The sequence below is a fragment of the Glycine soja genome, chromosome 16 (assembly GCF_004193775.1).
Source record: "Glycine soja cultivar W05 chromosome 16, ASM419377v2, whole genome shotgun sequence".
Lineage (NCBI taxonomy): Eukaryota > Viridiplantae > Streptophyta > Magnoliopsida > Fabales > Fabaceae > Glycine > Glycine soja.
The window spans coordinates 15,715,781-15,787,869 of record NC_041017.1 but is presented as its reverse complement, the minus strand read 5'-3'; the positions used below and the strand labels follow the sequence as shown (position 1 = coordinate 15,787,869).

Here is a 72,089-nt window from a genome sequence, read left to right as displayed (position 1 = left end):
TCAGTTGGGGGAGGTGCATACTTACCTATGCCACGACGACATGAACTTGCTGGGGGTAACGGGCGCCCTGTAGGGCCGACAGAGGCCCGTAACCAGAGCTGGAAACCCCAGGGCCCTGTTGGACTTCTTCAGGTCCACTGGGTGTCTTTGTGGGTGCGATCCCTGCAAACAATAGATGGTATCAGAAATCAGTTGAACCATATGCATACTTACCCATGTCGGGACGACACAGACCAACTGATACTTTTGCAGGGGGAGATTGGCATTGCGGTCGCTGGGCAGAATGTTGCTAAGTAGCAATGTCATCTATATCTGTGTAAGAGTGGTCATGTTGGTGCGCATGATCCACACTCGTCTCTTTGCAGCGGCACGGGTGAAATCTTGCCCCGGTATGCATAGTAGCTGTGTGATAGCCTCCCTCTCTGGTTGTGCTCGCACAGTTGGCCGTCCTCCAATATCAGGGGGTGGCCCAGGAACCGTTAAAAGGAAACTATTGGTCCCTTAACCGGGAGTGCAAGTCTTGGTTAAGCATTTAAGGATAGAGGACCTTAAATTCTCTTAAGGTGCGGATGTGGAGCACACTGAAAATGAGGACACGTAGCCCTCTAAAGGTGAGGGCGTGCAACCCTCTCAAGGCGAGGATGTATAGTCCTCTGGAGGTGAGGGCGTGTAGTCCTCTCAAGGTGAGGGCGTGCAGCCCTCTGTTGGCGAGGACGTGTAGTCCTCTAAAGGTGAAGGCGTGTAGCCCTCTGTTGGCGAGGACGTGTAGTCCTCTAAAGGTGAGGGTGTGTAGCCCTACGAAGGTGAGGACATGCAGTCCTCTGATGGCGAGGGCGTGTAGCCCTCTGAAGGTGAGGACGTGTGGTCCTCTAAAGGTGAGGGCGTGTAGCCCTACGAAGGTGAGGACATGTAGTCCTCTGAAGGTGAGGGTAACTAGTACCCAAGGCAAGGGCGAGTAGCCCTCTCAAGGCGAGGACGTGTAGTCCTCTGGAGGTGAGGGCGTGCAGCCCTCTGATGGTGAGGACATGTAGTCCTCTCAAGGCGAGGACGTGTAGTCCTCTCAAGGCGAGGACGTGTAGTCCTCTCAAGGTGAGGACGTGGAGTCCTCTAAAGGCGAGGATGTGTAGTCCTCTAAAGGTGAGGGCGTGCAGCCCTCTGTTGGCGAGGACGTGTAGTCCTCTAAAGGTGAGGGCGTGTAGCCCTACGTTGGCGAGGACGTGTAGTCCTCTCAAGGTGAGGGCGTGCAGCCCTCTATTGGTGAGGACGTGTAGTTCTCTAAAGGTGAGGGCATGTAGCCCTACGAAGGTGAGGACATGCAGTCCTCTGATGGCGAGGGCGTGTAACCCTCTGAAGGTGAGGACATGTAGTCCTCTGATGGCGAGGGTGTGTAGCCCTCTGAAGGTGAGGACACGCAGTCCTCTGATGGCGAGGGCGTGTAGCCCTCTGAAGGTGAGGACATGCAGTCCTCTGAAAGTGAGGACACACAGTGCTCTTAAGGTGAGGGCGTGCAGCCCTCTGTTGGCGAGGAGTGTAGTCCTCTGAAGACCAGGGTACTAGTACCCGAGGGTCCATCCTTATGAGAAAGCAAGAGATCGACTCATCGAGAGAGCCGGTCATCCCAAATTCAAAAGATTTGGACATTTAGATGTAGGGAATCTATGTAGTTAACATGATTTTGAGGGAGGCAAATGCATGCAACCTTTGTTGTGAAATTTGGGTAAATGCGGACTTTATATGAAACAATGCAATGTAATGGAAAGTTGTACAATGTTCATGGCATTCTTTCCCTATTTTGTGATTTTGATTTTGATTTGATTTTTTTTTTTTTTGGAAAACACAGATTGACTGCCCTTTTGAAAAAGGTGATAATTCATGCAACCTCATCCTATCTTTTTGCAAATCTCTCCGGGAACTCCCTCAGAGTGTATGTTCTTTTTGATTTAGTCACTTGACCATTTTGGAGTGACGGCAATGGAGTCGTTTGATGTTTAATCAATCCATTGAAATCCTAGGGTTTGTCCCTTTTTTTTGTTAAAAACATCGATGGTGAGAACTTTTGATCGGCCCCTATGTTCACTTGAGGCTCATGCACGGTGCCCCTCATTGCCCCAGTGTAAGGCTTTGAGGTACCAATCGTTGTCTTTCGTCATGACCTTGTAGCTGGGAACCTATTGAGTGAGAACTTCTAATCTGCCCCTAGGTTCGTTTGAGGTTTATGCATGGGGCCTTTCATTGCCCCAGTGTAGGGATTAGAGGTACCAATTGTTGTCTTGTTTTCACAACCTCGTAGTGAGGAAGAATGAAAGACGCAATTGATTCTTGCAAAAAGAATTTTCCAAGGACGAGAAATAGTTGAAGGATTTTTCAGCTGATGGATTAAGTCAAATGACTCCTATGTAGAAGCAAGATGTTTTGATGTCTTGATGATGCTAAAGGATCAAGTGCTTCTAAGTTTTATTCAAGACAAGAATCCAAGAAAGTCAAGATATATGATCAAGTTGATTTCTAGAATCTTTTGGAAGAAGTTTCCAAATTGAAAAAACAAAAGGTTTGACCAAAGAATTCTATCATTTCAAATTGAGATTTGCTCTCCGGTAATCGATTATCAGCAGCTGAAAATGTTTATAACAGTCACTAGAAATTTGAATTCAAAATTTATAATGTGTAATCGATTACACATGGATGGTAATTGATTACTAGCAATTTATTCAAATTTTAAAGCCTGTGATCTATTACACAAGTCTTGTAATCGATTACCAGAGGAGATTTTCAGAAAATAATTTCCAAGAGTCACATCTATTCAAATGGTTTATGAATGGCCATCAAAGGTGACTTGGAAACACGAATTTAAAGAGAGTTTTCATTGCCCACAAAGTTTATCCTCTCAAAAGATTAAGAGTTTTTCTGAACTGAATTGTCTTATCCTCTCAAAAAGATTCCTTGGTCAACCACTTGCATATTCAATAAGGAATTTTGATTGGTCTTCATTGTACAATCTATCCCTTTTAAGAGAGATTTCTTCTTCTCTTCTTCTTACTTCTGAAAAGGGATTAAGAGACTGAGAGTCTCTTATTGTAGAGGATTCTTGAACACAAGGGAAGGGTTGTCCCTGTGTGGTTCAGACTTTGTAAAAGGAGTTTTACAAAGAGAGTGGAAAATCTCAAGTGGGTTTCTTGAGGACTGGACGTAGGCGCGGGAAGTGGCCGAACCAGTATAAATCAAGTTTGCATTCCTCTCTTCCTTTAAACTTCTTTTATTGCTATTTATCTTTTGCTTTAAAGAAGTTTATTTTGATTTGTCTTTTGAGTAATTCATGTTAAGGGTGCATTGTTAATCCAAAAAGAAAGAGTGATAGTTCAATTGGGGAATAGTCTTTGCATCTTAATTCAACCCCCCTTTTTCTTAAGGTAACTGAGGCCATTTGTCCAACATCCTATTCTTGACAACTCGCTTCTCTAAGAAGACAAACTTTCTGGAATGATAAAATGAAGTCACATGAACGTCTATATTTTTACTTGAAAACACAGTCAATCAAATGCCTTTTTTTTTTTTTTTGAAACTTATTTTTTTATTTTGAAACTTATTTGTTTTGAACTTTACTCGTTGTTTTACGGCACCCCCACCAACGTGCAAGACGAGTAATCTCTGATTGAACAGTCTTGGAAGTCAACACTCAGGAGCGCAGGTCGCTTGAGCAAATAGACCAATGGCTTGCACCCACATTCCGGTGAAAGTTGAATAAGCAAACATGCGTTTGTGAGAGGATGAGGGACAAGGATGTCCATTTTATCCATATCATTTAGCATTGTAACTGTGGTTTATAATAATGGCATAAACTTGAAAATCCTGATGAGTCATAACAACAGCTTCCAGAATTGCCCCATGTATGGTGTTGCTTGTCAATGTTATGATTCAACAAGCGATTCTCCTCAAATTTCAGCCAGCCCGTATCAATTAGACTTCACACTTTATGCTTCGGGGTCATACAATGCTCAATGGAATGCCCCAGGGCTCCTCCACGATAAGCACACGTTGCGTTCGAGTCGTATCCTCAGAAAAATGGAGGTTGAGGAACCTTGGTTGGGGTTATGGCTACCATTGAATTATTGAGTGGATATGGGATCAAGTTTAGCATATGACAACGGAATTTGGGGTGAACCCTACAGGCTTTTTGCTGCAAAATTCCTTTTTGTTGGTGTTTTTTTGGTTTGTGCTAAAGGTGGTCTTCGTCATTGGAAGTGCGGTAGACAGGCTTTGTGGTTGATTTAGGGATGGCCTTTGTGGATAACTGGGTGGTGGGTAAGGAGGAGGTTTGTTATTGACTGAGTAATGACATTGTTGGGTTTGGTGGGAAACTTGGCCGTATAGGAATGGCAGTCACAGCATGGGTTTCTCCCTCTTTCTCACCCTCTACATTTGCCCCAGTTTTCTCAGTCGTCCTAGTAGGATGATCAAATTTGCCTCTTTTCGGACCCACATCGATCCTTTCATTGGCGAAGACCAAATCTGCAAAGCTTTGAGGGTGCGTAGCCCACCATCTTTTCATAGTAGAGTATCGATAATGTGTCTACCATCACGATCATCGTCTCCCTTTCCATCATTGGGGGTACCACCTGGGCCGCCAGATCCCTCCACCTTTTGGGCGTGTTCTTTGAAAGATCCGTCCCCCTTTTTGCAAATGTTCTGTAGTTGCATCCTATCCGGAACCATATCAAAATTGTACTGATACTGCCTAACAAAGGCAACCATTAGGTCCTTCCAAGAATGGACTCGGGAAGATTCCAAGTTAGTGTACCAGGTAACAGCTACCCCAGTAAGACTTTCTTGGAAGGAATGTATTAGCAATTCCTCATCTTTTGTGTATTCCCCCATCTTCTGACAATACATCTTTAGATGGTTCTTGGGACAAGTAGTCCCCTTGTACTTGTCAAGGTCCAGCACCTTGAACTTGGGAGGGGTGATGATATTGGGTTCTAGGAACAACTCTTTTAGGTTAGCAAAGGCATAATCTTCACCTCCTTCAATGGCCCTGAGCCTTTCCTCTAGATGATCCAACTTTCCCATTTCTGCCATAGCATGAGGGTTTTTACTTGTCGTGGAATGCAAGAGGTGTAGTTGTGGGTGATACTGAGGGCCTTCCAAAGGGTTTTGTAGGGGTATACCACCAACTGCTTGCCCTTCCGTGGCATATCCGAGGCAAGGCTCGAAGTCGGCTAGATTGTGGTGGGGAATTTCATGTGTCCCCCCCACGGTTTAAGAGACATGTGCATGATCAGTTTGGGGTTGTTGGCTCTCAATGGGTATAGGAGTGGATTTATTGACATTCTTATTGGGAGTGTACGCCACTTTGGGTGGCGTATAGTTGAGAGGCAAGCCATATGGCGGGAAGGCGTGCTCGTTTTGAATTTGTACATTATGGGGGCTGCCCGTACTTCCCAAATCTTTGCCTACCATATCTGAGGTTGGATGATTCATTTGGTTGATGCCGGATGGGGACATCAGGTTCACCTTAGCAACAACGCTGGTAGCGGCAATTGCAACCGCATTAGCTTCCATTATCTTCTTCACGCTCATCATGGCCTCCATCATTGTGGCCATTTTCTCTTTAATGGCCTTCATGTCGGCCTTCATCTTCTCTTGTATCTCCTCTACTTCACCCATTACTCTAGCTCTAGCACAAGTTCAGTGAGGACGCCGTAAAGCATGTTTTTTTTTTTTGATAACAATGATTAAGTTCATTTTATTTTATTTTATTTTATTTTTCAAGGAAAGAATGCAATGAGCAATGCAACCAATGAAAAGCATGGATGTATGCGAATGATGTACAGTTGAAGATTGCGAATTTTTACGCAGGATATGGGGTTGAATCAATTTAGATTTTCAACATGGTCCATGACATCTTGTCAAGGTGAAACTGGAAGTAACAAGGACATCAACAATCCTAAATATGTTTGGCAGTAGACGAAGCAGTGATGTGACTCGATTCATCTTTTGCCCCAATTTTGCAAGACGGTTACTTCCATATTTTGACTTGATGAACCTTTTTATAAAAGCATGAGCTTGGTTCAACCCTATAATCCAAGGAATGGCAATTCTGATCGCCAATACTTCAACAACATCTCATAGGGATGAATGACTCGGGCATACTTTAAGCTATGCATGGAAAATGTAATTATGAAATTGAGATGCCCGAAGAAACACCATTTCCTAGTTAACCATGCATTAGGTACCATGTTCAATTATTTTGTTTTGTTTTGTTGTTGTGTGTTTTTTTTTTTTTTTAGAAATGGGTTTATGATCCCAACATGGTTGGCTCATGGTGCCTAACACATGCAACTAAGAATGTAGTGTGAAGTTTCACGCTTCCCCTTTTTTGTTTTTGTAGAGGAAAACACAAGGATGAGCAAACATGAAAACAAATGGTATGCAATTTTGCAGATCAAAAAGTTTGTTGAACGCATATGCATGATGATGCCATGACTCATGCAAAATGTGAGGCTGGAATATGATAACGGACAAATGCAGGAACGATATGTTCATTATGATGTTATGAAGAGATGCTTATGCGATGCATGATATGAATGCATTTTACGGACACGAGAGCCCGGAAAATTATCTCTTCTTACTTGCGCATTTGGGGGCGCAGTGCCCCATGTGTACAATTAAGAAGGTGATATGGACCTTCCGGCTTCCCGTGACAAAGGACGAGACCAACATACAATGCATGCTAGAGATAAAATGTGGGAGTGACTTGATTCGCACTGATTTTTGGAGTAAAAACGTGGGATAAACTCATTTTTTTCAAAAAGTTATAACTAGTCAAGATCTGAGCGACAATACAAACTTCCTAGCGGTTTCTAATCATATGGTCCATTAAGTCTATCATATGCTGACAATAGCTGAGAAGTCCGTGGATCTCCTCGGGGGCGGAGTAGGTGTCCGCCACTGCTTTGGCCTTGGCTAGCAATGGGGGAAGTTCTTGACTCCTGTTCAAAGTAAGAGCAAATCGGTCCGTCCATATTGTTGCCTCTTGGTGCAATGAATCAATTACCCTTTCCCTTGCTTCCCTTTCTGCTGATATCTTGGCGTACTCATCCTCTAGCCTTTGCTCGTGAGTCGCCGCTAGATTTAGCTTCTCTTTGCACTTATCGATAATGGCCCACATATTCCCTTCAGTCTCGCTTAACTGTTGGGACAAATTTCTTTTCGACCTAAGGCAAACCTTTAGCTCGTCCTTCAAGATCATGCCTTTGACCCGTGATGATTCCTTTCACCTCTTCGGAGCTTGAGCTCACTATTGCTGCCCTATAAAGCCCCTCAAAACTTTGCTTTGGTCGTGTTCTTCCTTTCGGGCCTTCTTGGTTTCTCATTCCAAGGCTTCATCGGTGGCCATATTGACATCCCTTAGTTCATCATACTCTTTTTAGACTTTGATGGCTATGGACTTGAACTTCTCTTCGACTACCCAGGCTCTTTCAAGCTCTGCCTTTAGGGCTTGTACCTCATCACTTTCTTCCGAAGCTTTAACCTCATCGTCTCTCACAGTCTTTAGATTTGGGAGCCAATCTAGTCCTTGTGTTCGGACTCTCAGCCACTTATGATAGCCGCCGATGATCCCATTACTGCTTCCCCTAAGCTCTCTGTCCTTTCTTCACGCCGCATCCCATGCCTTGCGAACTCCTTGGAGTACCCTCGCGTTGTGGTCACTGAAACCTCGTGCGATGAAAGGCGTGATGCTTTCGTCTGATGGCACTCCTCTCATGGGACATCCTTCGCATGAAGATAGAATCCTGATTCTTCCTTCCTTCTAGCGAGGGAACCATTTAACAGACGCCCCTCCATGCTAGCCAAGAGTTGGTGCACAACAAACAATTCTTGTGCCGCTCTTTTCACATCCCCGGTCGAACGTGTCATACATGGCCAAAATGGCGACGACCGGGCTTTCCTTGCCATGATGAAAGGCAAGGAAAGCGTCAATCGCTGCTAGGTCCACTAACCCTTCCATATTCGGAAAGAGGACAACTCCAAAGATCAAAAGCGCCAAGATGTCAATAAAAGAAAGCCCATTCGCCTTGATTTGCCAAGGCCTTTGCCCTTTCCTCCAAACACTTCCTTGGTACTCCGACTACCCCATTCCTGTTTTGCTTTACACGGTCCAACTCTTGTGCTGAGATTTTCACCACCTTGGCAACTCTTGTCGTGGAGGGATAGAACCCAGAGAAAAGATATGGCTTCCTTCCTCCCAGTGGGCATCCCAGGATTTCTTCAAACTCTTTCACAGTCGGCACTAGCTGGAAGTCCTAAAATGTGAAGCACCTTAGGGGCTGGTCATAATACTGGGAAAGGGATGCAATCGGTTCCATGGAGACTTCTACCCTAGCTAGGTCCCAAATCTTACCATAGGCTTTGCGGAAGGCTTGCCGTTGAAGTTGACCCATTAATTGCCCCAACTTTCGTAAACTGGTGACCTCTAAGCTCTTGATTTTGACTTGATAGAACCTCTTTTTAAGCGAAGGCTTTTGACTTGATCCCATGTTTTACTAAAGTGAAATAAAATCTAGTGCGAAACAAAACTCCTACATCTATCATGGGTGGAATGGATGAATGCATGAAGAAATGCATATGACACAGATGCAATTTACGAATACGGGAGCCCGAGAAATTGTTTCCTTCTTGGATACAACGTTTGGGCAGCATGGCACCCAACGTATGTTTTTTAAGAAGGCGACACGGACCCTCCGTCGGTTTGCTAAAGTGAGGGGATCAAAGACGAAACCCACGCATGATGCATATGTGAAAGGCACAACACGGGGATGTACATAGTACGACAATATTCACAAACAAATATAAGCAAAAGGGTATATGATACTTATGCATGGCAGTGTGAAAAATGGCACGCAGCGTGTTTGCTCCGTGCCCCTATTTAAGGGACCTATAAGGGAGAGAGCTAACTAGGCTTTTAGTGATAACCCCCAAGGTAGTCATATCTCTCTTGATGGTTTCTAGAGGTATCATCCCCTTCGAAGAACATACTGCAGCAGTAGGGACTACTAGCAACAATATGTTTTCAAAGAGAAAAACTCTAGATGAGGGTTCACTGTAATCAAGCAACTCGGAGACCTAGCATGATCACGGATTCACCTCCACTCCTTATGTTCCCACGAACCCGGGTATAGGGCCATTTTTCAACTCACCGTGTGTGCAAATAGTGTTAGTGTTTGTGTGCATCAAATGAATAAATATTTACCTCATGCATACAAAAAAAATGCACTAAAAGCATCAAAGAGTTATATATACAAGAACATAATAAGGGGAAGCCAACAAAGGAGTAAGTCATGGCAAAATTTGCACAAGATTAAATGGCCTAACTCTCTAAAAATAGTCCCCAGTGGAGTCGCCAACTGTCGCAACCTACCCTTCGGCGGGAGGGCCACGCGTGACTCGCGGGATGAGTGTTCCACGAAAGGAATACGCGCGGAGTCGCCACCAACGTTTATTTGAGGAAAACGTCGGAAAAACCGGAAAAGACGCGATCTACGAACTTTTAAGTGAAAGGTTCGGGAGTTGTATTTACGCGCGGGGAAGGTATTAGCACCCCACACGTCCGTCACAAGGGACGACGGCCTTTAATCGAATGTGCAAACATGACTTTGATTTTTACGTTCCCTTTTATGTCCTTATATCCTTTATACCCTTTTTATATTTTTTCTCTTTTTGTGGTCGACAAGGGTGTTTCCCTTTGCTCCTACGTATTCCTCAATTGGGATGAGAAAATCAGACCTACGTAGTTCTTTCTTATGCGTGAATCAAGTGATTCTTTTTACTTGAAAGGTGATCATTTTAAGGCGTTGGACCTTAAAAATGACCCATTTTACTTAATAAGAAATTGAAGTGATAAACTTTCAAAAACCTATTTTTGTGGACGAGCTTGACTAGGCGAGTTGATTTTAGCCTTAGTTTCACCTTAGTTATTAGTCAATTCGATTAAGAATGAGAAATCTCAAAGAGAAAACGTCCGATTGATTTTTCGCTTTACTTTACTAAAAAAAAAAAATTTGATTATTATATTATTATTTTACCTCTTTTTTTGATTTCCAACGTGGTTACGGCATGACCGAACGGTAGGAATTCATTTTAACCAAAATTAACGGATGATACAATTCAAATGATCGGTGGAAATTTATTTTATTTTTAGATTAAGCGAGAAATGACTTAAATAAATGGCTTAAGCACGTCAAAAGGGAAGAAAAGAAAACTGAAAGTAAACGAAATTAAAGTGAAAGTACACAAAACAAGAAATGAATTGAAAGTCTCGGATTCGAAAACTTACCCGTTGAAGAACGAAGAACGAACGAAGAACGGATGAAGAACGGTGAAGAACGACGAAGAACGATGAAGAATTTCCACATAATCGCTTACGGAAGCATTACAGAAGCACTTCGACTCGATTTTTCTTCACGAAAACGTGTTTTTTGCCCAAAATAGCCGAAATGCATAGCCAAAGGGGTCTTGAACATTTTGAAACAGCTCCCCCCTCCCCTATTTATAGAAAAAAGGGAGGTGCTTGCCGCCCAAAGACTTAATGAAGAAGATTTCTAAGCGCACCCGAATTACTAAGTTCACCCCCCTTTTCGTATTTTACGGAAAAGTTACGGAAGCCTTACGGAACTGTTTTCGAATTTGATTTTCATCTTTTTTCTCTTCCCTTTCACCAATGTTAAGTGGAATATGCTTACCCAAGGTTTTCGGAAATTTTACGGAAGTATTACGGAAGCCGCGGAAGCCCCGAAAACCATTTTTCAAAAACGTGGAGGAGCTTGCCGCCCAGTTGCTTCCTCCTTAAGCAACCCAACTTCCAAAATGTTCTGGAAGGGCCTAGATTTGAATTGCTATTTACACCCCTATCTTGATAAGTTCACCCCCTTACCTTTTTTGGTGATTCTTTTTTCGTAAAGTTACGGAAACTTACGAATCTCGTAACGATACTTGTTTTCTTTCCGTAATGTTACGGAACCTTGCGGATTACATAATCATCCCCTTTTTGACTTACGGAATGTTACGGAATCTCACTTAATTATGCAACGATGCTTCCATTTGATTTCCGGTGTGTCACGGAAACTTACGGATTGTGCATCAATATTTTTTGGTTTTCTGGCATGTCCTGGAATTTCACAAATTGCCTAATGATGGGTGCCAAGCACCTCACAAGGACCAAAGAAAGGTCGCATGTCATCAAGCAAAGGTCCCCGGACGAAATTAGGGTATGACACTAATGTAAATATATTTATATATATTTAATGATGTTTTGTGTGTTCTCTGTGCTATCTGCTTGTCATTCCAGTATGCCTTTACCTTGATCACGTAGATGCATGCTTTGTTAGGGTCATTCAACAGTGGAAACTGGTCTGACTCTAAAGTCCTTAATAGTACAGGGCTGAGTTGTCGTGCTTTCACGAGGAATCAGGGTGCGATAATTTAGTTTTGTATATGTGTCTTAATGCGATCCTGGTTGAGTTTAGTCGTACAAGAGGAATCTACGGACGAGGCTTGATCAGGATTAGGCTAAACTATCATGAGGAATCGGGGTTTAGTATCTCAGGAGACACCATAAGAACACATGAACATTGTTAGATAGAGAATATCTTTTTAGCATCAAGCACCTATTAGGAAGACCAACATGTTCTCTTCTTGTTTTTATACATCACTTCTCTCGCGTGATTTTTTTTTTTTTTTGCACAGATAGTTTATACACCTGTTCATATTCACTCTTACCTTTACACACCAGACACCTATTTGCTGAAATAGCTTACCAAATAACACAAATTCTCGGAGTGTTCGATACTCAGTTCTTACCATTTTATACTACTTGTGCAATCCGGTACACTTTCTGGACAGCAAACAAGTTTTTGGCGCCGTTGCTAGGGAACTTCTTTTTATTTGGGAAGTTAGCTCGTTTTTAGGTGTCTATTCTTTATTTGTTTTTTTTTATTGTTTTTGTGAATATTTGTTCCTAATTTCTATTTTTCTTTTCTTGTTTAACTGGATAACCACTATTCTATTGGTATTGTATATGCATAGATCTCCCACAGGCAATTTAGTTCCTCTGGACTTAGAAATTGAAACTACATTGCGAAGGAACAGGGCCGAGAGGAGAAAGAAACTTCTGCAAGACAGAACAGTTGCATCCATTCTTGAGGAGGAGACTCATTTCTCTGACTTATTATCACCTGATTCACCATCATCAAGGGAATCCGCCACTCAATTTCCTGAAGCCATCACCATGGCAGAAGAGCATGACCAGAGGATTACCCTTAAGGATTACTCAAGTAGTTCAGTACCACAATTTTTCACCAGCATTGCACGTCCTGAAGTGCAAGCTAACAACATCAACTATCCACATTCCTTAATTCATTTAATACAGGGAAACTTATTTCAAGGATTGCCTAATGAAGATCCCTATGCACACTTGGCAACGTTCATTGAAATATGTAACACTATTAAGATTGTCGGTGTACCAGACGAAGCTATTAGGCTCAGCCTTTTCTCATTCTCATTGGCAGGAGAATCCAAGAGGTGGCTCCACTCATTCAATGGCAACAGTTTGAAAACCTGGGAAGAAGTTGTTGAAAAGTTCCTAAAGAAATACTTCCCGGAGTCCAAGACTGCAGAAGGGAAAGCTGCAATCTTTTCATTTCATCAGTTTCCTGATGAATCTTTGAGTGAAGCATTGGAGAGATTCAAAGGCTTGTTAAGAAGAACTCCCACTCATGGGTTTTCCGAGCCAATCCAATGGAATATGTTTATAGATAGGCTGAGACCACAAATCAAACAACTGTTAGATGCTTTTGCAGGGGGAAAGATAAAACTGAAGACCCTAGAAGAAGCAACTGAGCTGATTGAGAACATGTCAGCCAGTGATCATGTCATTCTACGAGACAGAACCCATCAACCCACGAAGAAAAGCTTGATAGAGCTATCATCACATGATGCTTTATTGGCACAGAACAAGTTGCTTTCTAAGAAACTTGATATTTTAACAAAAACACTCGGTAAGCTGTCAACTAAGTTGTCTATGGGTCAACCTACACACTCTTCTATTTTGCAGGTGACAGGTTGTACCATCTATGGTGAGGCTCAAGAAACAGGGCAATGTATTCCCACGGAAGAAAACACTCAAGAAATTCATTATATGGGAAATCAACAGCGACAAGGATATACTTAAGGAGGATTTTCAGGCTTCCAGTAGGGTCCCTATAATCAACAAGGATAGTGGAGGACACACTCTGGCAATCAGTTCAACAAAGACCAGAGTGGGCCTTCAAACAAGCCAATCTAACAAGGACCTAACATATTCCAGAGGACTACTAAGCTAGAGGAGACCTTGACTCAGTTTATGCAAGTAACAATGTCAAATCATAAAAGCACTGAGTCAGCACTGAAGAACCTTGAGGTCCAGGTGGGACAACTGGCCAAGCAGATAGCTGACAAGTCATCCAACAGTTTTTGGCAAATACAGAACATAATCCCAAGGAGGAATGCAAAACTGTGATGACAAGGAGTAAAAGGTTTGTGGAGGCTGAGGATGAGGATAGTGTTGTGTATAAGAAGAAAACTACTAACAAAAAAAGTACTGATGGCAAGAAAAATGAGGTGATAGGTGAAAGTAATCAAGAAAAAGAGGAACAAATAATGGTCAAGAATAAAGAACTGAAGGACCAAGAAAAAGAAAAAGAAATAGAAAATGAAAAAGAAGAAAAAAATAATAAGAATGCAAAGAAGAGTAGGAGTGAAAAAGCTGTGGATGAAGGTGTGGAAGTACCATATCTTGTGGTACCTTCCAAGAAAGAAAAAGATCGTCATCTGGCGAGATTTTTAGATATTTTCAGGAAACTGGAAATAACCATGCCCTTCAAAGAAGCTTTACAGCAGATGCCACTCTACTCTAAATTTTTGAAAGATATGTTAACAAGGAAGCATAAATATATTCATCAGGAAAACATCATAGTGGAAGGAAACTGCAGTGCTGTGATCCAGAAGATCCTTCCACCCAAGCATAAATATCCTGGGAGTGTAACTATTCCTTGTTCAATTGGAGAAGTCAATGTGGGAAAAGCTCTTATTGACCTGGGAGCCAATATCAATTTGATGCCACTCTCCATGTGCAGAAGATTGGGAGAGTTGGAAATAATGCCCACTCGAATGACTTTACAATTAGTTGACTGCTCCGTTACCAGGACATATGGAGTAATTAAAGATGTTTTGGTCAGAGTAAAATATTTTATCTTCCCGGCAAACTTTGTGGTAATGGATATCTCTGAAGATACTGACATCCCTGTAATATTGGGAACGCCATTCATGTTGACCGCAAGCTGCATAGTTGATATGGGGAAGAAGAAGCTGGAGCTAGGTTTTGAAGATCAGAAAATTGATTTTGATTTGTTTGTTGAAGACAAGCCTGTTCCATAATACAATGTTTGCTTATAGGTAATGGAGGGAGGTCAAGAGGTTCTGAAAGTAAGAACCAAAACATAAGATTACCTAGTGAGGTAAAAGCGTCAAGCTAATGACGTTAAAGAAGCGCTTTCTGGGAGGCAACCCAGTTTTAATTTCTATTAACCTTGTTTTTCATGCATTTAATCATTTGGAACTTGTTGTATGATCTGTACATAGGAGTATATCAGCCTATCTTTGAATGTATAACATAAGGGTTTCAATTTCTTGGAAAAAGGACTGAAAAATAACTTAGAAAACTTTTTTCTGAAAAATAGTCCTTTCGCTAAGCGCAAGCCTCGCGCTAAGCGCATCTCTGTTCATGCGCTAAACTTCGAGTCTCAAGCGCTTAGCACCCAACCCTTGCATCTGAGGCTGATTTGGTTCGCTAAGCTGGCCAAGGTTGAGCTAAGCTAACTTTAATTCGATCTAAATTCAGCTAAGCTTCAACCTGATCGCTAAGCGACAGCTTATCCGTGGCTAAGCATGACCTATTGTCGCCAAGCGCAATCCCTTACGACCATAATTGAGGTCCACGAAGCTAAGCGCCAGTCATGGTAGCTAAGCGAAATTCATTGCGGCAATATGAGCGCTAAGCGAGTCCCTCTCAGCTAAGCGCATGCTCCTCTGTACTTAAGATGCATCATTTTAGCTAAGCTGGCCAGAACCAAGCTTAGCGAGAGTTGCAGTTTTTCTAATCTGTAGACCTTGCTAAGCGGACTTACCCTCGCACTAAGCCAAGTCTCTGTTTAAAAAAAATTGATTTTGAATTTGAAACATTGGCTAAGCGCGTAGGTCCGCTAAGCGAGCCTTGTTGAGAAACCAAACGTCTCTCTTGCTCGCTTAGTGCAACTTTCCGCTAAGCGAAAGTGTCAAAACTTGCTTAAGTGAGTGTAACAGCAGTTACACTCACATTTGCCATATTCCAGAAACTTTGTCTCTGCATTCTCTTTCTCCAAAAATTTGCACATTTTGCATTTGTGCTTTCTTTGTGCATTTTCAACTTCGAAGCATCAACCATACACCATCCAAGTAAGTTCCTTGATTCTTTTTCTCTTTTTCTTGTCTAAACTTTAAGATAGAAGACTTCACTGCAGTTTTAGATTTGTAGGGTTTTATGTTTTGTTAGAATTAATTTAAGATTAGGGCTATATATGCTTGTATACTAAATTGAGTATGACACACACATTGCATGTCTGATATGCCATTTAGAGGCTTGAAAAATGCAAGAAAACGAACTACGTTTTCTGTGTTTTCTGGAAAACATGATGAACTCGCTAAGCGAGCATGCTACGCTAAGCGAGTTCATCAATACTCATTGTATGTAAGTGTTTCTTTGAAGAACTCACTAAGCGCGCTTACCGCGCTAAGCGAGTTTATCTTTTGTGGATGAACACTCATCCTCTTGCTGAACTACCTATGGCTAAGCGAGGCTGAATCGCTAAGCCAAAGTAACTTGGAAAATTTTGTGTTGTAAGCATTGCGCTAAGTTGAGATTACCTAAGCTAAGAAAATTTCATCATGGCATCTTTTAGGCTAAGCCGACATGTTATGTTTCTCAGGGCGCGCTGAGCGAGCTATGTCCCGCTAAGCGCCTATTGTTAATTTTAGCCTTTATTGTTGTTTAACTTGAATGATTTTGGTCTAAGGAATTTTGAGTTCTTTTTAGTTACAGATGGAATCAAGAAAAAGAGTTAGAACGGAGGACATTCCTTTATCATCCACTCCAACTCCTCCATCAATAACTGTAGGACAGGATGCCCAAAGCTCACTAACTGTAGTTCCTATGTTACAAAGCTTATTCTGAGGACAGTTTATTATCATGCACAGCCTGCAAGAGTTGGCTCACAATAGGCCAATCATATCTATGGAGCATTTTCTTGAGCAAGTAGCCTGGCCTGAAGCTCAACTTCTATTGGTGAGACCCAACGAGGCTGCTCAGCCTAAACCCACACCTGTGCAGGTCAATCCAGAGCCAGCTAACCCACAATCTCCAGTGGTGAATCCACCTTCTTCACCTGAGCTTGAAGCAGTTCCGCCATCTCCTCCTCTGATTTTCATTTCTGACGCATCATCAGATGAAGCAGCTGCCCCTCCTGATTCACCAATTACAGAAACAACTGACCCCCATGTTTCCCCAATTGGAGGAATTGTTGATCTTTCTAATTCGTCATCTAGAGAAGTTGTTGCTCTCACCGAATCCCCAGTTTAAAACACTTGTGACATTATTGATTCTTGATGTCACTTTTTACTTTTTGGGTTATTATTATAATTATGGTTCTCGTACAATATTTCCTTTATATTTACATACACTGCTAGTTTTATTTATGAATGGTTGGTATGCTTATTCTGAAGAATTTTGAACAGTTTAACTTGGTTTTTTTATGATATAGCAGTGAAGCACTTTTATTGACTTATGAATATGGGTGTATGTCTTTATTTTGAATTGAGTGCATGATTGTGATGGAGTTTGTGTTTCTTATCATGAGTTTGAGCAAGTGTGTATGTTAGATAAAGAAAGAACAAGAATGTGAACTTGCATTTAGAAATGTTAGTCAGTAGACAAATTGATTGTGAAAGAAAAGCTTGAACCAAAACCGGAGAGAATATGACCTTAAACTTTGAGTGAATGACTAGCTATGAGTAATAATCTTTGCATAAATCTCTAAATTTTAGAATGAAATGTATAAACTAGAACATGGTGAAGGCCATGATTGTACATACACAAGCCTTTTTGACCAAAAAGCTTACCTTGAATGATAATTATATCCTTTGCGCCCTTGTTGAGCTGAATGATATTGTCAAATATTTGAACCCTGAACTTAAATAAATATCTCCTGATACCTTGCTTAGATTCTAGGAGAGCATATGGTTTAAGGAAAATTTACCCCAAATTTGGGGGAGTGGAACTAATTGGGATGCAAAGAAAAAGAGAAAGCATCAGCACACACAACAAATAAGTTGTATGTTAAAAAAAAAAAAGAATAAAGTGTGTTGATGTAACAAGGTCAAAAGCAAATGAAAGTAAAAAGCTAGTGAGCAAGCTAAGTGTATTAAAAAGACCATTGGGATAAGTCTGGGATTTATGCTATCTAAGAATCTAAACTTTTGAATCCTAGAAAAACCAATGAATTTTTGTAGCCAAGCCTCACTACAAGCCTGAGAAAGCCCTTTTGATTCTGTTTATATATTTCTGACTTTATGGCATGAGATGAAATTCAAAGATTGGACCTCTTGCTAGTTGTTATTAATGAATAGCTTAAACACTTGTGCTTGAGTGAAACAGTAGCTGTGAGATTGTGGTTTAAGATACTTTCCTTGATATTTGTCTTATGCCTAACTCCATCTATTTGTTCAGGTTACATTTCATTCTTCTCTTTGGATAACTGCATACCTTGTGAAAGACAAGTGATGGAAGCATTTTACTCCATTCTCTTATTATGCAATCAATAACTTTTGCAGCATACACCTTTGTACGTAGTCACTGCATTTCATTGTTACTTGAGGACAAGTGAGTTGTTCTCTTTTTTCTTGAGGACAAGCAAAACTGTAAATTTGGGAAAGTTGTTAGTCGGTGAAAACGACTAACTTTTGCGTATAAAACTTGTATAAGTTGTATCAAACTCTCCCAATTTATGGTTATTTTGTAGTGTTATAAGTATTTTCTGTTAAGTATAGGTAATAAACACTTGGTATTTTCATTTTGTGTGTTTAATAATCATTTTCTCTCAATTTCAGGTTAATTAGGCAAGCTTTGGAAAGTGTTGTTTTTCACCTTCTCGCTAAGCCAATATCTTGGCTTAGCGAGTGCCCGCTAAGCACAACACTCCTGGGCTAAGCGCGAGGAAGACTCTAGAAGAAGATGAGTTGTACAGGTTCGCTAAGCACACCACTTCAATTCATCCGCTAAGCGAGAAAGGCGTGCTAAGCCAAAAATCACTAACATGCACTAAGCGGCCCATACGTGCGCTAAGTGTATGAGCACGAACAAGGCCACCTATTTAAGCCTGAAATCAGATTTTGTGAGGAGAGTTTGGACTGGGATTCAGAGCTTTGCATGTCTAGGGTTTCTAGAGAGAGAAAGGTCCAAGTTCTAAAGAGTTTTGAGAGATTTTGTTGTGTGAAGATTTGCAGAGACCAGAGCTTGAAGTAGGAGCCGATTTGAGAGCTTGAGATGAGTTTGTGAGTGATTGTAAGATCCTAGAGGTGAAGGAGACATCCTCACCACTTGTATTTTTGTAATCTTTCATCTTGTTATTCTCTTTGTTGTTAAGAAGGCTTCCTGGTATGGAAAGCTAAATCCTCTGTTGGATCTTCCCTGTAGGTACCTGATGTAAATATATTTATATCTATTTAATGATGTTTTATGTGTTCTCTGTGCTATCTGTTTGTCATTCCAGTATGCCTTTACCTTGATCACGTAGATGAATGCTTTGTTAGGGTCATTCAATAGTGGAAACTGGTCTGACTCTAAAGTCCTTGGTAGTGCAGGGCTGAGTTGTCGTGCTTTCACGAGGAATCGGGGTGCGATAATTTTGTTTTGTATGTGTGTCTTAATGCGGTCCTGGTTGAGTTTAGTCTTACAAGAGGAATGTGCGGACGAGGCTTGATCAGGATTAGGCTAAACTATCATGAGGAATCGGGGTTTAGTATCTCAAGAGATACCATAAGAACACATGAGCATTGTTAGATAGAGAATATCTTTTTAGCATCAGGAACCTATTAGGAAGACCAATGTGTTCTCTACTTGTTTTTACACATCATTTCTCTCGCATGATTTTCTTTCTTTTTGCACATATATTTTATACACCTATTCATATTCACACTTACCTTTACACACCAGACACCTATTTGCTAAAATAGCTTACTAAATAACACAAGTTCCCCGAGTGTTCGATACTCGGTTCTTACCATTTTATACTACTTGTGCGATCCGGTACACTTGCCGGACAGTGAACAGTAATTGATTACACAGTTATATTTTGAAGGGTCATGACTTTTGAATTTGAATTTCAAGAGTTTCGTTGCTGGTAATCGATTACAAACATCTGGTAATCGATTACAGGTTCAAAATTCAAATTCAAATTCAAAACCCTTTTTAACAACAATTTTTCAAAATTGTCTTCTGGTAATCGATTACACTGCCTGGTAATTGATTACCAGAGCCTTGGATGTCTTGGAAACACTTTGTTTTGAGGCAAGGCTTGATCTTTAGTTAATCTTGAAGCAAGGCTTTGTTTATTGAAGCAACCTTTTATTTATCTTGAAGCAATGCTTATCCTATGAAGCAATCTTGTTTGATTGTTCTTTGGCATCATCAAAATCATGTATTCATACATTCACACAAGTTGGTTTTCAAGAAAGACAATGTTTTCGACTAATGGGATGTGATACATCTGTTATTGATAAATGACGTTATCATTTTATTAGACTTATGTTGTCTAAAGACCTGAGGAGTGTGAATCTCAGACATGGAATTTATATGTATGTATGTGTGAAATGTGATTACTAATGATGTTGTTATTGATGATAATAATTGATATGAGATGATGTTCGTGTTAATGATAATATTGATATGAGATGATGTTGTTATTGATGATAATATTGATATGAGATGATGTTGTTATTGTTGATAATGTCATTGAGATGAGATGAGATGATGTTGATGTTGATAATGTCATTGAGATGAGGTGATGTTGATGTTGAGAATAACATTGAGATGGGATGATGTTGATGTTGATAATTACATTGAGATGAGATGATGTTGATGTTGATAATGACATTGAGATGAGATGTTGTTGATGTTGATAATGTCATTGAGATGAAATGATGCTGATGTTGAGAATGTCATTGAGATGGGATGATGCTGATGTTGATAATGACATTGAGATGAGATGATATTGATGTTGATAATGACATCAAGATGAGATGTTGATAATGTCATTGTGATTATGTATGTTATGTATGTACATGGGGGTGCAGTGACCAAGTTGGATATCCCTGGTGGGGAAATAAAGCGGTTTAAAGAGTTTTAAGCATCCCTAGAGTCAAAAGGGTAACTTAGAATCTTTGTCAATAAGTACTTGTAGTTTTTCATGAGGGAAAATACTTGTACTTGGGGGCATGTCACTCGATTTAGAACTCCCTTGTGACTCAAGTTGATCATCATTGGGGGGGGGGGGGCAGGGGGGAGTTGCATGTGCATGATAGGGTGACCTCAACACTTGCTGCCTAGTTTTCCTAAGTGTGAGTGTCGCGTGGATATGCTCAGGCTATTTCCCGACAAATGGTACCACATTGCATTTGAGAGATGAGATCAAGTGCATGAATCATACTGAGCATGATTAACTGGAATTATGGAAAAGTTGATGAATAGTCGTTAAGTGTATGTTGAATTGATGGATAATTGTGTATGATCATGGTACTTGTTATTGTTTCTCTTGCTAATTATGATCATTTGATAATTGTTGGTTTCTTTTATAATAAATTCACCCTTGCAAATTTGTACCATGTGGTTGGTACTTATGATGATCGCGAACCTTTATTCGTGGGAGTAGATGACATGGAGGGAGATTTTTTTTTCTAGGAGCTACCAAGTTGACGTGATGATGTTGGGATTATTTTGAGAGAAAGTCTTGTTTTGTTATCAACTCCTCCGTAGTGGTTCCATGATTCTTTTTTATTTGAGCATGTAAATCTCAGATTTAGATACATGTAAAAACTAAATTATTTTTTTTGTCATGTGAATGGTGTATAATGGTTTAAGATATACATATTATGTGTTTATTTAAGTGTTTGTGCATTGTTTGGTGAATGTATATCATAAAAAATTTACTTTCATTTTCATAATCAAATTAATGGAGATTTCATTTAAAAATTGAAATTACGCGTTTTAGTGTTAGTGATATCGTAGCGACAAGGTAGATCATTATAGGTTCACTCTTTAATTTGTCTTGTCGTCTTCTTTGCTTAAGGTGTTATAAGTGTACTCATAGATAGTATGACACTTTGATGCTTGGGATGTTTGTAGTCTGTCTTACTATTATACACTTGGGGTTCAGTGGAAAGTGTTAGTATTTTATTTGCACTAATATTCCTCATACTTGGGGGTTGAAGAATGAGTTTTGCTCGGGAGTGCAAAAGTCTAAGTGTGGGGGAATTTGTTAGAGAATTTTAAATGCATTCATTTGTGACCAATGATGGAATCCTTTGACATATATTTGTGCTTAAATTGACACATTGGTTGAGTTTTGGAATATTGGGCCTAAATGGGTTTAGTTGTTGATTTTAGTTCATTTTTGGAATTTTTTTCTTATTACGATACCGGTGTCTTGTGCAAGGAATGTCTTGAGTTGTAGAAATCAGATTTGGATGATCTATGGTTCTCTAGAAAGATAAGTCAAAGATCTACAACTTTGCTGCTCATAATGTCAGGCCAATTCGCACATTATGACGGTCAATTTTGCGCGTCAAGTTACTACCTCTAGACCTCATTAAATTTGGGCAATCTCCCTCATTTTAGGCCCAAATTAGGCATATGATATCTCCTTAGAAAGCTTATTCAGAGACCTTCCTATTGGGTCATAATAGCCCACAAATTTTATAGTTTAACTCTGTATAAATAACATAAAACAGAACTGGTGACAGAACTTAGAATTCATTTTTCATTTTGGCTCCAAATTAGAATTTCCACTCTTTTCTCTCACGAGTATGTGCTCTCTAATCTCTTATCTTCAATGGAGTTCTCCATGGAAGGCTAGATCCGCAATCAATTCGAGGTTCCAACATTGCGGTTAGAATTTGATTATCATCCTTAATCACATATTCGTATATTTCTTCATTTCTCTCTCTTTTCAATTTCAATTGTGTTCATGATTATGGTGCTTTTAAGAATTGGCACGGATTAGATCAGATCCATTGATTAATTGATCTGACATATTCTGTTTTTGAGGTTAGGAGATCAATTGTTTTCCTAAATCAACCATTCATCGTGCTTGAATTCACGAAAATTAGGAATTGCAATTGCGATTTCAATTTTTGTGAACGCATGCTAGATGATTGTCTAGATGAATGCGAGTTGATACGAATGTGTATGAATTCAAAATCCAATTGTGACAATGAAAAATTCTGCCGCATGAATCGAAATCTTGAATTGATAACTTTGCATAATTGAATTACTGTTTTATTACATTGATTTCTCTGTATTTTCAAATTTTTGTTGAATTTGTTGCAAACCCCCTCCCCTTTATCTGAGATTAAATTTGAATTGTTTGTGTCCTTTGCGATTTGACCTAGGTTACTCCCTATATTGCAAAATTTAGGGATAAACTAGTGCTTTTGACAATGATTTAGCATCACTGTCAATCAACCACCTGGATTTGAAAGTGAAACCCTTCATCAACATGTTTTTAAACTCAACAAAGCATTATATGGACTTAAACAAACTCCGAGAGCTTGGTATGAAAAGCCAAGTTCATTTCTTTTAGAAAATGATTTTGAACGATGAAAGGTTGACACAACTCTCTTTTGTAAGAATTATGAGTCTCAATTTATACTAGTACAAGTATATGTGGAGGATATGATCTTTGGTGCCACTAATGAAATACTCTATGAAGATTTCTTTAAGTTAATACTGAGTTTGAATCTTAAAATACAAAATATAAATGCAAAAAACTTTCTAACAACTACTTCAATTCTATTTATGAGCTGCGTAACAATTATATGCTTACAATCTTTACTTAGATTTTATAATTTAATTCATGTATTCAAGACAAATATCAAGATAATAAATATGATATTTATCATTTGGTTTAAATTTCAAAGTGAAATGAAAATAGACAAATTTAAAAAGAAAAATAACGTGGGACAAAATTGTCATTAATTCAATTGAGTTTTAGACTTTTCAAAATAAAAAAAATAAAAACAAATATTTTTGCTTTAGATTGTAATAATTTGGTGCTAAAAATTCAAAAATATTTTCTCGAGGACAAGGATTAGTAAAAGAGAAAAAAAAGGTAGTAACTATCTAATATAGGGCATGGCCAGCATCAGCACGAGAGCCCAATTGAATCAACGAATCAATCATCATCACATCACGACGACGCATGATTCTGGTCTTGCTCTGTTCCAAAACTGAATCCCAATCACGAAGAAAAGAATCCCTCGCTTGGATCTTGCAACGTCGCGAGAGGGATCCATGATACTCCTGCAGTCTCATTCTAGATTCCTGTTCCAGACCTTGTTGAATCGGGCCCAAAAGTACGTTTTTTTTTCTCTTCTTCCCTTCGCTTACACTTAATTCATTCTAGAGTCTGATAGATAGACGAAGGGTGGGTTGGGGGGGGGGGGGGGGCAAGGTGAATTTATACATACATACGCAGCTTCCTTATTAAGAAATTAGAATCACTTCATGCTCACTGAGTCTTAATATTTTGTATCTCTGCTACTTAGGGAGATTTTTTTCTTTTGTCTAATTTCTTATCATTTTGCTATTATTTGGAAGTCTGGATAGATTCTGCTGGGTCCTGTTCATCTTTGATTAGAAAATATGTCGTAAAACTTTCACTCTTTTGGATAACCAGATAAAAGAATAAGGGTGATTGCTGGGTGGTGGGTGGGAATGTTAGCGGCTTTGGATCATCTAGTGAGTGAGGATAATGTAGTAAATGAACATCTGATTATGTGAACTATACTTTCTCATAATAATGAAGAGATTCTGTCTGTGGAAGAGATTAGTTAAAGATCAAATTATAGGATATGAAGGATTAATGAGCTGGAGTTGGATAATAGGAGAGTTGTGTGAGAAGTAACATCTAGGTTTAATTGCTTGAGAAATCACTGACTTCTATAAATGAAGAAGGCAATTTAGGATTTACATGATGTGGACCCAGGTCCATTTGGGGTCACTATTAGTTTCTTTTAGAGTTGCTAGGAGATTGTGAAAGATGATTGCTTGAACAGAGTTCTTCAACGATATGAAGAAGATTGGACTTCTTCTGATTTCAACTTTTTATCACCCTAGATCCTAAAATTATTTTCTTGGTGAAAGTTTAAAAGCCACATTTGGATTCTAGTGTTCATTCACACAGTAAAACCTATTCTCTAAGGTGTTACCCTTGCTGGTTTGTGAGATTTTAGGTGGCTTTATTTTTGTTACTAGTGTTTATGTAACTTTTGGCCAATAAACTTGTGGATAACAACGAATGCTGCTAGAGTAGCATGTGGTTATCAAGTTGGAGTGTAGAAGGCCAATGCTTGGCTGAGAGTATCAAAAGTTTGCCTAGGTCTTTGATTTAAAAATGATGGTATTAATGGTTATTGCGGGATCAGCTTTAGAAACATCAGTCTTGTTTGGAGACTTAGAAGGAACAATAGTGAAGCAAGTGGACTCAAAGAAGGCAATTGCAGCAAATACAAAGTATGGCCTGAGATTAAGAGAGAAGCAACAATACCCTTTTTTGTGAGTGAGAGTGGCCAATATATGTACAGATAAAGGATGTAGGATCTAGTTTAGAAGTTTGAGGGTAAACATCCTCAACAAAACAGGTGCAAATGTGCAATTGAATACATGAGGTGTAAGGAAAGTATGAACGAGAGGGAAACAAAATCTAGTAAGAAATTTTATCAATCAAAATAATAGAGGACATATGAATGTATGATTAATTAAATGACACATCAAAGCAATGACATCTGCCCAAACTTTCTTTGGAAATCTCATATTGAGCAAAAGTGATTTTGCTGTTTCTAAGTGATGTCTATTTTTCCTTATAGTAATCTTATATTATTAATGGAGAGAAATATATGAAGACTAGTGAGAATGCCTTGTTAAGCCAAGAAAGTGGAGAATGGAGAAGAGAAATATTTTTTAGTATTATTGTTTTGTAAAATATGAAATAACAGATTTAAGTTGTGTTGGAATTTCAGCACAAAAGGTAGGAAAGATGGAAAATTGATATTAAAAAAATTGATAATGACGTTTTAAAAACGAGTCTAGAGAAATTGATTGTCTGTATAGTAAAGTAGAATCACTTTTGAAGTGTAAATATTGGTATATTTTTTTAAATATTATTCATTCCTAGAATCAATTTTACTTTCTGAAAAATAAAATGAATTTCACTTTTGACTTTTCTCAAAATTAATTCTACCCGGTGAATTTTTTTTTTCACTGCAAAAATCAACCAAACACACATGATTACTGTGCCCCAGGCTTTTTGGCTAATAAAAAAAAGATTACTGTGCCCCAGGCACTTTCTTGCTGCAAATGTGATTCCTCCTGCAAACATATAGGCTTGGAGTCAAAGCAAATGTTGTGATTGTTGTCAAATAAATGTATAGCGCCGCCATAATGCTATTTTTTTTTCTTGGCAATGTTAATTGTTAGTTTGTTAGTTTTTTGTTAGCAGGAGGGATCAAACCCGCAACCTTTCCCTCCTTCCCTTCTTTCTTAACCACCCAACCAACCTCATGTCTCCTGCTGCAATAATGCTATAATGCAGTGTTTTTCGATCCCTCCGCCGTAGGCAATTCGTGCTATGGCAGCACCATGGGCCGCAATGGCATGTTTATATGGCAGAATTTTGGTCTTCCTGCTTCTGCCATATTCTGCCATTTGCCATTCATAACCTTGGAGTCATGAGACACAAGGGGGAGTCCAGTTCAGAAAATTCTAAGTAATTAGGTGGAGCTACATCCTTACTATTGTTACTTTTATGCCAAGTGTGTAGTTGTTGACTTTGATTTCATCTCATTATACCATTGATAATATATACGTCCAGCTAAAGAGACCTCATTTGAACTCCATTTCGTGCAGTTAGGTCAATTGTTTCCCTTCCTCATGCTAATTAATATTACCTCTGGTCCTTTATATAAGAAACAAAAGAGAAAATTTTCTTGGTCTTAATTATAAGAAACATAGGAATACTTTCAATTGTATTAATTGCTAAATTTCTTTTTTACCCTTAATTAACTGCAAGGTCTATTAATGATTTACACTCATTTCCCATGAAAGTGCTTATTAGGCTATTAATAAAACAAGGTATACTCATTGGTTGGAAAAATTATCTTTTGAAAAGTATTCACCACTTAAATCATTTAATGTTATGGGTAGTTTTGGAATAAAATTAAAATTTATGACATTATTAATTAAAATTAACCAATTTAACCACTTTTTTTTATCTTGATGAATTAGGTATTTGTTTCTTATATATAGGACCAGAGGTAGTAGTTAACAAATGATTATGAAACCTAAACTTCAGTTTTAATGATTTGTCACACAATTTTAATGTTGATCACTGTTTCAGTCTCGAAAAAGGAGTTGAACTGGATCACCACTGGGTTGAGTTTGATGATGTTCGATATCATATTCAGGTAATGACTTTTTTTGGAGATAATCAGGATTCAAGAAAATATTTTGATGAATACCTTTGATGCTATAACATTGCTGGTTAAATTTTTCCCTAGATGATTTTAATAAAATATGTGTGTTTTTGACACTTTTAGGTTGCATATTAACCAAGCAATGATGATTGTAGGTGTCAATGAAGAATCCTCATGTTTTGTTGCTATCAGTATCGTTGCCTACTCCTTCTTCAGAAACTATTTTTGTCTGTGGACTTCCTTTTGGAGCCATCGAAGCAATCAAAGCTGCATATGGTAATCTTGTGCAAATTCTTGATCCTCCAAGGGATGGCTTTAACCTCACATTAAAAATAAATCTGTCAAAGCTTCCGGCAAATCAAGGTACAACGAAGTTCTGTCAAAAAAAAAAAAACCACTTAATCATTGTGCATTCATGTATGGATCCTTTTCCTCAACTCCTTTGTACAATGGTCTTTGATTACCTGATGACCACACCCCATTGAAGTTTAACTTTATCTATTCATTTATATAGTGGTTTCTTGGCCATCAGTATTTGCAGTTTATTTTATTACTATTCTGTTGTGATTTGATTTGAATATCACTGGGGATTGCTAAGGTTACTGCTCGAGGGATTATATAGTATGATGCAAAAATGATTTTTTTTGTTGAAAAAGTTAATTTTTAATTTGTTGAGAGAGGAATAAGAGAACATGTGAATGAATTTGTGTCTGACTCTGAATAACACAGCAGAGCATATATTTATATTAGGCATCATAAATACAAGGATAATTACAAATAATTATAAGAATAGACATATATCCTAATTAACATAATTGCAAGAATATAATCTGCCCTACTAACAATATTACTATAATTATATATTTACAACATTCCCATTCAAGCTGTGTATATCGCACCAAACTTGATACACAGGAGTATCAAACACACATCAATCCTGTTTCCTCTAGGATGTCCATCGCAGACTTCATTTGGGAAATCAAAATACCATTTGTGGATTGTGCCACTTCTATCCTCAAGTATTAGACAACTGCCAAGATCTTTTGTATGAAAGTGGTGACAAATATGTTTTACTTGTGCAATACCTTGGTGATCATCACTGCCTGTAATGGCGTTGTCGTCTAAGTACACAGTCAAATAATACACCCTATGGCTGAATGATGATGAAAACTGAGCAGTAAGCTTCATTCCAAGTCATACCAAATTGCTGAACTACTGTGCTAAATCTGCCAAACCATGCCCTTTGGGACTATTTAAGACCGTATAAGCATATAGCAGTGTTGTCAAATGGCAGTTATGGCGGCGCCATGGCGGTATGGAATGGCGAATTTTTGAAAAAAATGCCACCAAATAGCGGTGGTATTGCGGGTTTCAAATGGCGGCTGCCATAGGTTTAACGGTGGTGGCAGAATGGCGGTTATGGCAGAAGAAAGGTTTTTTTTTAAAATTTTTTTTCCCAAAATGACAGATTGGGCTGTCTTGGGCTGACCCGACCCAACCCTAAACCCGGTTTTTGGAATCAAAATGGGATGAGCAGCACGCAGCACGCACCAGCGCGAGCTCCACGCGAACTCCCGAACTCCCGAAGTCGACGACGGCACCACGAACTAGCACGAGCACCATGCGAACTCCCGAAATCTCGAACTCCCGAAGACTTTCACAAGCAACAAATTTATGTGTATGTGTGATGTGTGTGCTGTTCCTAGTCGATTTTGAACAGTCAACGAGTGTTTCAGATTTGTATTTTTCTTGGAATTTCTACTCTTTTTTGAATTCAATGTAGAGAGTTTCTGAATTTGATTCTTTTTTTATTTTAAGGATCCTTTTGTAATGTTTTTCCTAATAATTTATTTTTATTTTTAATTGAAAATAACAAACTTCATATTTGTAAACCTTAAGGAACAAACTTCATTTGTACTTTACCAGTTAACTAAAACCACAACACATTACACATAGTAAGAATGTGTGCCATACTATTACTATTAAATTAAAAATATCTTATAATAGTATACCACATATGTTATATTAATTAAATTCAATCACGTTTGAACTAATGAGTGTTGCTGTCCAAGTAAATAAGCATTTTTCCCAGATATGCATGTCATGTGTGGCTCAGAATTGGCTCCACATCTTTTGACACTGTTCTATTGTTGTTTCTCCATGAAAAATCATTTTTTGGCGTTTTTGATGGGTATTGGCCATTGGGTTTGCCCTAGGTCCCAGGACCAAAGAGACATTTTTTTTGTCAATTTGGTTCATGTGGTTAGAGTGTAACTCTTTCAATATATATATATATGTATGTATAAGCTCAAAAACTGAAAAAGAAAAGAAAACCTAATCTCAGGTGGGATTGCCGGAGTGGGCTGGTCACTTGAGTTTCCGGGTCGCTGGAAATGAAGGTTGTTGGAGAAGAAGCGACCACATGGGCATGTGGGAAGAGGCTAGGGCAGAAGCAGAAGGGTCTGTAAGGGGCTTCATGCGTGCACAGGAGAAAGCCTGTTTCAGAAGCTAATAACCAAAAAAAAAGAAAAAAAATGCTAAAAAACCAAAAATACCCTCTCTAAGGATTAATAGTGAGGGCATTTTCAGGTTTTTTTCAAGCTTCAAGGTTGCGGAGGTGAAACCGCTCCAGGGAGCACGATTGCCCTGGTTAGATCCAGATAGCAGCCACTCCGTGCATGACTTCAAAATGCAACACAACAATGTCAATGTTGCATTTCCGTGCCGCTTCACCACCGTGATGAGCGCTATTGATAACATAGGTCATAATGAAGTTCTTATATTAGAAAAAAATACTTACTCCTTCTAAGGGTGGGTCTTTTGTTTGGATTGCGTGGTACTTAATTGGGGTAACGGTAATAATGCTAATGGTTTAGTTTCCAAGGCTACATAACTGTTTTACTCGGATGTGTGTAAAGTTTGGTGATTGTTCAGAATTGGTTAATCATCTCTTTAGGGAGTTGTTCAGCTTATGCAAATTTTCCTGTTATATTAATATAGAAAATTAGTTTTAACTTTTAAGTTTGTCGTGTGCCTTATGCTTTGATACATTTGATGGATTTTTTTCTTTGTATGTTTTAGCATTTTAGGGTAAAAGAACATGTTTATTTTTTTCAAAAATTATCCTTTAGTTTTATAAAAATCTTTCCAAATATACTTCTGAATCCCTATATGTAATCTTCTACTCTGCCTTGAATTAAAATTCTGATTAAATGCCAAAAATAAAAAGGAATTTCGATTCAATTATTTGGTTTTTGATGTTCTTTGACAATTGATGTTGAAATTGTGCAGAGCAAAAACATGCTTTTTTGGTAAAAGTTGCATCAATAAGGGAGGTTGTCCTTGGTGCACCATTGAGAGTAATTTTAGAACATCTTGCTGCCAGAACTGTTGCTCCAGACCTGGATCCACTTGTTGCCCTTGTTCATCGGCCTAATGAGTCTTTCTTTCTTTTTCCTCAGGTGTGATAATAGTTGCAACTTTCTGTTACTTTAGCATTTATCGCTGCTTGGAATGTTTTATTCACTCTTTTTTATTCCTACACATTACGGAGTAGTGCCATAACAATGCTACATGCAGGATTAACTTACTTTAAGCATAAATGTTGTTTCCTAAACTTTCTTGTCAGGCTATATATACACAATATAAGTGCACTTTATTAGAAGAGAGAAAATACATACTAAGGAAGATAATGAGGCAGTTTATTAAAAGCAATGTTCTCAGTCCCTGATAACAGCATGTTGCAGTCGACCCCAAAACGCTATAGTGGGATGACTGCTATTCTGAATTTTTGTATAGTTTATATAATGCATACTTATACATATAAATTCTCAAAAATGATGAAAACTACTCAAAATTTACAATGAATCTCGTTAGTGTTTAAAAAATCACAAATAACGAAGAAAATAAATAAATGGAGCAAAGTAATTGAACTTTGGTTTCTAAATTCCTATTTTCCTCTTTAAATTCTCTGTATCATCAAGGGAGACCCTAGGCTAAATAATATTTCTAAAACTTTGGTTTATAACCATGTCGAATGATGTCGTGCAATCCATGTAGCCGACCTCACCAAGTGGGACAAGGCATTGTTGTTGTTGTTGTTGTTGTATCCAAATATTCCAAATAACTAACTAATAGAGATTGACCCCTCTTTAAATGGGGTCCGCTAACACAAATGTCGAATCCTCAATATGTTTAAGAAAACCCCCCTGAAAAGTGCACACACTTTACATTAAATAGAATGAAAGGCCTAATCTTATTCCATGTGAGTTGCTGTGCCATGAAAATCTCCTTTAATCAACTGAGCATATAACGCAATTAGGAGGGTTCTGACTGGTGAGCATATAACCCTCCTTAATCAACTTGATATAGTGCTTTTTGTGTGGTATTCAAATCTGCAACAATAGTTTCTGTTAGTTGAGTTGGGAAAAAGGAAAAGGATAAAATAATAAAATAAAGAACTCTTTTAATTTGAAATTGGTAAAATCTAGTTGTTGAAACATGTTTTTTGACAGGCTGATAAGGTGACTGTAGTGTATCCTATGAGATTCAACGATTCAATAGACATTGTTCTCGCAACTTCATTCCTGCAGGTATGGTTTTAGTTATTACATATCTAAGGGTCATTGGGATGAAAGAGAATAGGGAGAGAGATAAAGTATCATTTTTGTTGCATTTTGCTACTCTTTTGGGTGGTTTGATGTTTCAATTTTCAAGCTTTATTATAATTTAGGAATTTGTCGAAGCCAGGCGTACAGCTGGACTTAATAATACACCTCCTTGTTCATGGTCTCTTACTCCTCCACTGGAACTAAAAGAAGTTCCCGCTGCGAATGCAGGATTTGTGACATTTGGTTAGTGTCAGGAAAAGTGTCACAATGTATGTATGTATATATACATATTTTTTTTTTTGCTAGCATCACACCAATGTAATATGTTAAACTTTGCAGTTATCTTCCCTCGTCATGTCGAAGGCCAGAAACTGGATCGTACAGTATGGAATCTGTCAACTTTTCATGCCTATGTTAGCTATCATGTTAAGGTGTGTGGGTTTCTTTGGACCAATATTTTCAGTTGCATAATATGACATCACTTTCATGTATTCAGTATTGGGTCATGATAATGCTCATGCAGAGCTTGATTTGGCATCATGAAGAAGATATTACCATCTTTTACATGGATTATAATTTTGCATTATTTACCTTGGGATTTAAACTATCATGTTTGCCTCAGTACGCGTAAGGAAGAATGGTTGGAATTGATAAGTAAAAGATACTATATTTTACTCTGAAATATTTAGAAATACAGGATTTTATTTGATCTAAAATAAAACCATTTTTTTCTTGTTTTACATAAAAAAAATTGTAAATACTTTTACAGATAATTTTTTACTTTTTTAAAGTGTCATTTTATTTTAAAAAAAAATCAAGAGGGGCACTGGTGGAAAGTGTTGGGAGAGAGTATATGGTGATGTGGAGTTTGTTAATATAGATTTGAACACTTTCAAGGACGTGTATGTGGGGATTATGGAAATTGGAGACGAGCTAGAGAAGCTCATGCTAATACTGTTATATACTTAGCTGTCCAATAATATTTATTTTTAAAATAAACCTGCAAATATAATGTTTGATCCTGATTATTGGAGTATACTTACTCGGTGTAACTCTTTCTTTTCTTTTAGTCATGCTGTTAGTCTAACTATAGTTGGTTGACATTTGTTTGGCAGTTAATTAGGACAGCTGTTAGACAGCTGCCACTAACTCAAGTTAGTTGTCAGTTATAGTAATCTAACTGCTATATAAAATGTATTGTACTCAGTTTCTCTTGGGTTGAATACAATCAACAATTTCACCTTACTTTAGTTTTCTGAAATTCTCTCTTAGATTCTTTTATGGTATCACTGAGTTAGGTTTCAATCCTTAGTTTTTTCTTCATGGCTTCTGCTTCTAACAATCCTCCTCCTCCTCCGCCACTATCAGTGAACAATGTAGTTCCGGTGAATCACATGACTCCGGTGAATGCGATTCCAGTGAATGCAGACGCTGCTATGCCGGTTGCCACCGCTTCTTCCACCACAACCACGAAAGGTTTCTCACACTCGTTCTCGGAATAACTCACAAATTCCAACTATTTGCTGTGGTGTCAACAGTTTGAGCCTATGATCAAAGGACATCACCTTCACTATCTCCTCACAAGTCCACAAATTCCACCGTGATATGCATCTCTGGCGGATCGCGATGCCAAAAACGTCTCTTCTGAGTTTCTGCTTTGGGAACAACAGGATCAATTCTTGCTATCGTGGCTTCAATCCACGACTTCTGGCAAAGTTCTTCCTAGACTCATCGGTTGTAAGTCCTCCTGGCATCTTTGGGATAAACTTCATTCACACTTTCAATCTATAATTCATATGAAGAAGAAGCAGCTTCGTAATATTTCGCTGGATAATCTTTCAATTTCTGAATATCTCCTTTGAGTTCAGACCTTGATCGATTCGCTTTCATCTATTGGAGCATTTGCTCTGGCTAATGAACAAGTTGATGTCGTTCTTGACTGACTACCAGATGAATTTGAGTCATTGGTTACACTTATTAGTTGTAGGTTTGAGCCTCTTAGGGTTGATGAAGTCGAAACTCTTCTTCTCGCTCATGAGACTTGCATTGAAAAGTCTCGCAAGAAATCAATTGCTTCCATCAATCTCACTGAAGCTTCTAAACCTAATTTTATCCCCAATTCCTTGCAGCAGGTGTGTTCCAACACTACTCCAGAACCGCAAGCCAATGTTGCTCAAGCTCAACACAATGCTGCTCAGAACACTGACTCGACCTACAATAACTACAACAGAGGTTATAGTTTCCTCAACAATGGCTGTGGAGATAGCCGCAATTTCTCTTGCGGTGTCCGTGGTGGTGTTCGCGGCTATGGTGATGGCCGTGGGGGTTGTGGTGGTAGATTCTCTAACATTCAGAGTGTCAAATCTGTCATAAATATGGACATGAGGCTTCCTATTGCTATTAGAGGCATGATGATAACTATATCCCCACTCGACCAATGGCCTATCCAAATCAGAATCAGTACTCCAACTCAAACCAAATTCCCAATCAACAGTGATATTCTAACCAACACCAAAATCAGTATCCAAACCAGTATCCTACTAATCAACATTCAAACCAATATCCCACTCAATCTTCCAATTCATATCCTAATCAGCTCCATATCAGAATGCTCCACCTCAATATAACAATCGACCACCACAAGCTCATCTAACCAGTGCTCAGTCCTCTTCACAAAATTGTTATCCAGATTCAGGTGCATCTCACCATGTCACAATTGTTTCTCAGAATATTCAACTGAGCACACCCTTTGAAGGACCAGATCAAATTATTATTGGTAAAATGGTCAGGGGTTAAACATCAATTCCTCAGGTGTAACCTCCTTTAAATCTCCTTTTAACTCTCAAATTCCTCCTGTTCTTAATAATCTGTTATTTGTTCCTTCTATAACCAAAACTTGATCAGTGTCAGTTAGTTTTGTAGAGATAACTCTGTTTTTTGAGTTTCATTCTCAGTTTTGCTTGCTCAAATCTTAGGTCTCTAAAGAGGTCCTTCTTCAAGGGTTGGTTGGTGCTGATTGCCTTTACCAATTCCTTAATCTGCTTCAGTCATCTAGACAGCAACTCAAGTCTCAGTTTCACTGTCAATACCATTGCATCTGATGTTTCAGAACCTGTCTTCAGAGCATCTTCTTCAAATTCTGTTCCCAATTCTGTAAATAGAGTTAATGATGCTTCTGTTGTCAACACAGTTTATAATAGTTCTATTTCTTTTGCCACTTGGCATTCTAGATTAGGACATCCTACTATTGATACTATGAAACTTGTATTCAAACTTTGTAATCTGCCTATTATCCATAAAACAGGTTCTGACTTTTGTTCACAATGTTTCATTGGTAAATCCCATAGACTTCCCTCCTCCCTTTCTCTTAGTGTCTATTCCCCTCCTGTTGAACTTATCTATTCTGATTTGTGGGGTCCTTCTCCCATTGTGTCCAGCACTGGTTACAGATATTATGTAACCTTTGTTGATGCTCACAACTGATTTACTTGGCTGTACTTCTTAAAAAGTAAATCAGACACTAACTATTTTTTAAACAGTTTCAAACTATGGTTAAAACTCAATTTAACCTACCTATTAAAGCTGTTCAGTCTGATTGGGGAGGTGAATGTAGGCCTTTCTCTAAGTATCTTACAGATCTTTGTATTATGCATAGACTGGTCTTTCCTCATACACACCATCAGAATGGTGTTGTAGAGAGGAAACACAGTCACATAGTTGAAACAGCTTTAACTATGTTGTCTCAGGACTCGATGATACTTGACTATTGGGATCATGCAGTCATTTCTAGTGTTTACCTGATAAACAGACTTCCTTCTTCAGCAATTCAAAATGAAGTGCCTTATCAAAGATTGTTTCGCAAGCTGCCAGATTACGAATTCCTTAAAGTCTTTGGGTGTGCCTGTTTTCCTCTTCTCAGGCCTTATAATCAACACAAGCTGCAACCAAGGTCTCAAGAGTGTATATTTTTGGGTTACTCTCTTTCCCACAAAGGCATGCCTTGCTGCAGATGGCAGAATATACATCTCCAAAGATATGATTTTCAATGAAATCAGATTTCCATTTCCTTCCTTGATGGGTGAATCAGATCAGACTATTTCCACCAGTGTTAAGCATCCCAACACTTTAACTGTGCTACAGTCTCATCAGCCTTTTCATACTCTAGCTGCCTCAACACCTTCTGCTACTGCTTCACAAACAGCTGCAGCATCTGTCAATTCACCTGCAGCAGCAACACCAGCCTTATTAACATCTAGTTCTTCTCCTTTGCCACAAGGAAATCCTGAAAGCAACAACATCATCTGTTCCTTCAGATGCATCAGCCAATCTTGAGGCCACTAGTGCTGAGGTATCTTTATCTTCCCCTGCCACTGCTTCTGTACCTGTTGTCACTGCTTCTCAAAATGCTCTTGTCATACCTGATAATGTGCACTCTGTGTGCACGAGAGCTAAAGCTGGTGTTGTCAAGCCTAGACTCCATCCTACTCTTCTGGCTCATTCTGAGCCTAAGTCCACAAAAACTGCTCTTTCCTCTATCCTACTTGGTTTGCAGCAATGAAGACTGAGTATGATGCTTTGATGAAAATGGTACATGGACTCTTACTGATCTACCTTCATCTAGGGTTCCAATTGGCTGCAAATGGGTGTTTAGGGTGAAGGAGAATCCTGATGGCACTATCAACAATTACAAAGCAAACATGTAGCAAAGAACTTCATCAGAAACTTGGTTATGATTACAATGAGACTTTTTCTCCTATAATCAAACCAGTAACTATCAGAATTCTTTTGTCTCTTGCCATTACTCACAAGTGAAGTCTTCAACAGTTACATGTTTTTAAATGGCATCCTTGAAGAGAATATTTACATGTCTCAACCTCCTGGTTTTGAAAACAGCAACAAGCAACTTGGGTGCAAGCTGCACAAAACCATCTATGGCTTAAAACAAGCCCCTAGAGCTTGGTTTGACAAACTTAAGACTACTCTCCTTCAATACAATTTCAGGTCAAGCAAATGTGATCCTTCCTTATTCTTCTACACTGATTCCAGCACTGTTATCTATGTTGGTTGTTGATGACATAATTGTCACAGGCAACAATCCTACTTTCATTAAATCCTTGGTTACTAAACTTAATTCTGAGTTTTCTCTAAAGGATTTAGGAAATTTGGATTATTTTCTGGGTATTGATGTAAGACTATGTAAGAGACCTGTTGACTAAAACCAAGATGGATGAAGCTAATTCCATCTCCTCTCCCATGGTTGGTGGCTGCAAGTTAACCAAGTCTGTGTATGAGTCCTTTTCTGATCCCACCCTGTACAGATCTGTTGTGGGTGCTTTGCTGTATGCAACCATCACTCAACCTGAAATTAGTTTTTCTGTCAACAAGGTCTGTCAATTTATGTCTGATCCTACTGAACAACATTGGGCAGCAGTAAAGAGAATCCTAAGATACTTGACAGACTATTAATTTTGGTTTAAGCTTTCTCCCTTCCTCTACTGGGCCTCTGATCCAGATGACAGAAGATCCACTTCAGGAGCAGCAGTTTTCTTTGGCTCCAATCTAGTAGTCTGTTGGTCGTCTAAAAAGCAATCTGTGGTTGCTAGGTCCAACACAGAAGCTGAATATCATAGTCTGGCCTTGGCTACAGCAGAAGTCACATGGATCAAATCAGTATTGTCTGAGCTTCATATTCCTCATGCAACTCCGATCATTTTTTGTGATAATAAGCACTTTTGCTCTTGCTCATAACCATGCGATACATTCTGGCACCAAACATATGGTGCTTGATTTATTCTTTGTCAGGGAGCAGGTTTTTGCCAAGCATCTTCAAGTTGTTCGTGTTCCAGCTATTGATCAAAGAGCAGACTTCCTAACAACGACCCTTATTCCTGCTAATTTCACTACTTATAGGTCCAAGCTCAGAGTGGTTGAAAAGCATTCTGCCAACCCCTCATGAGCTTGTGGGGGGTATAGGAGTATACTTACTCAGTGCAACTCTTTCTTTTCTTTTAGTCAAGCTGTTAGTCTAACTATAGTTGGTTGACATTAGTTCGGCAGCTAGTTAGGACAGCTGTCACTAACTAACTCAAGTTAGTTGACAGTTACAGTTATGTAACTGCTATATAAACTGTATTGCACTCAGTTTCTCTTTGGGTTGAATACAATCAACAATTTCACCTCACTTTAGTTTTCTGAAATTGTCTTTCTCTTAGATTCTTTTACTGATCTACATTATGCATATTTGTCACAGTGCTCAGAAGGATTTATGCATACACGTATGCGGCGTCGTGTGGAGTCCTTGATTCAGGTAATCTTGCATTTATTTACTTGTGGTAGCTCATATTCTGATACTAAAAAATGCTTTTTGGTACCTCTACTTTGTTTGATATTGCAGTTGAATGTGTTTGATTATAAAATATAATATAGTGGATACTCATACTGGATGTTACATAATGATTAGGTATATACTTTATTGAATAGTTTATGATTAGGGAAAGTTCCCCGTTTTTTTCATATATCAACTACCGTCCTAAGATTGGCTTTTGTTTTTTTCCGAAGGAATGCACCTGGTTTGGTAGATTTAATTGGCAGCCTAGGGCCCAACTAAAATCCCACACTTTATATTTTATCTATTGAAGAATTTGTATAGTTTATTGAACTTGTTCTGCTGCATTTGTCCATGTAATCAGTGTCTACTGTCTACGTTTCTGATTAATTGCTTTTTTGAGATATAAATGTGTTGGTTGTCATTTTCCCTTAAATGATTTGCTGACTTTCACAATATAACTTGTAAAAAAACCTACACGTGTTTTATATAGGCTCTGAATCGTGCCAAACCAGATGTCGAGAATTCAAAGAAAACTTCATACAACAGATCCTTCAAACGGCTGGTTTGTTATGCACATTCTTGTGATGGATTTTAACTAGTATTTTCTTTTTATGTGTTTTATAATAATACTTATGTCTGAAAATTTATACTTGATTATAGAGTCTCAAGGATTCAAGGACCAACTCATTTTCATAAAGAGGAAGCATGGTGAGGAAGATATTCTGCTTCTATTGGACTATACAATCACCAACCAAGGAGTCGCTATTGCATGTTTGCAGAATGTTCCAGATGCTTGTTTCTGAACTCTTCACGCTTAGTATCCAAGGAATTGCTGGTCTATTTCTGCAGACTGCTCCAGGAGCTTGTAATTTATTCATGGAAAAGAATAGGATACAAATACAATAGAAACGACCTGACAAAATTAGTTATTAAAATGTACAACTATTTATCATCTGAATGTGGTGTATATCTGTATTTGGGGATACGTATCAAAATATCTTCCTTTTTAAGGCATTCATCAAAGTTTCCTTTTATTGTAAAGTATCGATAATGTGTTGATGCAAGTTTAAACTTTTGAATGAGGTGACAAACATGGATAAGCTGTTGTAGCGTTTGAAGGGTTTTAAATTAGATCATGTAGCATGCTTTTGCGGATTGTAATTCAAATTCATCGTGTTTACTCGAATATCACCCTTGAGTCATTCAATCACAAATAAATTTATCCTCGGCTGCTGAAAAGACACGCAATACGTGCAAAGCTAGCAGAAATTCTAGTATTTTAGAAGCTGAAGCTTGTTCCGTATTCATGCGACCATATCTTTTAACTGATAGAGACTTAGAGATAATAATGTTATTTTGCTGTTGTGTTTTGTATTTGTTCTATTGGTTCGGTTACGATAATATCGAATCATAAATATGTAAGCCTGTAACAGTGTAACCTCATTATGTGAAACACATTTGATTCCAATTCACTTCCCTTTACGATGTCAAGAATCCCTAGCGTCACAACAATCTTGAGTTTCAGATCCGGATTGTTCGCATTCAACTTTTCATGCATTTTTCGCGGGAAATAATTTTAAACTGCTAGATGATGATCTGGTGACTTATATTTTATCCCGGTAAATCAGAGTTAAAACATGCATTTAAAATTTGAAACGTTTGATCTTCATCCAATAGTTAAAAATATGGTAATTATGAATGCGTGCAAATTTGATTGCATTCAATTTGGTTCCCTTGAATTCTCCACACTCACTGCAGCCATGAGTAGTAGAATTACATCATCTGAATATGACGCACCTACCTCTATTGTTTCCTTGATCTTCCCTGGCAAACTCATTGCTTCTAATGCAGTTTCTTAGAAGTACAACAAGCTCAATGGAGCCATCGAATATTCATCATCACAAGATAGGATTATAAGTAGAGTGTTGCTAGGTGCACCCAGCATTCTTGAAAAATGCCAAAATTGTCCTTGTTTAGTTTTCCACTTCCGGATCAGCTTGATCCGTAAGTTGATCCGTAAGTCTCTTCCGGATCAACTTGATCCGTAAGAGACTTCCGGATCAACTTGATCCGTAACTTCCAGATCAAGTAGATCCGTAAGAGGAAAAAAAAGTATAATATACTTTTAAATACAACATATTTATTTATAATATAATTAAATCTATTTTTTATTTTATTAAATATAATATATTTATAAATATTGATTTATTATAAATAATTAATTTTTTAATATATTTTTTTAGAATAAATTTGTTTAGAAGATGATATTAACATACTTACTCAGTCCCATTATAATTATTGTTTAAGGTTATTTTATACATATTAATAAAAATCAATAAATACATAAAAGATAATATTATAAAGAATTAATCATATCATTATTAATATTATAAAGAATATAAAAAAAATAATTAGTATTATATAAAAAATTAAAATACTAACTACTTTACAATACATTTTTTTACATGATCATTAGTATAAGTGGGAAAATTGTAATTATAAGAGAATTTAAAAATATTAGTACGTTATATACGATCTTAGATAACGAATGATGTCCATTTTTTGGTTAATTATTTTTTTTACACCCTTTTCAACTTCTTTATTTCAATTATATTTAAAGTTATAACACGCGTGTATATAGACACAAATGGAATACACAATCAATGAAAATAAATAAAACTAACATTAGTAATGAAAATAAATAAAACCAACAATACTCATAAAATGAGTTCATATACAATATCTGTATATACAAGGAATATCAATGTAAAACATGTACATAAACTAAGCCTGATCAGTGTGCCGCCTGCGTCTACACCTAACGTATACTAGATGGTCCTGTGTGACACTCCTGACCAATCTGAGGCATTCTTCCTGTTACATACAAAACAAACTAATTACACAAATTATTATGCAAATATTGAGGTAAATGACGTAAATTATTAGTATTACTTACCACTGCATGTCTGGGCTCCTCCGTAGATGTCGACGATGCTCCTGGCTCCAGCATGCGAGGGATATCCGTCTGCGAGACCTGAGGGACGACTCGGGGCTGCGGGGCGTGACCATGAGGCAGAGGATCTACTGCGTGGCCTGGTGTCATGAAAGGATGGGAGATGCGGAAGAACCAGTCGATGTAGTCACTGGAACACGCCCCTGGCACCACGCACACTCACCTGCAGGTACGATATGATCCTCGTAGTGCATCCACCTGTCATGTATATCATCATACGAGACCCATGAATCGACAGGAGGAGCATGAATGGTTTGCGTGTAACCAAACTGCCGCACGACCCTCTCCGGTCGGTAATACACAGCAACAGGCCCCCAGTGCAAGAGACCGGAGTAGCATGATCTGACATGGAAGACCCGGACCTCCCGATGCTCCCCATACGGGATCCAACAAACATCCGGAATCCGGAGTCGGTCTAGGAGCTCCATATACGACGGCGTGCGAATGCTCTTCACGGTCTTCTTTGTCGCAATCCACCTGCACGCACGTGGAGAAGCCTCGTCGTAGTCCTGATCGGCGGTGGACTCCGCAACTGAGGGAAAGTGCTCGTAAATCCAGCACTACAGATGTAACATTCAAATTATAAACATTAATAATGAAAGTGTAACAAAATTTAGCCTGAATGAATGAAAAACATATATTTGTTACCTGCAGCAGTGTGATGTAACCGCCAAGCTGTTGACTGTGGCTCATGGATGCATCGTTCAGGTGGTCGTACATATGAACCAAAGCAGCCACTCCCCAAGCGTACCTCTCTGTCATACTGAGGTCACGAAGGGCCTCCAAGTAGACAACATGGACATTGGTTGCACTCTTGTTAGCAAATAGAGTGCAACCCAGCAGGTGAAGAAGATATGCACGAGCCGCATCTGTCCAATGACATGCCTGGCATCGACGCTGATATACTTCACGTACCCATTGCAGGCGTACGTACGGTCCGCGACACTGGACTGTCTCAGCCCTAGCAGACTCTGGAGACACTATCAACAAGTCCACCCGCATCTGAACCGCATCATCCACGTGCAAGGGCTCAAATGCGTGAAAGTCGCCTATAACGGTAAGATGGAGAAGAGAGGAGACGTCGTCCAATGAGATGGTGAGCTCACCCACCGGGAGATGGAAACTAGACGTCTCCTGGTGCCACCGCTCCACAAACGCGGACAAAAGTCCCCGATCGCCGGTGTCTACCGAACACGCGATCAGAGGACTTAGTTCTGTACCAGCGATAAGTCCCTCAATGGCAGGGACAGGCCTGCCTAAACTATGGACCTTCCTCCCATGTGAGGATAACTTCAATTCAGGACGCTCCTGAATTGAAGTATAAAAGGAACGCAAAATTCGTTAAAATTATCATTTAAAGGAAAACTAATAGTATAATTTACAAGTAACTAAAAATAAATAGTATAAATACCTCTCCCGTCCATACGCTGCAAGCAACGTGATCCACATACGCTGTCAGCACAGATGGGTCGCTCGGACCACCCGAAAATCCCTGAGGCTGATCCTCAGCCGCCTCTGCGCCTGCGTCCGCATGAATGTCCTCCACAGCAGCTGGTGCCTCCATCGGGTCATCCTGAACGTCTGGGTCAGCGATGACTGGCTCATCGATGTGATCCGCAGTCACAGCGACTCGCTGCCTCCGTGCGGATGCAATAGGTCGTCGACGCTGTGGAGCATCATCGGAATCATCATGATCTCCTCTGCCCACACCTCTGAGAGTGACCTGACCTAAGGCACGACCTAATCCTCTGGTATTAACCATGATCTGTAAATGAGTACCGCAAAATCCATCACTCATTTCATTTTCTCAAATTTCAAGCATTTGGTTAACTCAATTCAATTACTCTAACTTGCTGAGCTTTATGAATGTGACAAACAATGGTCAACAAATTTGTGTTTGTGGTCAACAACATCTCAAATTTGTGTGGAAAATCAAACTAAGCATAAACAATGGTCAACAACATCTCAAATGCTTAGTGGTATTGACCTTGATTCAGCAAGGTGTTGTTTTATGATTGACCAAAGCTATTTTTATGATTGATGTGTTTTGTTCTATTAGGAATTAATGCTAAGATAGTGTTTGATGTGTTTTGTTCTATTTTTATGATTGACCAAAGCTAGAATAGAACCCCTTAAAGGATTGAGTGAAGAAATAAAATAGCTAACTTTAACAAGTGTAGAAGAAGACTTAAATTCTTACTAAAATGTACAAATTTGGATGACTCTAATAGAAGTAACCCACTACTTTAAACTAATTCAATTGCCATAACATGTTCACTTCATTATGATATCAATGTCATTTCCCTCCCTTGTTGGCTATCACAACTAGGACCATTCCTTGTTATACTGCTTGTGACAATTTCATCTAAGAACAATATATATTAATATATAGAAATAAGAACAGCTAGTAAAAGTTGCAATCATTATAGGATTTGGATTAATTGTTCTCCTAACCCTCTTAAAACTTTCTCTCTAAATGTTTTCTATATACACTAATTGATTGTCCTTATAGCATTCTATCTAGAAATAATCCACATTGACCAATATGTTTTTGTTGACCACTTCTATAAAAAGCTAATAATGCTAGTCCTAAATATGTTGTGAACGTTGAAATTGAAGTTAGTAGTGTGACCACCGGATAATGATTCATGAAGGAACGATGTGTGTGGATAAACGAAATAGAATCAAACCAGGATTGATGTGTTTGATGTGTGTGGATAAACAAAAATTAGGAATTAATGCTAAGATAGTGTTTGATGTGTGTGGATAAACGAAATAGAATCAAAATATACCATTTCTCAACACAATATTGTGTTTTGTTCTATTTTTATAATTCACCATTGGTTATGTTCCATTTTGTAACTTTTGTTCTAATATGTTTACCAAATGCTACCTAAGAGTATAACACTTACCAAAAGTATATGATTGGATTCCTAGGATTCCTAGGAATCAGCATTTAGGACTGTGGAAGGTGTTGGTGGGGGTGGCATCTTTGTGCCTGTGCTTACTCTAGTTGTGATTTTTATCTTTGTAATAATGAGACTAGTTTTACTAGCAATATTTGGTTTGGAATATTTGGATAATTTCATACAAGCACTACCTATCTCTTGGAATTTTTTAAATGAAGTAATTCATGCTAATCATTCAACGCCAATGGGTATTGATGATGTATTTTTTTTTGTAGGGTGGATCACATCAGTCCGAAAGTAGCATCACATGTGGATCCACTAGGATTGTTCTAACACGTTGTAATTATAGTACCTCTGGTACTCTTTTATTAATATATATATATCTATTTTGCTGATAAAAAAAATGCTAATCAATATATACTATTTGGATAATTCCCTAACTAAAAGAGGATATATCTATATATATAGAAAAGTTTATCTAAATAGACCCATAAATGTAACCACTCATGTGTGTTTTATTTTATTCATCATATAAGGGGGAGCTATATGTATGTCTACCAAAAAGTTCAACAATATTGAAACAACCAAAAACAAAATAATTCAAGTTCATTTAAAAGTAATTAAAATGAAACTGGTACTTTTACGGATCAAGTGATCCGTAAATTGTTTTTTTGTATTTACGGATCACCTGATCCGTAAATACTAAAAAACAGTTTACGGATCACCTGATCCGTAAGCCTTTTCCAGATCAAGTTGATCCGGAAGAGGCTTACAGATCAAGTGATCCGTAAACACTAAAAAACAGTTTACGGATCACCTGATCCGTAAGCCTCTTCCGGATCAACTTGATCCGGAAAAGGCTTACGGATCAGGTGATCCGTAAACAGCCCAGCAACTTCCCAATGGCGGTTTCCGCCATCGACGGTAACAATGGAGGAAGAAGAAGCAACGCGAAGGAGAAACATACCTCGAGGAAGAAGCTAAGTGTCGAAGATGAAGCATAAACGCGAAGAAGAACCACACCCACAGTCCTACGCAGAAATGCGAAGAACAATGAAGGAATTGAAACGCCAAGAGCAGTGAAGAAGATGGAATCATGGCGGCGCACAAGAAGAAGATTGAAGAAGCAGATGAATGGAGAAGATTGAAGAAGAAGAAGCAGAACTCCGAAGAAGAAGAAGAAGTTGAAACGCGACGCGGGAGAGAGAGAGATGTAACATACAACCAATATTATTCACCCTATAATTATGACATACAACCAATATTATTCAAAGTTTTCTTAGATGTAACATTCCATTTTTTCGTAAATAAATTTAAAAAGCTGTTTAGTAAAAATAAATAAATAAATAAATATAGAACAAATAATAGGCTGAGTATCCTAGGTATAAATAGTTATGTTAAGTCAGGTGCATCATTTTCATCTCATTTTCATTTTTCTCTTTTCTCCTCTCAACCTTCTCTTTTTCCCGCAGACCACCAAATCTGTCTCAGAAAAACGACGATCTCAAACTTATTCATCGTTGAATTTTCGTGAAATTTAAGCACCAAGTTAGCAACCCAACTCTGAGCATTCTCACCGTTGGGAATTTCGGTATCATATCTGAAATCATAGAAATACCCTTCACATCGTAGCCTTTTCTTTTCCCGTAGAAACCAAGAGTTGTCTCGGTAAAACTATGATCCCGGTTTCGTTAACCGTTGGATTGTCATGAAATTTTGATATCTTGTTCGCGATCCAATTCCGCACACCTCCACCGTTGGAATTTGCAAAGAAATTTCAGTGGAGGAAGAAATATGCATCGCACGAAGCAGTACAGGATGGAGACTTTAATCCCTTCTCTTTCTCTCTAACATTTGGGAACTCTATCAGAGCAATCACAGGAAAAATTGAGGAATCTCAAAAAATTGCTAGAAATACTGCTATCGCTGTCGGAAGACACGTGAGTCCGCTTAGAAGTAAGGGATAAGTTATTCACAATTGGGGATCAGTGAGAATATGCGTAGGGATCCTTAGAGGATCAAATTGAGATTTATTTTTGGGATGTTTTATTATATTGAAATTTTTCTTGTGTGATTATCTAAAATTATGTGAGGGATTTTTACTCCCCGTGGATTAAGAAATATTCTTGTATAATTTGGTTCTGCTTTGAATAATATTAGTGTAATAAATAGTTATATTAGAATTATGAAATTATGATTGGAATTGTACATAAGTGATAAATCGAATATATGATGAATTGTAGAATAACATATTATTTTGATATTATAACATTGTTATGGAGATTGAATATAAGTGCAAAGTTGTGTGGAAGCAATGTCTTCCAAGATTAATTCGATGATGCCAAAGAATCAAGAGTTAAGCAAGTTCTATAGAATCAGGAGTCAAAAAGCTTCAAGAATCAAGTTTCAAGATTCAAGAACAATCAAGATCAAGATTCAAGACTCAAGATTCAAGAATCAAGAATAGACTCAATCAAGATAAGTACTAAAATTTTTTTTCAAAACATTGAGTAGCATAAGAATTTTTCACAAAATCTTTTACCAAAGAGTTTTACTCTCCGGTAATCGATTACCAGAAGGTAGTAATCGATTACCAGTAGCTAGCATTGTTTTCAAAACTGATTTACAAAGCTGTAATCGATTACCATAATCATGTAATCGATTACCAATGTTTTAAATCGTTAGATTTCAAATTTCAAGAGTCACAACTAGTGATAAAACATTTTCAAATCATTTTAAACTTGTGTAATCGATTACCAGAGTTTCTAAACGTTTAGATTTTCAAATTTTAACATGAAGAGTCACATCTGTTGATGTGTAATCGATTACACCTTGATGGTAATTGATTACTAGTGACTGATTTTGAAAAATAAATTACCAAAAGTCATAATTCTTAAAGTGACTTGTTTCTGAAGAGTTTTTTCAAAAGTCACAACCTTTAAGTGACTAGTTTTCAAAAGAGTCACAACTTTTAAAAAGTGACTAGTTTTAAAGAAATTGTCAAGAGTCACAAACTTTAACTTGAGTCATCAAATGATTATAAATATGTGACCATGACACGAATTTAAAAAGACATTCCTTTCATGCATAACAGATTTCTTTCATTCAATTCTCTTAATCTTTCTAAAAATTTTTTGTTCAATACTTTCTCTTTCAAGAAAAGTTTGTTGGATCAAGTGGTCTCGGAATAATTAAGAAGGGGGGGTTGAATTAATTATTACTAGACCTTTACTAATTAAAAATTACCCTTCTTAGGCTTTTACTATAATGTTAAGAAAATAAAGAACATAGATAGAAACTTAACCAAAAGTAAAAGCGATAATTAAAGTGCACAACAAAAAATAAAGAGTGTAGGGAAGAAGAAGACAAACACAGGAGTTTTATACTGGTTCGACAACAACCCGTGCCTACATTCAGTCCCCAAGCGACCTGTGGTCCTTGAGATTTCTTTTCAACCTTGTAAAATCCTTTACAAGCAAAGATCCACAAGGGATGTACCCTCCCTTGTTCTCTTTGAACAACCTAGTGGATGTACCCTCCACTAGAACTGATCCACAAGAGATGTATCCTCTCTTGTTCTCAGTCACAACAACCCAAGTAGATGTACCCTCTACTTGTACCACAAAGGATGTACCCTCCAATGTGTTAAGACAAAGTTCTCAGGCGGTTAGTCCTTTGAAACTTTGTGAATGGGGAAACAAAAGAATTCTCAGGCGGTTAGTCCTTTGAAATCTTTTGTTTATTGGGAAGGGAAGAATCAAAAGAATTCTCAGACTATGTCGTTTTGAATTCTTTGACAAGGGAGAAGGGAGACACAAAAGAATTCAGGCGGTTAGTCTTTTGTTCTTTTGGAAAAAGGAGAAGAGAGACACAAAAAGAATTCAGGTAGTTAGTCCTTGGCGAATTCTTTTTGGCAAATGGAGAAGGGAATGAAAAAGATGAATGGCACAAGTTTTGTTTTCAAGGTTTGGAAAACCAGAAAACTTTACAAAGCTTTTGGCAAAGGAAGAAGAAGAAATTCAAGAGGATGTTCAAAGAGATTCAAAGGATGTAAAAGATTGTAATTCATGTCTTGAAAATGCAAGTTAAGGACTTGCTTTTATAGACTCTTCATGTCTGGTCAAGAAAACCATTAGAAGAGTTATAACCTTTAGAAAAACTTGAAAACCATTGGAAGAGTTACATCTTTTGATTTTTTTTTCAAAACTTATCACTGGTAATCGATTACCAATTCATTGTAATCGATTACACAAAGCATTTTGGTGAAAGGATGTGACTCTTCACATTTGAATTTGAATTTCAACGTTCAAACACACTTGTAATAGATTACCAATATATTGTAATCGATTACACCATTTTGAAATTGATTGGAACATTGTAAATTCAGTTGAAAGCTTTTTGAAAACAAAACTTGCCACTGGTAATCGATTACAATAAACTGGTAATCAATTACCAGAAAGTAAAAACTCTTTGGTAAAAGGTTTTGTGAAAAATTCATGTGCTACTCAATGTTTTGAAAAAAAATTTAGTACTTATCTTGATTGAGTCTCCTCTTGATTCTTGATTCTTGAGTCTTGAATCTTGTTCTTGATTATTCTTGATTCTTGATTCTTGAAAACTTGAAACTTGAAACTTCTCTTGAATCTTTCTCTTGATTCTTGAATTGTTCTTAACTCAATCTTGAAATCATTCTCATGGGCTTTTTTTCATCATCTTTGTTATCATCAAAACACCTTGAATCAATCTTGATTCATCATCATGAATCAATCTTGATTCATCATCATGAATCAATCTTGATTCATCATCATGAAGCAATGAAGCTTGCTTCTACAAAGTTAATGGACCAAAAACTTGTGCTACTCTTCTTCTTCATTCACTTCTTCCTCTTGCCAAAAGAATCGAAGGACTAACCGCCTGAGTTCTTTTGTGTCTCCCTTCTCCCTCTTCTAAGAGAATTCAAAGGACTAACTGCCTGAGAATTCTTTTGATTCTTCCCTTCCCCTTAAACAAAAGATTTCAAAGGACTAGCTGTCTGAGATATCTTTTGTTTCCCCTTACAAAGATTCAAAGGACTAACCGCCTGAGAATTCTTTGTCTTAACACATTGGAGGGTACCTTCTTTGTGGCACAAGTAGAGGGTACATCTACTTGGGTTGTTATACTGAGAACAAGAGAGGGTACATCTCTTGTAGATAAGTTCAAGTAGAGGGTACATCCACTTGGTTTTTCAAAGAAAACAAGGGAGGGTACATCCCTTATGGATCTTTGGCTTATAAAGGATTTTACAAGGTTGAAAGAAATCTCAAGAACAGTTGGTTTCTTGGGGACTGGATGTAGGCACGGGTTGTTGCCGAACCAGTATAAATCTTGTGTTTGTCTTCTTCTTCCCTACACTCTTTAATTTCTGCTGTGTACTTTTAAGTGTCACTTTTACTTTTGGTTAAGTTTTTGTTTCTGTTCTTTACTTTCTTAACTTAGTAGTAAAAGTCTAGTTGAATCTAGTAACATTAAGAAGGATAAATTTTTAATTAGTCAAGACACATTAATAATTAATTCAACCCCCCTTTCTTAATTATTCTGAGGCCACTTGATCCAACAAGTTGAATGTGTTAAATTGTGAGATACACATAAACATAGGATGGTTGATTGTGACATTAATTGTGTTGTGAGCTGTGAATTATACAATAACCCGACCAGTGTTTATATTGAGAAAAATGTTTATGCGCAGTGTTAAAGAAAAAGTGTAGGTTCCTAGTTAGGAACCAATGTTAAATTGTAGCGCAATATGTTGTATGTGTTTAAAACACGAGTGTGAGGTCGTGGGTATTGTATAATTCATGAACAATGTCTATAAATGAAATATGTGATGAATTGTGGAATGACATGTTATTTTGAAATCACAGTATTGTTATTGAGATTGAGTAAAAGTGTAAAGTAGAACATGTGTTGAATTATGAGATATGCAAAAACATGTGATGGTGGATTGTGACATTATGAGATGTGAAATTGTGAATGAGTTTTGGTTGTGAATATGTGTATGATTAACTATTGATGTGACATTATTTTTGTTGTAAGCTGTGAATTGTACAATAAGCTGACCAGTGTTATCTTGAGAAAAGTGTTAATGCGCAGTGTTAAAGAGAAAGTGTAGGTTTCCTATTTAGGAACCAGTGTTAAAGAGAAAATATAGGTTTCCTATTTAGGAACCAGTGTTAAATTGTAGCGCAATATGTTGTACGTGTTTAAAACACGAGTGTGAGGTCATGGGTATTGTATAATTCATTAGCAGTGTCTGTGTGCTAAAATGATTTTAGGGGTTGGACCTGAATCAGGAAGGAGAGGCCCTGACGGACTCTTCGGAGTGTAGGCCTTGGGGGTCACCGGGTTTGAGTGATCCTTTAAGCCTATGCTGATCCTATATGATTGGAGTATTCTCGCAAAACATCGTGACCCTGACTGGTCTCCCTATGATCTTACTTAGTGAAAGAGACCTGACAAACCCATTGTGTGGTGTGTCTTGTTATGTACTCCTAAGCGCCTCAAGGTGGTTTTTCACTAATATGGTACCACATTACATATAGGCTTGAGTCTTAGCATAATTGTCTCATGCGCTTGCTAATTGTTTATTATAAAATTTATGTGTTATTATATCTTGACCAGAGCGTGTGATTCTTGTGTAGTGTGATTGATGATTGAAAAGTGTGATTGATGGATGAAAAGTGAACTTTGAATGACAAAGTGGCGGAATTACGTGAGTTACGTGTAAGTAAGTTTTATTTGGTTTATATGATATGTATATCTAGTTGTCTTGCTTCTCTATTAGTTAGCAATGTGATAACTCACTCCCCGTGTGTTGTTTGTGTTTGGATCTTGTGATGATCTTGAACTTTGTGTTCGGGGGAGTAGATGACTAGGTGAATTGTTTTAAGGAACTTTGTGTTGAAGGACGTCGAGACACAACGCTCTGATAGGATGTGGCATTGGGGTATGGGGTTTTATATTAATTGTATGAAGTCTTAGACGGCCTTGTTTGAGTCGAGATGACTTTATTATTTATTTGGACAAGTTTGAATATGATGTAGAAGAAAGTGAATGTGAGCCTTTTATCCCTTTGAAAGGCTTGTATTTTAAAATGTTTTAAAAAAAAATTTAATTAATATTTGAATTTTTATTCCTTTGTTAGTATATATGTGAGGGGTAGAGGGTGCCACACTAGACATTTGAGACCACAAGTTATAACCATTAGAGATTGTCCAAGGACATAAAGACCTTGGCCCAGGAAGAGCTCCTTGGTATTTTGAAGGTTCATGAGGTAAAGCTAAGAGAACATTAAGGATTGAGAAAAGGCAAGTTCATAGCTCTAAAAGCATATAAGAGATCTTCAAAAAAAAAAAAAAAGAATCATTTGATGAACAAAATTGTTCAATGAAGATGCTTTAGATGAAGATGAGCTTTCCTTCATCTCTAGAAAGACCCATGCTGTGTGAAGAGGAAAGGTGAATGTAGATGGAAGAACTACGTGAAGAAGTCCTTTATGGATAAGGATTTGAAGGAGAAGAGCAAGGTTAAACAAACAAAGTAAATATGCTTTCAAGTTTGTAGTACTAAACATTGATGAATCAATCATCTTACTCAGACGATAAACGAAAGCGCAATGTTTTTACACATACTACATCGTCCTACAAATATATTTGTGTATATGCTCTTAGTCCCTTTTTAGGATCATAAATCAAATGCAAAGTCTTATAAGCTTAAAAGTGTATTAGAGAAACTTATTCAAAGTATTTAACAAAGTTAATGGCTTTAACCTACCTAATTCTTCAAAAGGTGCAATAACCGTTGAAGTGAATTTCTTGATCACTGAAAAAAGGATTAATTGGTAAGTGTTTGTATATTATTTAATCTTACTATGTATGTTATTATATTACATTGTATTGTTCCTTAAATATGATATATTCTTTTTGTAGGTAAGGTTCGGGAGGATTTTTGACCTACTACAAACCATGATTGATAGAAGGATTGTCATAGATGGGAGTAGTGATTGAGAGATCACACAAAAGGCATTGAACATCTCACATGTTAACACTAGGGAGGGTTATATATATTGAAGGAGTGAGAACCAAACTGACCTGTATTTTTTGAATTTTTTTTACCCAACTAACCCATTTAATAATTTTATCTATCCAACAATACCTCCCCCCAAATCATTAACATAACGATCATCTTTACTATTCACAATGTGAATTCAAATCTCTTAATCTTGAATTCACACCTTGGTTTTTCGTACTTTTTTTAGACCCTCATTTAGAATTCGAGAACCCCAAACCCAAATTCTAAACATGGGTTTTTTGCATTGGCTTTTTTTTTTTCATTTTGATTACTTTTATTTTGTAAATTTTTTTAATTGTACTAATAAAATAATAATTAGTAATATATTTAATTATTATATTTCAGTAATATAATTAATTACTAAATTTTTTAATATATAATGTAACTAATTGTAAGAATAATTATTATTAATTACTAATATTTAAAAAAAAATACGATAACGAACAGCTAAATAATATTATGGGTAGATATAAGCACTGACAGAATAAATGATTAGAATTTGAGATAATTTGTAGTCACAAACAGCAACAACAACATAAGTTATCAAAAATGTCAACAATTTAATGGGTACGTTGGCGATTTGACTTGTGCTTCCCTGATTATTTGGACATTTGTTCTTAGAATGATCAACGATTTTGTACAATGAAAAATGCTTTGGTTGCCCCCTTTCTCTTTGGTTCATTTCAGTGCTTATATGGATTGATCTCAGGCAACCCTTTGTTTTCCTCCGCATTTTTGGATCATGACGCATAGTTAGCCCTTCATATTATGCCCAATATGATGTGTGCTACATTAGGCCAAATGATCCTTGATAATGATTGTTGAATCGTCTCAAAACAAATTAGGATTCAAACAATTATGCAGTAGAGGAATAACCTAGGTCGACTCAGAGACATAATCCAATCAGGTTCTGACTTCAATACACTTATAAATCAGAGCAAGGGATTTCATTGAACAATTAGTAGACAATTGAAATGCAGAAACAAAATTACAAAATTTAATAGGATTATGAAACAAATTTAAGAAGCATCAATCCAATTCACCAAATCCATGCAAATTGAATTATCACAGTTTGCTACAAATAATGATTCTGTTATGAAGGTTTAGTCAATCTAATTAGAGGTAATTCAATCAAACTAATCCCTAATTACATTAAGATCGCAAATCAGATTCAAGTATCATCCAATTAATCTGTAATTAGGATTCGAATTTGGAAATTAATCAATAATCTAATTCATTTCCAATCCTAAACACATCCAAAATCATTAATACAAAAATAGAATTGGAGAAGAGGAAGAACATTCATAACAAAATTTGAAATACTTAACAAGAACTCAAATTTGTCATTGCTTGAACTTGATCCTTGGATTGATTAGTTGTTTAGCCTTCCATAGTCATCACCAATGGAAGAACAGTGAAAATTGAGCAATAAAAGATAAGAAAAGAGTTGAATAGATGAATAAATATGAAGAACAGTTGAGAGAAAAGAGAGAGAAGATTTTGATCTAAAACTTGCACTAGAAGCTTCTAAAAATTTGTTTTGTACAAAATGCATCTAACTAACTAACTAACTCTGAAAATACACTAAGTAGACTAATATATATTCTAACTTATCAGAAGTAATGGATGGGTCCTAATTAGGCCCAACTAATCTCTCTAATTAAGCCAATTACACAATAAGGCCTAAAATTCGCAGTCCAAAATCCAAGTGCAGAGGCTCTGACATCCAAGCTCAAAATGACCCTCAAACCGACATAATTGGCCCAAGCTCATTTCAGAAAAAATTGTAGCTCTTAGCTTTGTAGGGACAACTCATATGCTTCATTTGGAGTTTTGCAGTGTCCTATAGGTCTTGCATAAGGCAGATAGGTCAAGTAAGCACAAAATCCAAAAATAAGCAACACTTATCAATTAAGCCCAATTATTTGCCTAAGACCAAAATTGAATTAAGCTGAGAAAATAAGAGTCAAAGAAAGGTCAAATAAGCTAAGAAGAATAGGAAATTAATGAACTAAAAATGCTCTATCAATTTGCTGTAAACGTTGGACACGTAATTGAGCTTGTAAACGCCATTGATTAACTATTTGTAATCAACATGGACATACTTACATGTTGCAATTGCATGTGAACATGACATGTGTAATTTTTATAATTTACCACAATTACACCATTATTAAGAAATGTTTATAGCAAATTTTTCTGGAAGACATCATTGTCTTGGATTTAGTAATTGTTCCACCAAGAAAAATGTACTTTGTCTATTCAACTCAATTACACACATGGAGTTAGCCATTTTTTCTTCGGCCTCAATGATCTTGTCAACATTGTTTATCAATTCTTTACCTAATGTCATCATTGCTATGGCTTCCCTTCCTGATGTAGCTCCATGTGAAGCTTATAGACCTTGGATCTTCTTCATCAATGGAGTCATTTGCTTCTTGAAGTTCAATGGTAGCAGAAGGGAGAAGGAATAAAGATGATTGGAGACACCACTTCAAGGAGAAGATGAGTCAACAAGAAGCTCACCACCATAGGAAGCCATGGATAAGAGCTTGAAGGTAGGAGAAGATGATTGGAGGGAGAGGGAGAGAAGGAGCACGGAATTTTGTGCCTCAAATGAGGTCTAAACTTTGAAGTGTAATTCTCAAATGATCAAAGTTGAAAAAATGCACACAAAGTGTGACTAATCCAACATCAAGTCCTAGATTCTCCACTAAGTGTGCTTAGGTGTCATGAGGCATGTAAAGTATGAAGGATATACACAAAGTGTGACTATATGATGTAGAAATGGGGTATAGCAAGCAAATGCTCACCTCCCCCTCTAAAATTTAATTGGATTGGGCTTCTCCCAATTCAATTAAATTTATTTTCCAACACACACATCAAATATTCACTTAATGCACGTGAAATTACAAAACTACCCGTAATACAAAAACTAGTCTAGGTGCCCTAAAATACAAGGGCTGAAAAATCCTACATTTCTAGGGTACCCTACTGTCATACCCTAATTTCGTCCGGGGACCTTTGCTTGATGACATGCAACTTTTGTTTGGTCCTTGTGAGGTGCTTGGCACCCATCATTAGACAATTTGTGAAGTTCCGGGACATGCCGGAAATCAAAAGAAAATATTGATGCACAATCCGTAAGGTTCTGTGACACACCGGAAATCAAATGGAAGCATCGTTGCACAATTAGTGAGGTTCCATAACATTCCATAAGTCAAAAAAGGGGATGATTATGTAATCCGCAAGGTTCCGTAACATTACGGAAAGAAAACAAGTATCGTTACGAAATTCGTAAGTTTCCGTAACTTTACGAAAAAAGAATCACCAAAAAAAGCCAGGGGGTGTATTTAGTAAAAATGGGGGTGCAAATAGCAACCAGGCCCACTTGGGCCCTCCAGAAGGCTGTTGCTTCTGGAGGAAGCAACCCTGCTCGCCTGGGCGAGCTGGGTGGCAAGCTTCTCCCCCAATTTTCTATAAATAGGGGGAGAAGTGAAGTAGAAAAGGGTTCAGCCCCTTAGGCACTTCTCTCTCTTTCGAATTTGCTTAGGAAAATTGTTTCCGTGAAGAAAATCCAAGCCGAGGCGCTTCCGTAACGTTTCCGTGAGTGATTACGCGAAGGTTTTCGACCGTTCTTCGACGTTCTTCATTCGTTCTTCATCGTTCTTCAGTCTTCAACGGGTAAGTACCTCAAACCAAGCTTTTCAATTCATTCTATGTACCCGTGGTGGTCCACATTTGGTTTCATGTATTTTTATTCTCGTTTCATTCACTTTTTATACCCCCTTTTGACGTGCTTAAGCCATTTTATTTAAGTCATTTCTCGCTTAACCTAAAAATAAAATAAATTTCCACCGATCGTTTGAATTGTATTATCCTTTAACTTTGGTTGAAATGAATTCCGACCGATCGGTCGTGCCGTAACCACGTTGGAAATAAAAAAAAGAGGTAAAATAATAATATAATAAATCAAAAAAATACCTTTTAGTAAAATAAAGCGAAAAATCAATCGAATGTTTTCTCTTTGGGATTTCTCATTCTTAATTGAATTGACTAAAATCAACTCGCCTAGTCAAGCTCGTCCACAAAAATAGGATTTTGAAAGTTTATCATTTCAGTTTCTTATCAAGTAAAATGGATCATTTTTAAGGTCCAACGCCTTTCAAGTAAAAAAGAATCACTTGATTCACGCATAAGAAAGAACTACGTAGGTATGATTTCCTCATCGCAATTGAGGAATACGTAGGAGCAAAGGGAAACACCCTTGTCGACCAAAAAAAGAGAAAAAATATAAAGAGGGTATAAAGGATATAAAAACATAAAAGGGAACGTAAAAATCAAAGTCATATTTGCACATTCGATTAAAGGTTGCCATCCCTTGTGACGGACGTGTGGGGTGCTAATACCTTCCCCGCGCGTAAATACAACTCCCGAGCCTTTCACTTAAAAGTTCGTAGATCGCGTCTTTTCCGGTTTTTCCGACGTTTTCCTCAAATAAACGTTGGTGGCGACTCCGCGCGTATTCCTTTCGTGGAACACGCATCCCGCGAGTCACGCGTCGCCCTCCCGCCGAAGGGTAGGTTGCGACAGTTGGCGACTCCACTGGGGAGGGTTTTTAGAGAGTTAGGCCATTTAATCTTGTGCAATGTTTTACCGTGACTTACTCCTTTGTTGGGTTTCTCTTCATTATGTTCTTGTATATATAACTTATTGATGTTTTTTGTGCATTTTTAAGTGTATGCTTGAGGTAAATATTTATTCATTTGATGCACACAAACACTAACACTATTTGCACACACGGTGAGTTGAAAAAAAAGGGGGCCCTATACCTGGGTTCGTGGGAACATAAGGAGTGGAGGTGAATCTGTGATCATGCTAGGTCTCCGACTTGCTTGATTACAGTGAACCCTCATCTAGAGTTTTTCTCTTTGAAAACATATTGTTGCTAGTAGTCCCTACTGCTGCAGTATGTTCTTCGAAGGGGATGATACCTCTAGAGACCATCAAGAGAGATATGACCACCTTGGGAAATATCACCAAAAGCCCTTTTAGCTCCCTCCCTTGTAGGTCCCTAAAATAGGGGCACGGAGCAAACACGTTACGTGCCATTTTTCACACTGCCATGCATAAGTGTCATGTACCCTTTTGCTTATATTTGTTTGTGAATATTGTCGTACTATGTACATTCCCGTGTTGCGCCTTTCGCATATGCATCGCACATGGGTTCTGTCTTGATCCCCTCTGTAAACAAACCAACGAAGGGTCCGTGTCACCGTTTTAAATACATACATTGGGGCACTTTGCTACCCCTAGACGTTGTATCTAAGAAGGAGACAATTTCTCGGGCTCCCGTATTCGTAAATTGCATCTGTGTCATATGCATTTCTTCATGCATTCATCCATTCCACCCATGATAGATGTCGGAGTTTTGATTCGCACTAGATTTTATTTCACTTTAGTAAAACATGGGATCAAGACAAAAGCCTTCGCATAAAAAGAGGTTCTATCAAATCAAAATCAAGAGCTTAGAGGTCACTAGTTTACGAGAGTTGGGGCAATTAATGGGTCAACTTCAACGGCAAGCCTTCTGCAAAGCCTATGGTAAGATTTGGGACCTAGCTAGGGTAGAAGTCTCCATGGAACCAATTGCATCCCTTTCCCAGTATTATGACCAGCCCCTAAGGTGCTTCACATTTGAGGACTTCCAGCTAGTGCCGACTATGAAAGAGTTTGAAGAAATCCTGGGATGCCCACTGGGAGGAAGGAAGCCATATCTTTTCTCTGGGTTCTATCCCTCCACGACAAGAGTTGCCAAGGTAGTGAAAATCTCAGCACAAGAGTTGGACCGTGTAAAGCAAAACAGGAATGGGGTAGTCGGAGTACCAAGGAAGTGTTTGGAGGAAAGGGCAAAGGCCTTGGCAAATCAAGGCGAATGGGCTTTCTTTTATTGACATCTTGGCGCTTTTGATCTTTGGAGTTGTCCTCTTTTCGAATATGGAAGGGTTAGTGGACCTAGCAGCGATTGACGCTTTCCTCGCCTTTCATCATGGCAAGGAAAGCCCGGTCGTCGCCATTTTGGCCATGTATGACACGTTCGACCGGGGATGTGAAAAGAGCAGCGCAAGAATTGTTTGTTGTGCACTGGCTCTCTATGTGTGGCTGGTTTCTCACCTTTTTTCTCCAAGAAGGTAGGCCCGTCTATCCGCTACAAGGTCACCGCTCGTGCGTCGAAAAAGGAAAGGCGAATTGGGACCAACTCTTGGCTAGCATGGAGGGGCGTCTGTTAATTGGTTCCCTCGCTAGAAGGAAGGAAGAATCAGGATTCTCTCTTCATGCGAAGGATGTCCAAATGTTCCCTTGATGGGAACAAGGGGTTGTATTAATTATAATCCCGTCCTCGCCATAAGACAGCTTGGCTACCCCATGAGAGGAGTGCCATCAGACGAAAGCATCACGCCTTTCATCGCACGGGGTTTCAGTGACCACAACGCGAGGGTACTCCAAGGAGTTCGCAAGGCATGGGATGCGGCGTGAAGAAAGGACAGAGAGCTTAGGGGAAGCAGTAATGGGATCATCGGCGGCTATCATAAGTGGCTGAGAGTCCGGACACAAGGATTGGATTGGCTCCCAAATCTAAAGACTGTGAGAGACAATGAGGTTAAAGCTTCGGAAGAAAGTGATGAGGTTCAAGCCCTAAAGGCAAAGCTTGAAAGAGCCCGGGTAGTCAAAGAGAAGTTCAAGTCCATAGCCATCAAAGTCTGAAGAGAGTATGATGAACTAAGGGACGTCAATATGGCCACCGATGAAGCCTTGGAATGAGAAACCAAGAAGGCCCGAAAGGAAGAACACGACCAAAACAAGTTTTGAGGGGCTTTATAGGGCAGCAATAGTGAGCTCAAACTCCGAAGAGGTGAAAGGAATCATCACGGGTCAAAGGCATGATCTGGAAGGACGAGCTAAAGGCTTGCCTTAGGTCGAAAAGAAATTTGTCCCAACAGTTAAAGTGAGACTGAAGGGAATATGTGGGCCATCATCGATGAATGCAAAGAGAAGCTAAATCTAGCGGCGACTCACGAGCAAAGGCTAGAGGATGAGTACGCCAAGATATCAGCAGAAAGGGAAGCAAGGGAAAGGGTAATTGATTCATTGCACCAAGAGGCAACAATGAGGATGGACCGATTTGCTCTTACTTTGAACAGGAGTCAAGAACTTCCCCGATTGCTAGCCAAGGCCAAAGCAATGGCGGACACCTACTCCGCCCCCGAGGAGATCCAAGGACTTCTCAGCTATTGTCAGCATATGATAGACTTAATGGACCATATGATTAGAAACCGCTAGGAAGTTTGTATTGTCGCTCAGATCTTGACTAGTTATAACTTTTTGAATAAAATGAGTTTATCCCACGTTTTTACTCCAAAAATCAGTGCGAATCAAGTCACTCCCGCATTTTATCTCTAGCATGCATTGTATGTTGGTCTCGTCCTTTGTCACGGGAAGCCGGAAGGTCCATATCACCTTCTTAATTGTACACATGGGGCACTGCGCCCCCAAATGCGCAAGTAAGAAGAGATAATTTTCTGGGCTCTCGTGTCCGTAAAATGCATTCATATCATGCATCGCATAAGCATCTCTTCATAACATCATAAGGAACATATCGTTCCTGCATTTGTCTGTTATCATATTCCAGCCTCACATTTTGCATGAGTCATGGCATCATCATGCATATGCGTTCAACAAACTTTTTGATCTACAAAATTGCATACCATTTGTTTTCATGTTTGCTCATCCTTGCGTTTTCCTCTACAAAAAAAAAAAACAAAAAAGGGGAAGCGTGAAACTTCACACTACATTCTTAGTTGCATGTGTTAGGCACCATGGGCCAACCATGTTGGGATCATAAACCCATTTCTAAAAAAAAAAAGCACACAACAACAAAACAAAATAATTGAACATGGTACCTAATGCATGGTTAACTAGGAAATGGTGTTTCTTCGGGCATCTCAATTTCATAATTACATTTTCCGTGCATAAGCTTAAAGTATGCCCGAGTCATTCATCCCTATGAGATGTTGTTGAAGTATTGGCGATCAGAATTGCCATTCCTTGGATTATAGGGTTGAACCAAGCTCATACTTTTACAAAAAAGTTCATCAAGTCAAGTTGAAATATGGAAGTAACCGTCTTGCAAAATTGGGGCAAAAGATGAATCGAGTCACATCACTGCTTCGTCTACTGCCAAACATATTTAGGATTGTTGATGTCCTTGTTACTTCCAGTTTCACCTTGACAAAGATTTCATGGACCATGTTGAAAATCTAAATTGATTCAACCCCATATCCTGCGTAAAAATTCGCAATACTTCAACTGTACATCATTCGCATGCATCCATGCTTTTCATTGGTTGCATTGCTCATTGCATTCTTTCCTTGAAAAATAAAATAAAATAAAATAAAATGAACTTAATCATTGTTATAAAAAAGAAAAGAACATGCTTTACGGTGCCCTTACCTAACCCGTGCTAGAGCTAGAGTAATGGGTAAAGTAGAGGTGGCACAAGAGCAGATGAAGGCTAACATGGAGGCCGTGAAGGAGCAAATGACCACAATGATGGAGGCCATGATGAGCATGAAAAAGATAATGGAAGCCATGCGGTTATAGTTGCCGCTACCAGCACTGTTGCTAAGGTGAACCCAATGCCCCCATCTGGCCTTAACCAAATGAATCATCGAAGCTCAGATATGGTAGGCAAAGATTTGGGAAGTACGAGCGGCCCCCATTATGCGCAAATTCAAATCAAGCATGCCTTCACGCCATATGGCTTGCCTCCCAACTATACACCACCCAATGTGGCGTACACTCCCAATAAGGATGTCAATAACTCCGCTCCCATACTCATTGAGAGCCGACAACCTCATCATGTACATGTCTCTCAACCCATGGGGAGGCACATGAAATTCCCCACCACAATCTAGTTGACTTCGAGCCTTGGCTCGGATATGCCACTGAAGGGCAAGCAGTTGGTGGTATATCCTTTGAAAACACTTTGGAGGGCCCTCAGTTTCGCCCACAACCACAACCATTGCATTTTGCGGTGGGAAGAGCCCCTCCTGCTATGGCCGAAAAGGGAAAGGCGGATCATCTAAAGGAAAGGCTCAGGGCCATTGAAGGAGGCGAAGATTATGCCTTTGCTAACCTAGAAAAGTTGTTCCTAATACCCAAACATGGTCATTCCCAAGTTCAAGGTGCCGGACTTTGACAAGTACAAAGGGACTACTTGCTCCAAGAACCACTTAAAGATGTATTGTCGGAAGATGGGGGCATACGCAAAAGATGAGAAACTGCTGATATATTTTTCCTAAGAAAGTTTTACTAGGACAACTGTCACCTGGTATACTAACTTAGGAACCTTCCTGAGTCCATTCTTGGAAGGACCTAATGGTTGCCTTCGTTAGGCAGTGTCAGTACAATTCTGATATGGCTCCGGATAGGATGCAACTACAAAAAGTGTGCAAAAAGGGGGCACGAATCTTTCAAAGAATACGCCCAAAGATGGAGAGACTTGGCAACTCAAGTAGCACCCCCAAAAACAGAGAAAGAGATTATCACAATGATAGTAGACACGTGACCGGTGTTCTACTATGAAAAAAATGGTGGGTTACACACCTTCAAGTTTTACAGATTTGGTCTTCGCCAGCAAAAAGATCGAAGTGGATCTGAAAAGAGGCAAATTTAATCATCCTGCTTAGACGAATGAGAAAAGTGGGGCAAATAAAGAGGGTGAGGATGAGGGAGAAACCCATGCTGTGACTGCCATTCCTGTACGGCCAAGTTTCCCACCAACCCAACAATGTCTTTACTCAGCCAATAACAAACCTTCTCCTTACCCACCGCCCAGTTATCCACAAAGGCCATCCCTAAATCAACCACAAAGTCTGTCTACCGCACTTCCAATGACGAACACCACCTTTCGCACAAACCAAAAACACCAACCAAAAAATGAATTTTTGCAGCGAGAAAGCCTGTAGAATTCACCCCAATTTCAGTGTCTTATGCTAAACTTGATCCCATATCCACTCGATAATTCAATGGTAGCCATAACCCCAACCAAGGTTCCTCAACCTCCATTTTTCTAAGGATACGACTCGAACGCAACGTGTGCTTATCATGGAGGAGCCCCGGGGCATTCCATTGGGCATTGTATGACCCCGAAGCATAAAGTGTGAAGTCTAATTGATACGGGCTGGCTGAAATTTGAGGAGAATCGCTTGTTGAATCCTAACATTGACAAGCAACACCATACATGGGGCAATTCTAGAAGCTGTTGTTATGACTCATCAGGATTTTCAAGTTTATGCCATTATTATAAACCATAGTTACAATGCTAAATGATATGGATAAAATGGACATCCTTGTCTCTCTCATCCTCTCACAAACACATCTTTGCTTATTCAACTTCCACCGGAATGTGAGTGTAAGCCATTGGTCTGTTTGCTCAAGCAACCTGCGCTCCTGAGTGTTGACTTCCAAGACCGTCAATCAGAGATTACTCATCTTGCCCGTTGGTGGGGGTGTCGTAAAACGACGAGTAAAGTAAAAAAAACAAAAAAAACAAAAAAACAAAAAAAAAGGGGTTCAAAAAGAAAAAAGGCATTTGATTGACTGTGTTTTCAAGTAAAAATATAGACGTTCATGTGACCTCATTTTATCATGCCGGAAAGTTTGTCTTCTTAGAGGAGCGAGTTGTCAAGAATAGGATGTTGGACAAATGGCCTCAGTTACCTTAAGAAAAAAAGGGGTTGAATTAAGATACAAAGACTATTCCTCAATTAAACTTTCACTCTCTCTTTTCGGATTAACAATGCACCCTTAAACATGAATTACTCAAAAGACAATTCAAAATAAACTTCTTTAAAACAAAAGATAAATAGCAATAAATAAAAGAAGTTTAAGGGAAGAGAGGAAGGCAAACTTGATTTATACTGGTTCGGCTACTTCCCGTGCCTACATCCAGTCCTCAAGCAACCCACTTGAGATTTTCCACTCTCCTTGTAAAACTCCTTTTACAAAGTCTGAACCACACAGGGACAACCCTTCCCTTGTGTTCAGGAATCCTCTACAACGAGAGACCCACGGTCTCTTAATCCCTTTTCAAAAATAAGAAGAAGAGAAGAAGAGATCTCTCTTAAAAGAGATAGCTTGTACAATGAAGATCAATCAAAATTCCTTATTGAATATGCAAGTGGTTGACCAAGGAATCTTTTTGAGAGGATAAAACATTTCAGTTCAGAAAAAATCTTAATCTTTTAAGAGGATAAAACTTCTTGGGCAATGAAAACTCCCTTTAAGTTCGTGTTTCCAAGTCACCTTTGATGGTCATTCATAAAATTTTTTTGAATAGGTGTGACTCTTGGCAATTATTTTCTGGAAATCCCCTCTGGTAATCAATTACACATTATAAATTTTGAATTCAAATTTCTAGTAACTGTGATAAACATTTTCAACTGCCGGTAATCGATTACCAGAGAGAAAATCTCAATTTGAAATGATAGAATTCTTCGGTCAAACCTTTTGTTTTGGAAACTTCTTCCTAAAGATTCTAGAGATCAACTTGATCATATATCTTGATTTTCTTGGATTCTTGTCTTGAATAAAACTTAGAAGCACTTGATCCTTCGGCATCATCAAAACATCAAAACATCTTGCTTCTACATAGGAGTCATTTGACTTAATCCATCAATTGAAAAAAATTTCAACTATTTCTCGTCCTTGGAAAATTCTTTTTGCAAAAATCAACTGCTTCTTTCATTCTCCCTTGCTACAAGGTTGTGAAAACAAAACAACGATGGATACCTTAGAGCCCTACACTGGGGCAATGAAAGGCACTATGCATAAACCTCAAACGAACCTAGGGGAAGATTAGAAGTTCTCACCCAATAGGTTCCTTGCTACAAGGTCATGACGAAAGATAACAATTGGTACCTCAAAGCCTTACACTGGGGCAATGAGGGGCATCGTGCATGAGCCTCAAGTGAACCTAGGGGCAAATCAAAAGTTCTCACCCATCGATGTTTTTTTTTAAAAAAAATAAAAAATAATAATAATAAAAAAAAGGGGACAAACCCTGGAATTTCGATGGATTGGTTAAACATCAAATGGCTCCATTTCCGTCACTCCAAAATGGTCAAGTGACTAAATCAAAAAGAACATACACTCTGAGGGAGTTCCCGGAGAGATTTGCAAAAAGATAGGATGAGGTTGCATGAATTATCACCTTTTTCAAAAGGACAGTCAATCTGTGTTTTCCAAAAAAAAAAATCAAATCAAAATCAAAATCACAAAATAGGAAAAGAATGTCATGAACATTGTACAACTTTCCATTACATTGCATTGTTTCATATAAAGTCCGCTTTTACCCAAATTTCACAACAAAGGTTGCATGCATTTGCATCCCTCAAAATCATGTTAACTACATAGATTCCCTACATCTAAATGTCCAAATCTTTTGAATTTGGGATGACCGGCTCTCTCGATGAGTCGATCTCTTGCTTTCTCATAAGGATGGACCCTCGGGTACTAGTACCCTCGTCTTCAGAGGACTACACGTCCTCGCCAACAGAGGGCTGCACGCCCTCACCTTCAGAGGACTGCGTGTCCTCACTTTCAGAGGACTGCATGTCCTCACCTTCAGAGGGCTACACGCCCTCGCCATCAGAGGACTGCATGTCCTCACCTTTGTAGGGCTACACGCCCTCACCTTTAGAGGACCACACGTCCTCACCTTTAGCTACACATACCTCTCTAATAGCTAAGCTCACCTCCTTGAGAGGAGAAGCTAGAACTTAGCTACACACCCCCAATAATAGCTAAGCTCACCCGCATGACAAAAAACATGAAAATACAAAAAAATAGTCCTTACTACAAAGACTACTCAAAATGCCCCGAAATACAAGGCTAAAACCCTATACTACTAGAATGGTCAAAATACAAGGCCCAACCGAAGGAAAAACCTATTCTAATATTTACAAAGATAAGCGGGCTCATACTTAGCCCATGGGCTCGAAATCTACCCTAAGGCTCATGAGAACCCTAGGGCCTTCCCTTGGATCTCTAGCCCAATCTACTTGGAGTCTTCTACCCAATGCCCTTGCGGGATAGGATTGCATCACCTTGTTTTTTCAGCATTGAATTGATGGCCTCGGCAAGATTTTTTGTCATGTGACCCACCACCTCCTGTTGTCACAAGCAGTAGTCCATTTTTCTTTTAGGATCTTTTCTAACTATTTAGTCACTTGTTTATTTTCTTTCATTACATTATTGAAGTAATAAGAAAATTTGGGCTCAGCCATGACATACCCTAACATTTGATCAACAAAATACATTATCAAGGTTTGTCCATAAAATTTAAAGTTTAGTGAAAAATAATAATTATTTGGTTGCAGAACTTACCCATGCTAATGATTTTTTTCCTTAGACCTAACTTGTTGAAATGTCTCATAAAGTTTTGTGCAATGTGTCTAATGCAATACACATGCACCGAGTTGTCTAGTGTCCACCTACTACCATGTTTCTTGTAAGCACTTGTTTTTGAAAGGGGTTTGTCTAGCATTAGGCACAACTGTGTTGCTTTGCCACATGTCTTTTTAAGTTTTGGAAGAAAAATACATGGCTTCTATAGTCTCACCCTTAATAAGGGCAGAGGCAATCGAAAGGATGTGGTTGGCCCCATCTTGTGTGACTACCACTAACAATGTTCCTTTGTACTTCTCGTAAAGAAAAGTACATTGACCTAAAATCTTGGTTTGCAGTATGCAAACCCATCAATAAGTATCTTAAATGTCCAAAAAAGTCAATGATACATTGCACAACTAGGAATTAGCTCTTGTTGTTCATTATAAGTTGGCTTCAACTATTTCTCAACCATGGTTTTAGACACAAATGTTTAAAGTGGCAAGAGATATTTGAGTAAATCCTCATAGGATTACTCCTAGTTGCCATACGCCTATTCGATCACCCATTTTTTTGCTAGCCAAGCTTTTCAATAGGTGGTGGTATAGTTGTACAATTTTTTTATGTAGGCTATGAATGTTAATACTGAAACAGTTGCATCATTCTTTACCATTGCTATAATGCTTTTACCTATCACATCATACCTAAGCTTTATGTGATATTGTGATAACATTGTTGATACACAAGTGTGGGGTTCTTTTAGTATGTTTATCTCCCATTGCTATTGAGTACATACTCCCACTAATGATGCTCTTAACCTGTTGGAAGAAATAACATATTATTGTTTTAAAATATTAAAATTACGCATAAGTTAATGGCTACATTTACTGATGGAAGCTTTCTTGAGAACCTTCTATGGAGGCTGGATCTTTGAGCTTCAAAGAGGCCCTTCAATGGTGATTTTTCATCATGGAGATGTAACAGAAGATAAAGGAGAAGAGGTGAAAGGAGGAGCCATCTACTAAAGAATAAGCCATGGAAGGAGAAGTTTCACCACCAAGAGAGTGCCTTGGATAAGAAGCTTAGAGAGGAAGCTTCAATGAAGGAAAAGAATGAGAGAGAGGGGGGGGGGGGCAAGAAATTGAAGGAGAAAAAGAGGGAAAGAAGTTCAACTTTGAAGTGTGTCTCATAAGTTTCGCATTCATCAAAGTTACAACAAGTGTTGCACATACTTCTACATATAGCCTAGGTAGCTTCCTTGAGAAGCTTCCTTAAGAATCTTCCTTGAGAAGCTTCTTTGAGAAGCTTCTTTGAGAAGCTTTCTTGAGAAGCTAGAGCTTAGCTACACATATGTTAGTCGATGAATACGACTAACTTTTGTGTATAAAACCTGTGTAAATTGTATCAAACTCCTCCAATTTATGGTTATTTTGCAGTGTTGTAATTACTTTTTGTTAAAGATAGGTAATAAATACTTAGTACTTCCATTTTGTGTGTTTAATAATCATTTCCTCTCAATTTCAAGATAATTAGGCAAGTTTGTGAAGTGCTAATTTTCATCCTCTCACTAAGCCAATCTATTGGCTTAGCTAGCCATCTGCTAAGCACAACACTCCTCGGCTGAGCACGAGGAAGAATCAGAAAGAAGGATGAGTTGTGCATTTGCGCTGAGCGAAGGGTCATCCAGCTAAGCGCACTGCTTCAGGCCATCCGCTGAGCGAGAAAAGCACGCACTAAGCTGAAATCCACTAATGCGTGCTGAGCGGTTCATAGTCGCGCAAAGCGCGATAACACAAACAAAGCCACCTATTTAAGCCTGAAATCAAATTTTGGAGAGGATTTTGGCCATTTTCTCAAAGTAGCTTCTGCATGTGAGAGATTCTTGAGAGAGAAGGGTTCGAATCCAGAGAGTTTTGAGAGGTTTTGTTGTGTGAAGACCTGCAGAAGAACCGAGCTTGAAGAGGAAGTCGTCCTGAGAGCTTGAGACGAGTTGTGAGTGATTGTGACGTTCTAGAGGTGGAGGAGACATCCTCACCGCTTGTATTTCTTCAATCCTTCATTTTTCTCTTCTCTTTGTTGTAAAGGAAACTTCCCAGTTATGGAGAGCTAAATCCTCTGTTGGTTCTTCCATGTAGGTACTTGATGTAAATACCTGTATATCTATTTAATGATGTTTTATGTGTTCTCTGTGCTATCAGTACGTCATTGCAGTGTGTTTCTGCCTTGATCACATAGATGCATGCTTTGTTAGGATCATTCAATAGTGGAAATTGGTCTGATTCTTAGAACTTGATAGGACAGGGCTAGTTTATCATATTATCATGAGGGATTGGGGTACGATAACCTAGTTGTTTGTTTGTTTGTCTTAATGCAATTCTGGTCGAGTTTAGTCCAACAAGAGGAATCTGAGGATGATGCTTGATCGGGATTAGGCTAGACTATCATGAGGAATCGGGGTTTAGCATTTCAGGAGACAGCATAGAACACATGAGCATTGTTAAGTAGAGAATATCCTTTTAACATCAGGCACCTAATAGGAAGACCAACGTGTTGTCTACTTGTCTTTACACATCATTACTCGTGTGATTTTCCTTTTAATAGTTAGTTTACATACCTTTTCATAGTCAACACATCTCTTTTCTTACTAGACACCTATTCACTGAATATAGCTTTACCAAGTAAAACAAGTTCCCCGAGAGTTCGATACTCGGTTTTTACCATTTTATACTACTTGCGCTATCCGGTGCACTTGCCGGGTTCCAACAACATACCCCTCTAATAACTAAGCTCGTCTCCTTGAGAAGCTTCCTCGAGAAGCTAGAGCTTAGCTACACACACCTCTCTAATAGCTAAGCTCACCTCCTTGAGATGAGAAGCTAGAGCTTAGCTACACACACCCCCTATAATAGCTAAGCCCACCCCATGCCAAAATACATGAAAATACAAAAAGTCCCTTCTACAAAGACTACTCAAAATTCACTAAAATACAAGGCTAAAACCCTATACTACTAGAATGGCAAAAAATACAAGGCCCAAAAGAAGGAAAAACCTATTTTAATATTTACAAAGAAGAATGGACCCAACCTTGGCCCATGGCTCAGAAATCTACCCTGAGATTCAAGAGAACCCTAGGGCCTTCTTTATCAGCTCTAGCCCATTCCTCTTGGAGTCTTCTATCCAACACCCTTGGGGGTAGGATTGCATCATTTACTGAATGTAGTTTAAAATAATTTACCTTCATTCGCATGTTTTGTCGATGCATTTCAAAATCCACAAGTTAGTCCCAGACTTTTGACCTATTATTAAGATTTGTTATTCTTTAGACGATAAATATTTACTGCATACTTTGACATCAGTTTTGTTGGGAAACCACATTCTTAGAAGGAGCATTCTTAGTTCATAGACAGATTCTTCTGGGCGGTCCATCAAGTGACCAAACTTGTGATATTTCGAAGGTTTTTTGGTGCTTATGTCATGCATGTATGTTGACATACTATAGGTAGGCTTGATACCTGATGGTGGCTCGATATTTAGGTTTTGGTTGTCATCCTCGTCTACGTCATCTTTGTTGTTGTTGTTCAAATTTATTTCTTCGTCATCTTCACTAAATGGACCAACTTCTTCAACAAGTGCACATCCTCTGTGTACTGAGGTTGAGATTATTGCAACGTAGGGAGATGGTCTACAATTGGGGCACTCCATGACGCATGTTGCATACTCCCTGAAGGTTAAGGAATAGGTTGTTCATACCCATAAAATGAAGGTGATTAAGTTAGCTAGGAATATGTTGGGTCAGTCAACAATTGCATGTATGACGCAAGGTTGGTGTCCCAATCATACTCTTAACTTTAGGCGTGGTTGAGATCAAATGTCAGTTGCTACTATTCATAAATTGGTTGAGGCTTTTCTCAAGCAGCAAAACTTAGACACTTCAAGATTGATCACCATTTTGTAACCGGGCTCATTGAAAGATAAAGACCTAAAACACACATTTTCCACCTTCTAGTGAGAGAATGTACAATAATGTTGGAAGACATGACTCTTCAGCTAGGACTGCATGTGCATGGAAAACTAGTGACTAGACCAACTTATTTTGATTGGGAAGACATATGTCATACTTATCTTAGTGTTGTTCCACCAAAAGGCAATGCAATAGTAGGGTCGACGATCAAACTAAAATGGTTGTGTGACAATATGCCACCTTTGCCACAACAACAATTAGAAGCTCACTGCAGAGCATACAATTTTAGATTGAATAGGGGTATTGATGCTTGATAAAATAGGTAACAAAGTTCACTTAATGTATTTAACTCTGTTAGCAAATCTTAGGCGTGCAGGTAGATATAGTTGGGGCTCCACTTGTTTAGCTACACTCTATAGAGAAATGTGTCGGGCAACAAAAGTCAATGCTAAATGCATGAGTGGGTGTACATCATTGTTACAGTCCTGGGTTGGTATCATATTCCATTAGTTGCACCACAATGCAACAGACAACCAATGTATCCACTAATACTTGGGTGGAGCAGGGGTGGGTTACATTTTGCTAGAACTCCTTAGCTGATGTTATTGGTTTTAGAGAAATAATTGATAACATGAGACATGATCAAGTAAAATTTATGAGAATTAGCTATAAATTAATATTATAGAAATTAATGAAGTTCATACATTGCAATAATATTATTAATATTATAGTTTTTTTGGATGTGACTGTATCTTCCTTATGTCCAAACAATGCCACCACAAGCATTCAACAGTTCACACATATGGACTACATTGGTTCATTATGCAGTAGTTGTCTAGCAAGATACAGATCAGGTGAAGCTCTATTTCAGTTTATGCCAAGATGTATCAGAACCACGAAAAAAAACTTAAGTAAATTATATAAGGTGGACATGCGGGGACACGCTGATAAGAACTAGGAAGAAAAACATGCTAAGTGGATAAGGTTTTGGAATGAAAGACAAGAAAGAGTTTTGATAGAGCAACCTATGGCAAGGAACATCCCAAAATACCTTCAATGGTACCATATTAATTCGGTATAGCCAAGGAACATAATTCCATAATCCAATAACAATGGTCCAGATGACATGCTGAACGAAAACCTCGAAGCACATCATCATCAACAACAGCATGCATGAACGCGCAATGCACCTCCACAACGAAGTATATATGTTCCAAACACCATGCCCAATTATGACATGCAGTCACCTTGTCAATCGTTTGCATTGTCTCCATTCGAACAACAACCATATGCAAGATTTGAAAATGATTCATAATATTTTGCATCCACGCCTATTGAATTCTACAATAATTTGTTTGATGAAAATCTAGGAACCCCTGAGTCAGTTGTTGCATATATGCAAACATTGTATCCCTATATGAGGGTGGTAGTTCGTCATTGAATGAGGGACATGTGAGTTTTACTCTATCATCATTTAGTTTAAATATCACTCAGGATTTCAATCAATCACATGATGAACTTGTTGATAGTGGACAACAATAAGAACAACAATAACCCCGCCAAAATTTGCATCGTATGAGGAAGCCTAGACTTTATGGCACTGGATCCCACTTTGGTGATTAATTGCATATTTTGCTTTTATTTTTAGCAACTAGTGTATTAACAAATTATTGTCAGCATTTTGTGTTTATGTAATTTACTTATATTAATTTTTCGTTATTCAAAATTTATTAGCAAAGTTTCATAACACCTATTTGAATAATTTTCAAGAAAAAAAAATCACCTTTAGTTCAAAATTTCATTCCTTGAAGGCAACTTATGACCTCCATATGATTATGTGCATCACTTATTTTGGTTATTTAGTCCCATAGTTTTCATGTCGGTAAATTTGATGATACAACTTTCAGCACTCCAATCATCCTAAAAATGCATAAAAAAACTGCCCAAAAACAAGAAAAAACCTCCTTTCAAAATTTCATTCCATGGGAGCAACTTTTGGCACCTATATGGTTATGTATATCAGTTATTTTGGTTCAAATAATGATTTATTCTCATATTTTTCATGTTGATGAAACCGATGATATAACTTTCAGGAGTCCAATCAACCTAAAAATGCATAAAAAAAAGTGTCCAAAAACAAGAAAAATCACTTTTACTTTAAAATTTTATTCCATGAAAGCAACTTTTGACACATATATGGTTATGTGTATCAGTTATTTTGGTTCAAATAATGATTTATTCCCATATTTTTCATGTTGATGTAACAATGATGCAACTTTCAGGACTCCAATCATCCTAAAATTGCATTAAAAAAGTGCTCAAAAACAAGAAAAAATCACCTACACTTCAAAATTTCATTCCACGAGGACAACTTTTGGTACCTATGTTTATGTGTATTAGTTATGTTGGTTCAAATAATGTTTCACTCATAGTTTTCATGTCGATGAAGTCGATAATATAGCTTTCATGACTCCAATCAGCTTAAAAATGCATAAAAAAGTGCCAAAAAACAAAAAATCACATTTACTTCAAAATTTCATTCCATGAGGGCAACTTTTGGCACCTATTTGTTATATGCAATTATTTGGGTTCAAATAATTATTTATTCTCATAGTTTTCATGTTAATAAAGCCGATAATGCAACTCTTAAGACTCCAATCGGCCTAAAAATGCATCAAAAAAGTGTCCAAAAACAAGAAAAAATACCTTTACTTCAAAATTTCATTCCATGAGGGAAACTTTTAGCACCTATATGATTATGTGTATCAGTTATTTTGATTCAAATAATTCTTCATTCCCATAGTTTTCATATCAATGAAGCTGATAATACAACTTTCAAGTAAAA

The 72,089-nt window shown here is 38.1% G+C and overlaps 2 protein-coding genes across 3 annotated transcripts; one reads left to right on the top strand and one right to left on the bottom strand.

Moving 5' to 3' along the window:
* The first annotated feature begins 23,506 nt into the window (after nucleotides 1-23,506).
* LOC114391236 (actin-related protein 2/3 complex subunit 2A-like) lies at nucleotides 23,507-38,970 on the top strand. Of its 2 annotated transcripts, XM_028352288.1 has the most exons (10): nucleotides 23,507-23,748; nucleotides 26,790-26,856; nucleotides 27,021-27,228; nucleotides 30,157-30,326; nucleotides 31,380-31,457; nucleotides 31,598-31,718; nucleotides 31,815-31,906; nucleotides 37,726-37,782; nucleotides 38,294-38,365; nucleotides 38,464-38,970. In XM_028352288.1, exons 1-10 carry the CDS (start codon nucleotides 23,687-23,689, stop codon nucleotides 38,497-38,499), a joined length of 963 nt encoding a protein of 320 aa, XP_028208089.1. In that variant the 5' UTR covers nucleotides 23,507-23,686; the 3' UTR covers nucleotides 38,500-38,970. The 2 variants fall into 2 exon arrangements, with proteins under 2 accessions (XP_028208089.1, XP_028208090.1); XM_028352289.1 differs by lacking the exon at nucleotides 23,507-23,748 and having other exon boundaries at nucleotides 26,989-27,228.
* A 1,617-nt stretch (nucleotides 38,971-40,587) lies between these two features.
* LOC114389800 (protein MAIN-LIKE 1-like) lies at nucleotides 40,588-41,818 on the bottom strand. Its single transcript, XM_028350530.1, has 4 exons — nucleotides 41,465-41,818; nucleotides 40,980-41,376; nucleotides 40,760-40,896; nucleotides 40,588-40,677 (listed from the first exon to the last, which is right to left on the bottom strand). The coding sequence occupies exons 1-4, from the start codon at nucleotides 41,816-41,818 to the stop codon at nucleotides 40,588-40,590; spliced, it is 978 nt and encodes a 325-aa protein (XP_028206331.1).
* Nucleotides 41,819-72,089: the final 30,271 nt, after the last annotated feature.

Coding starts and splice junctions, on each gene's coding strand:
- LOC114391236 (XM_028352288.1), top strand. CDS start 23,687: ATGATACTCCTGCAGTCTCATTCTAGATTCCTGTTCCAGACCTTGTTG. Junction 31,719..31,814: donor TGCAGGATTTGTGACATTTG/GTTAGTGTCAGG, acceptor TAAACTTTGCAG/TTATCTTCCCTCGTCATGTC. Junction 37,783..38,293: donor GTGTGGAGTCCTTGATTCAG/GTAATCTTGCAT, acceptor TGTTTTATATAG/GCTCTGAATCGTGCCAAACC.
- LOC114389800 (XM_028350530.1), bottom strand. CDS start 41,818: ATGCGGGTGGACTTGTTGATAGTGTCTCCAGAGTCTGCTAGGGCTGAG. Junction 41,377..41,464: donor GTTACATCACACTGCTGCAG/GTAACAAATATA, acceptor TTACATCTGTAG/TGCTGGATTTACGAGCACTT. Junction 40,897..40,979: donor GGATCATATCGTACCTGCAG/GTGAGTGTGCGT, acceptor TCATGACACCAG/GCCACGCAGTAGATCCTCTG.